The sequence below is a fragment of the Girardinichthys multiradiatus genome, chromosome 18, assembly GCF_021462225.1.
Source record: "Girardinichthys multiradiatus isolate DD_20200921_A chromosome 18, DD_fGirMul_XY1, whole genome shotgun sequence".
In the NCBI taxonomy this organism is placed as follows: Eukaryota; Metazoa; Chordata; class Actinopteri; order Cyprinodontiformes; family Goodeidae; genus Girardinichthys; species Girardinichthys multiradiatus.
In genome coordinates this window covers 19,681,861-19,753,949 of record NC_061810.1, presented here as the reverse complement: position 1 = coordinate 19,753,949, position 72,089 = coordinate 19,681,861, and the positions used below count along the sequence as shown (strand labels likewise).

At 39.7% G+C, this 72,089-nt stretch overlaps 1 protein-coding gene across 3 annotated transcripts; it reads left to right on the top strand.

Moving 5' to 3' along the window:
• The first annotated feature begins 27,935 nt into the window (after positions 1-27,935).
• On the top strand, positions 27,936-37,531 carry slitrk3a (SLIT and NTRK-like family, member 3a). 3 transcript variants are annotated; one of them, XR_007042410.1, is made up of 4 exons: positions 27,936-28,227; positions 28,836-28,932; positions 30,662-34,358; positions 34,536-37,531. XR_007042410.1 is itself a non-coding variant. In XM_047392101.1 (3 exons), exon 3 carries the CDS (start codon positions 30,720-30,722, stop codon positions 33,432-33,434), a length of 2,715 nt encoding a protein of 904 aa, XP_047248057.1. In that variant the 5' UTR covers positions 27,936-28,227; positions 28,836-28,932; positions 30,662-30,719; the 3' UTR covers positions 33,435-37,531. The 3 variants fall into 3 exon arrangements, 2 of the variants coding, with proteins under 2 accessions (XP_047248057.1, XP_047248058.1); XM_047392101.1 differs by having other exon boundaries at positions 30,662-37,531; XM_047392102.1 differs by having other exon boundaries at positions 28,786-28,932; positions 30,662-37,531.
• Positions 37,532-72,089: the final 34,558 nt, after the last annotated feature.

Genomic DNA, 72,089 nt, shown 5'->3' with positions numbered 1-72,089 from the left:
GAGCTGTATGCCAAAATCATCCGTATTAAGACAATAAAAGACCTGAAATATTTCAGTTAGTGTGCAATGAATCTAAAATATATGAATGTTAAATTTTCATCATGACATTATGGAAAATAATGAACTTTATCACAATATGCTAATATTTTGAGAAGGACCAGTATTGTTACGTAATTTTTCTTCTTTTATGTGTGCTTCCTTCTAGTGTTCTTTGTACATTTAGAATTTATTCCTATTTGTTAGATATTTTCCCTAGGTTTGCTCTTTCAACTCCTTTTTGTGTTTATCAGTCTTCCACCCTCAGCCAAAGTCACCATGTCATTAAGTAGATACTGCTCACCTGCACTACCTAATTTAGTCCATAGCATGCATCTGTTACTTTATCTGTTTAAGTTCCTGGTTTCTCATTTTCCTTGTCAGATTCTACTGTTTCTGTTCATGCCTTGCCTGCCCATGTCTATGCCTATTTTTTGCTTGTGTCTTCATGTCAGTTTTTGCTTGCTCCCCACTTCCTGTTCTCCTTGTGTCTCCCTGAAATGTTTTATCCTTTATTCATTCCATTTTCAACTCATTGTGCTGCTCCTGCCTGCTTGTCTGCATTTGGGTCCAAATCCAAGTACCACACATGTTCACAAGTTTGCATAGTACTTAATAATAGCTGGGCTGCACAGTGGTGCAGTTGGTAGCACTGTTGCCTTGCAGTAAGAAGGTCCTGGGTTCAATTCCTGACCGGGGGTCTTTCTGCAAGGAGTTTGCATGTTCTCCCCATGCATGCATGGGTTCTCACTGGGTACTCCATCTTCCTCCCACAGTCCAAAGACATACCTGTTAGGTTAATTGGTCACTCTAAATTGCTCTTAGGTGTATGAATGAGTGTTTATGTGGTTGTTTGTGTGTTGCCCTGCGATGGACTGGCGACCTGTTCAGGGTGTACCCTGCCTCTTGCCCATAGACTGCTGGAGATAGGCACCAGCTCCCCTGCAATCCACTATGGAATAAGCAGTAAAAAATGACTGACTGACCTCTTCTAAAAAATATATTTAGGCTCTTTTTTAAATATAATGAAAATATCAAAAAAATCTAACCAGGGGTCAAATGTCATGTATTGTGAGGTTGAGGTGTGGAACCATGCCAACCCTGACAGCAGGCTACAGGGTGGGATGCCTTTTGAAAGCGCCTAGGACCGTAACCTGGTGGTGCCAACACAATAAAAGGTGATTCTCACTCAATTTATTTCAGCAGCAGTTGGGCAAGCAGGTTTTAGCATCATGGTATAAGTCATTTTGAGTCTCATCCAGCTGCTGCTGATCCAATGGTACCTCTGTGATGAGTCATGCCTGGTTCCTTCTGTTGTAAGTCCATCACAGGGTGACACAGAGACACACAGGACAGACATCCATGCACACACACACACATACTTAAGGGCAGTTTAGACAGACTAATTGATGTAATGGTCATGTTTTTGGACTGTGGCAGGAAGCTGGAGTACCCAGAGAGAACCCACACGTGCATGTAGAAGGAGGATTTTAAATCCTTGTTGCAAGGTAACAGTACTACAAACTGCGTCTTCATTGAGCCCTAATGGGAAACCAAAGTTCCCCAATCGATTTATTGATATAGAAGCTTTTTCCTTTTACGTATTGTTTGGATGACTTGTTAAAACTTTTCAGAATACAAAAGTGGGTATTCTTTATTTTTTTCGTTATTGTCTCTCAAGTCATGAGAGACAATAACTAGTTTTCTATTCCAAGCACTGTTCTAACTCCTGCAAATCTCTAAGGATGGGGTAAATGGCAATTTAAGTCTCTGCACTTGTGCATCGTTATGCATTTAGGCTTACTTTTCCCTCTTCAGTGTTGAAAGTCAGAAAAGCCTAAACTGAAGGGAAGATTAACATACATATGGATAAATTAGTGGTGTCAAAGCTGTTTGATATTGTGCTATTAAAATTTATGATTAACACCTTATTTAAATTTTCAAACAAAACAACAGGAATTGTGATAATATATGAAACTGTTTGTTTTCACTATTCATCTACTTTTAAACACAATTATTGTACATGAACATACATTTGTTTATGTATTTGTTCCTGAGCCTTTAGTGAATGTTTGCCTATATTTAAAGGAATCACAAGTGTTGGGCCCATAAGAATTTTCAAGATGTGTTGTGCCTTTGCTATTAGAAAAACTTCGCTGTCCCCCCAGGCAAAGTCAATGCTACAGATATTTCAAGACCAACACATTTAAATTTGTGTGTGGTTGTCAAATGAAAGACGTTTGAACCAAGACTGTCCTATCACTTGGTTTCAGAGTTTTTAATTTTTTTCATTAAAACGCAACATATTTGTCAGCTTGCAGCACTCTTCTATCACTGACAAACAAAGCTCATAAAAGTCTGTCACCAAATCATACTAGGCATCAGCACCTGAAAGTGTGCGGAGATGATATGCTTTTCAAAAAAGAACAAGTGAGACTAATTGTTTCAGGAAGTGGTGGCATTTGTACAAAAACTAGACAACGCCCTTACAGGAAAAAAAATGTTGCAAAGACATTTGGCCAAATTAAAGTACAATAAATTCAAAACAATAAATATATATGGTTAGCTAAGATGGTTCAACACTGCCACAAAGCAGAGGGTGTTTTGCTAGCTGGCAAATGAGAAAAGCAAATGTGCATATAGTATTTATTATAGTATTATTGATAAAAATAGAACAAAACCAGAAAAGTACCAGCATTTATTTTATTTTATTTTTTTAGACCAATTACATCTTCTTCTCTTCCTCTTGCACACACACATACACCCCCAGACACACAAATACACAATTAGAAAACAATCAACTCAGTAAATTTGGGCATATTGTATTCTGTTATTTTGACCATTTTTTAAACGGGGCAAACATGTAAGGCCCTTTTTATGTTTAGTAGTGCCTTGAGCTGAACTAAGTGGCTATGAAAATTACATTGTGGGTATGAAAATAATACAGTAAAGATGTCTCTAGAATTTACTATGAAAAAAAAAACAAAAACATTAGTTTTTTGTGCTTTCAACTCAAGAATTTGGGTCCCCATTGGCAAAACATTTGGACCCTACAGCAGTGAGCTCTTAAAACAATAATTACTTGTATTTTGCAAACTGAATGCCTATTTCTTTGTACTAACTGATCCTTCAGTACCTATCTATTCAGAGACAAAAACAACTTAATTTCACTTCTGTAAACATATAACATCCCATACCCTAAATATGTGTGTGTGGTGGCTCTTCAAGCTGCATTCCACACCTTGTGAATCTCCTCCAAACTCTTAAAGGGACTTTGCTTTACAATCCTCTCAAGGCTGTGATTATCCTTGTTGCTTGTAGTTTTTTTTAATCTATGTTCCATTCAAATGCTTGTATAAAGCACAGTGTGAACAGCCAGCTTCTTTTGCAATGATCTTTTCTGGCTTATGACTGTCTTGTGAACAACAGTCACATCTTCCCCAGGACTGATTGTGCCTTAATAACAATTCTGTATTGTTTCTTTTTTAAATTGATCTTTATTTAGATTTTCAGGGAAAGTGAGCTTTTGATTTTATTTAGCTGCAAGCTGAAATCATCGCAACTACCAGAAGAAAAATACTTCAGATACATTTCACTGTGTAATTTGTCTATATATGACTTAATTTGTTTTATTGAAATAATGAACTGAATAAACGTTTTGAATTTTGTTCTAATTTATTGAGATAGAACTAGTGATGCTGTCTATTTTTATGATCCTTTCCCAGATCACTTAAATGCCAAGAATGGGAAGTCCAATGTTTCTGTTTTGCTTCAGTCACTTTAGACCGGTCATGATTTGTAGGTATTTGAGTTTTATTTTGGAATGTTGCTCATGATTTTTTGTTTTCCACTTGGTGCTTTAGTTCATTCCTTTTTTGTTTAGTTTCTTATTAATTCTATTTATGGTTCATGTTAGTTCTGTTACTTTAAAATGTATCGTTTAGTTTCATTGTCTTTGCTTCTCTGTTCAGTTCCTATCAGGTTTTGTTTCCACTCTCAGCCACTACCTCCATAATCAGCTTCATTTGGTGCACCTGTTTCATACTAATTAGTCTCCTTGTTTTCACCTGTGCCATTCACTTTATACACTCTTCTGTTCTATTTACCCCATGTGGATACATACAAACCAAACCTGTTCATGTCCTCAACTGCTGCCATGCCATGCCATGCCATGTTCACGTCTACATCTGTTAGATCCTGCCTGCTGTGAGCTTTTCCTTTTTGGTTATTTATTAACCTGTTTTTTTTTTATTTCACCGTCCTGCTTTCTGCCTGTCTGCAATATGGGATCTAATCAATTAACTACTTCTTGACAAGACCCTGATTTTTATGATCTTGCTAAAGTACTTAATTTGTCCTTCATTAAGAACAGATACATTGGCAAACAAGATTTCTGAAAGGCCTGTCTTACTTAAATGTTACCACATATTTCCATTTCCTTAGGACGCCACACATTAAAAAAGTCAAGGCCGAGGTGACCCTAAAGCATCACTTGTTAAAAAGCCAAAAAATAAAACCATTACTGCAGCCAATATTTCAGAATCTTTTTAAAAGGTTTTGCCTAGCTAAATAATAGTGGTGCCTTGAGCTGAACTTAATGGCAATGAAAATCAAAATGTGTGTATTCAAGAAAGAAATATATGTGGGGTTTGGCATAACCTTTTTTTCAATTAGAGGTATTTGGGCAAGAGAAAATGCCACAACAGCGAGAGAATAATTCTTTTTTTTTATTGCTTTCTTTAAATGTTTTTTGTTTTTTTTGTGGCCTTTGACAGTCTTTGACAGTCTTTGACAGTCTTTGACAGTAAGCTGACAGGAAAGAGGTAGACATGCAGCCAAGGTTGCCTGGGCCAACTGCATTGAACCCGACAACTGCATCGAGGACTGAAGCCTCTGAATACGGGTCACGCATTTTACCCCTCAGCCATCTCCTTGTGATTTTTTTATTTTGGGCAAGTGAAGATGATTATGTTGTTATGCCTTTATAAGCTTCTTCTAGGTTAATTCGCAACATTGGAATTAAATGAAGGCACACCTATGGCTATTATTATAATGCAACAACTCAAACTGCATCCTTGTCTGACATCATGGGATAATGAAAATGCATATGCCAAAATATCAGCGAGAGCTACACACACTTGCCAAAGTCTTGTTGAGATTGGGTACAAGTTTCAGATGCCTATAGGTGCAACATTCATCTGTTTAATTAAATGCAGCACCATGGAAAAGCCTTCATGTTGTTTGAGGAGAAGTTCTGTGTCCCAAAAATGAAAATTTTTGAGTGCAAAATATTTGTATCAACTACAGAACAAAAGCAAAATACATTATGAAGATGCTGGATGAAGCTGGTAACAAAGTCTTCTAATCTGCAGTAACACAAGTTGTGTCCTCACATCGGCAGATAGGTCACTCTGTGAGACAGAAGTCATGACTCCAAAAGCAATATAAAAGGCAAGATTATAGATTGCACATATACTCAGGGACACATACTTTAATTTTAATAGACATGCCCTGTGTCTGATAAACGTCAACATAATTGTACTGTTACACTGGGAGGAAAATAGGGGGAAACGTCTAAGCCTGAGCTCACTATTCTAGCTTTTAAATAAGGGTTTGGGTTTTGCCTGGAAGGAGGCCTCGTCAGCACTGTATTGATGTGGGCACGGGTGGAACAAGAGGGTACCAGTCGTGAAGCTGGCACACAGAGGGATTTGTGCCATTGCCTTGGTTCCCATCCCCTCCTCCCTAGCATATGCAACACCACACATCAGTAGGGTTGATGTGTGGGATTATGGACCTTGCAGGCATGGGGCTGACCATGCAGTGCCCTCCGTCCACTATATTTTCCCCATCCTGCACCTCAATTTTAATAAACTAGAGACTCTTATTGAATAAACCTACTCAACAGAAGACTTAATTTGTACTTTCTCTGTATAGTTGTATAGTGTGATCAACGAAACACCAGGGTCCGCCCCCCCCGAATCACCATTGATCTCAAGCAATTTGAAATAAAATTTAGACTATCACTGTGGACATGTAATCCTTGCATGGCTCTCTGTGGTGCATTGTAGCAAAAACTAAGGTTAGAATGTCAATATTTCCCCTCAGGTTTATCAAGAGTGGCTCTTTAAGGGTTTTTGAGGTCATAATTGCACACAGGGACAATGTCAGGCAGTGCGTGTAAAAGAGAAAGGAGGATAAAGAACACTCGTCTGTGTTTTAAATTTGGATGGTCTTTATCCTGAACTTCATTTACGCTGTCTGCCCAATTAGTGAAACGTGACCAGATTAGTGAAAGACACAAAGACGTGTCTGCCAACAAATGGACAACCTGACACACACACACACACACACACACACACACACACACACACACACACACACACACACACACACACACACACACACACACACACCACTAATCTACACACAGCCCTGTGCATTTGTGATATAGAATCTGAGTTAATTAATCTTTGTAAAATACCTAACAATAAACACAATAATATTTAAATCAATAACAGGTGAGATTAATAGTACTAATAATTTCTTCAAAATCCAAAGCTTTGCAGTGATACAGGGACCTGTTGTTTATTTGAACGTTACTTTGAAATGTATCCTTAACTAAATATTGCTGAACCACTGAGAGACCCAGAAAACCAGAATGAAATACATAGAAACCCTTAAAGATGCAAATTGTCTAAACAAAAACAGTATTCAGGCATGATTTGAAGCTAGCAAGCAGACTTCAATAAAATAACTTTATTTGTCAGTGTTCAGTGGCGCCACACAGGTGGCAGCAAGGGGGGCATTGGTCTCCCCTATAAATTTGTTGCTTTTTATGCATCAAGATGCTTTCATGATGTGTAAGATTTAAGTTTTTAATTTGTATATATTATGCTTTCCATATCTATATCTATTCCTCTCAGCTTATCTACAGCTGAGAGCAAGCGGTTAGATACGCATCATCAGGAAGGCCAGCTCTGTCCTAGGATGCCCCCTGGACATGGTGCATGTGGTGGGAGACAAAAGAACTCTTGCAAAAATAACATCACTGTTGGACAATGTCACCCAACCCATCAGTGACAGATGGTGCACAAAGGAGCATTATCGGAGATCCCTCCTCCCAGCAGCTGTTAGACTTTATAACCATTACTGGTTCCAACAAACTCAATAAGTGTTTATATCCCTGTTGTTATTTGCACAGTTTTCCCATTTTTTTGTAGTAGACTTTCTGGAGGCCCCGGTGCCAAATATGGGTTATTTAATGTTGCTATTGCATATGCAGAACAAAGTGAGAGGCAATTGTGTTTTAGTGTTAACTGACACCTTACGTGGTACCAGTATCTCTGACTTTGCAACTGAGCAAGATGGGCTAAAAGTCTTCAATAAGCAGACATAAAACCAGAGAGCTGCACTGACCTGACTGCCCTCATCTGTAGTGTATCTCTGAGCTCAACATTTAGATGATGATGGGAGCAGTGACAAACTGTCATAAAGTCAACCTGAGCCTTTGTCTCAACCCAAGCATTGATGACAGTTGTAGGCCATAGCAACAGTATGATGGAAACCATGGATGGTTTAAAAGCACTCTGGATGAGGCAAGTTCCCAGCTACATGGGCCAAATGGCATGTATAGCCCCCATTCCATGTATTGTCTATGTCCTTGACACCTGGTTGCTATACTGAACAAGACAACAACAAACAAACAGAACGCTTAACTGCTGTATTTCTCTGCCGTAACGCTCCTACATTCCCAGTAAAACTTATTTGGACAAGATACATTTGAGTTTTTTTTTTAATATACATAAATGAAAAAATTGAGTTGGCCTATTAAAGTAGTATAGTATATATATATATATATATATATATATATATATATATATATATATATATATATAATAGGGTTAGGGTTAACCCTAACCCTAACCCTACCCACCTGGATTAAACTGAACAAAATAGGTACGACCCTCCCATTGAATAATTACTGCATGGGTGATTATGTTTCAGCTGGCAACAAGTTATTTAACCCCAACTGGTGCAATGAGTTGCTTCTCATTTCTTATACAACCATGTCGAAAGACACATCCCATGGTCGTGGAAAATATGTCATCCTGTTTGAGAAGGGTCAAATCACTGGCATGCATCAAGCAGATGTTGTGACTATGACTATGAATATATTATTGAATATTTAATATTAATATTTTAATATTTTATCAAATAATATTTTGGTCTGTTAAGGGTTGTCCTGTGAACACCAGCCCAGTAAGGCGGTGGTATTAGGACAAAATCCAAAAGGGTGAGCCAAGCTCTGACATTATTGAACAGCATAACTCTGCACATACATGCAATGAATTCACACAATTTATTAAAATACAAGAATTTATTAACAAAAATAAGTCAACTCAAAGTCAAACATATTTCAATCAACAAACTCTTCACTATGCTAAAACAATCTAACTAACTACCAAGCAGAATTAAAGAATAGGCGGAGACTAATGGGCTATGTACAATATAAACAAGTTGATGAGAGATTATTGAAAATCATGACCAAAAAGAGTGATGCAACATTACCATGCAATGTTTATGTTTGAGAATCAAGGATTATCTTGAAGAATCTGGAAATGAAGTAAAGTTAGTCTTGGAACCAACTTAGGCAATAATCAGCATACCTTTAGACAACCATTCACAATGCAAGATCAGATAAAATATTATTTTAATAAAATAATGTTTTAAAGGCTGCGATGGACTGGCGACCTGTCCGGGGTGTACCCTGCCTCTCGCCCATAGACTGCTGGAGATAGGCACCAGCTCCCCCGCGACCCACTGTGGAATAAGCGGTAGAAAATGACTCACTGACTGAATGTTTTAAAGAATGATCTGCTGAAAAAGCCAACCCTCTGGATGACTAATTCTTAACGGTGTCTCATTAGCTGCCTTTATTTATTAAAATAATATTCAAATAAATATTATTAAGGAAATAGTCAAATATTTAGGGAAATATTTTGGAAAAGAACCAAATCTTTCTGGAGAAATGGGCTTACATATGCAAGCACATGTTCTTAGCTGTTAGCAGTTAAAGCTAACAAAAGAAGCTGATAGCTTAGCAACAGAATCAAACACACACCTTTAAAATACCATTAATAAAAGGGTTAAAATGCTTAAGCGCAGACGGCTCGTTATGAGCAATCTTCGGTGTTTAAAATCACCCTTTAAATAAAATTTTCCTAACTTTCAAAACACACAAACACAGAACACACAGCTGAGCATGTGTTCTGCAGATAGCCTGCTAGCACTAAGATTGCAGAGTTTCACAAACAAAACCAAACTTCATAAAATGAAAAACATTTAGATTATTTAATTCTAAATACTTCTATCTCTCTGCCCAAACCCTAACCTCATATGCGAACCGTGCTGAGGAGGAATGTCCGGGCGACGACAAAGTTTGAAGAAAGCTCTGTGAACAAAAGGTTAGCTTCAGCTAACCTCCGGAGTTGTTGGGGTTGTGGCCGCTCTGTCGGGCAACCAAACTGCACGTTACCCCGGTGATGCGGTCTCTGTTGTCCTCCTTCCAGACCGGGAAACAGGTGTCGTAGAGACAGCGTCTCTGCAGGGAATTCTCTGCAAACAGTTTGCTTTCTGTAGATCTCAGAGAGAAAAGTGAAGCAACGCTTGTACTTTAATCACCCCATTCATGAATGAATACCGGGTACACAAACAGTGATTCATTCATACTTAACTTGTGCATATGATCGCGTGATCCTTGGATCGTGAGACCCTTGAATCCAGTTTGAAGAGTTTGTCTGTTTGCCAGTAAAGAGACATTAGCGCGCTGTGTCTCTCTGTCCAGGCCCCAGGGTGACTTGCGTAGAAGAGGTCGGTTCCTTGGGAAGGTGGGGGTTTTATACGGGCAGTGGCATCATGGAAAATCTGCTGTTACCCCCAATTCCTAAGTTGTGCCAGAAGTAGGTTAATGCAATTTATTTTGAAAGTTCCAGAAAAGTCCATACCGCATTTCCTGTTGTAACCATGGCTGTGGTCCCAACACAGAGAAATAATCTAAGGACATTGCAGGAACTACCAAAATTTGGTTAACAACTGTCCAATGCATTATTAAAAACTGGAAGGATAGTGGACAGCCATCGTCTTCAAGAAAGAAATGTGGCCGGAAAAAAAACCTGAATGATCGTGATCAGCGATCACTTAAACGTTTGGTGAAATTAAATAGAAGAAAAACAATAGTTTAACTCCGGGCTATGCTTAATAGTGAAAGTAAGAGCATTTCCACACGCACAATGCGAAGGGAACTCAAGGGATTAGGACCGAACAGCTGTGTATCCTTAAGAAAACCACTTATCAGTGAAGCTAACCGAAAAAAAAAGGTTTCAATTTGCTAGGGAGTATAAAGATCGAACTCTTGAGCGATGGAAGAAGGTCATATGGTCTGATGAATCCAGATTTACCCTGTTCCAGAGTGATGGGCACATCAGGGTAAGAAGAGTGGCAGGTGAAGTGATGCACCCATCATGCCTAGTGTCTACTGTACAAGCCTGTGGGGGCAGTGCTATGATCTGGGGTTGGTGCAGTTGGTCAGGTCTGGGTTCAGCAACAGTATGTGTTCAAAGAATAAGGTCAGCTGACCGCCTGAATATACTAAATTATCAGGTTATTCCATCAATGGATTTTTTCCTCCCTGATGGCACGGGCATATTCCCAGATGACAATGCCAGGATTCATCGGGCTCAAATTGTGAAAGAGTGGTTCAGAGAGCAAAATACATAATTCTCACACATGGATTGGTCACCAGAGAGTCCATACCTCAACCCCACTGAGAATCTTTGGGATGTGCTGGAGATTTTTCAGAATCTATCATCATCAATTCAAGATCTTGCTGAAAACTTAATGCAACACAGGGTGGAAATAAATGAATGTATGCATGTCTGTGTGTGTGTGTGTATTTGTGCGCAACTTTAGGTTATACCGTTCATTGTGGCGTACTGCTGCACCTTCATTCTTTTTCTTTGTTTTTACACACCTCAGTAAAACTGACTTTTATATCTGCAGTTTGTAGCGGATGCTTAAAATATCAATCTAAACTATACAATGGTATATGGACTGAAATTATATAGCAATTTTCCAGACATACTGACCACTCAAGACACTTTATACCAAATCTAGTGTTTATATAACCAAAGAGCTTTGTCCGCATTCTTTGCATGGTGACTCACACTAATATTTAACTGCGACAGCCATCAGATTTCAGTCTGAACGGCTCAGGAACCCAAAGTGACCCGTAGGCACAGAAGGAGAATATTGACATCACACAACAGCACACTGTTTACGAAAGTAAAACTGGATGTCTGTGTCTCTGTATGAAGTTGTTGAGCAATGAGAGCAGACAATATTATGACCACATTATAAAAAGATGAAGAAAGGTAAGAAAAAGGAAAGCACAACTATTAACAATAGGGTTTTGTGGAACAGTAACTGCTACTTCTGTAGAGACTTCTGTATGGATGTGTAAAAGGACATAAACGTTGGATGAAATTGAATATGACCGTTAGACTGCAGATGCTTTGAAAACCATTGGATACATATCCGATTTAATACCATATATGGAAGTGACACAATTTGGATTTTTTTAGGGGTGAAAAAATCTTTATTGGGCGATTCAGACTGCCATGAAAAAGTCAGATATGGGATGCACATTGGCAAAAAAATTGGACTGGGGCCACGTTTGCCTGCCGTGTGGACATAGCTTATGACTCATATTCTGTGTGGAGATCAAAGATGTTATGCAAGCCACTCAACTGTTGACTGTTTGCAACAGCATCTTTTTCCTCAATCTGTAGTTATAACAATAGTAAATGATTATATTTACGGGGAAAGGTACTGAAGATATTTCTGCTTATTTCGTCAAAACGGAGATCATAACAGTTGGTAAGACTTCTTTTAAGAAAGTGGGGGTACCATGTCATTCAGTGGATGAAAAAAAAATCTATGCCATTTCCTTACTGTGCTTTGAACACATATTTTTGATTGAATGTGTGCCTAAAGTGAAAAAAGCCTGTTGCTTTAATACTATCCATGGTTTTCTCAAGCAGTTTGCATGTTCTTACTGTGTATGCGTGGCTTATGTTAAGTTAATGGACCACTCTAAATGGTCTTGATGTATCACTAATTTTGTGCATGGTGGCTTATCCTGTATGTGTTGCCCTGTGATGAACTGGTGTCCAGGGTGTGCTCTTGCCCATTGATTGCACCATGTCTGTTTGTCTTACAATATGGCTTTTTGTATCAGCATCCTGATGGTAAAAGGGAGAATTCTGCCCACAGAGGATGGCTAGGATCACCCAAAAATTTTCCTAGCTTTCTTTAAGGACCTAGAATTATGGAGGTCACTCAAATGATTAAGAGATATCCCAGCAATTTTACAGCAAACCTTGACAATACTTTGCAGACAATTTTTATTTTTGATGTAAAGTACAAACAAATAAAAGCAAATGTAAGAACAGATAAAACAATAATAAAACATCTTAAAAACAGATGACATTAAACGTATGAAGCTTATGATAAAAGTTCATAAGCTGGTGTTCTTTCTTTCCCACACAATCAAGCTGTGACTCAAAACTCAGGTTTTCATCAATGAATAATCCCAGGTATTTATACTGTGGCACCAGCTCCACTGTTTGGTCATTGATCATCACTGGAGAGATCAGTGTGGGGATTTTCCCAAAGTCTATGCATATTTCTTTTGTTTTATTGACATTAAGATTTAAAAAGGATTCTTCACACCACTTTAAAAAGTCATTGACAGCAAAGCCATGTTCAGAGATTTCTCTGCTAAGAAGTGACACAATGACAGAATCATCAGCAAATTTAATAATGTGGTGTCCACTCTGATGGCTCTGGCAGTCATTTGTGTATAAAACAAATAAATAAGAGGTGAAATGACACAGCCCTGGGAGGAACCAGTAGAAGAAAAGATATCAATTCCTTATAAAATATGATAATGAATCAGTGTAATGAAACTCAATATGAGTTTTACTGTTTGAATTTAATCACTGATATGAATAAACCTTGTGATGATAATCTAAAGTATTGAGGGGCACTTAGATGCCTTAAATTACAAAACCAGTATCACACACTATCATATACACCTTTGTATTGTGACTTTTGTCACTGTTGATCTATGAGCAATGGTCTTGAAAGTTCCCCAATTTCATTGTTATTAGCAGGTGATTTTCTAAATGTCTGTGTCAACGCTGTAAAATCCTTTTTCCCAAATGACAATTTAGGCATGTGTGTTTGCCTGCTTGTCACTGCAAACCTTTAATCTATGTATATTTTACTTTTGTCTTGTAGTCATCCTAAGCTCATGGCCAGATGGTGTCTTCTAAAAACCCTGTAGTGTGACCAACCTCGACACACAAACAGAAAATCAAGAAGCCTTCCATCCTCTCCCACAATCTCTCTCTGCCTGCTGTAGCCTCAAACTGTCGAACCAAAAATACCTACAACATATCTACTGAGAGACCTAATTCTCACACCCTGCTTTCCCTGGAGAACTAGAGAGGAAGAGACACAGAGGAACAATAGATGCTGTGTCAACAAGGTTTTTGGGGGCTAAATTACGATGAGAAAATAAAAGTGATGAAGTGGGGTCTAGTAAGGAAATTATAAAAATACTTTCACACATAAGCACGTAGTTAGCAGGAAACAATTTACATAATAACCTTGGAAGCATAAATGCCAACTGACTCACTGATGCAGACTTGCAACACAGCTTTGGTGTAAAATAACCAAAAATCAGACAAAACCAAAAGAAAAAGTGGAGAAAGAATAAAACCTGGTTTGGGCTTGATGGACGCAGTTTATGAAATTTAAGGGTTTCTAATTTGATTTCGCCTTTCTTTTATCTGTCTTTCTAGATTAATTTCTATAAACTCACTGAAACGTGTGTTTACCTCTTAAATTTCTATTTGTTAAAAAGAACAATGCATTTAGGATTGTCTGGCAATAAGGTTGGAAGCATGATAGTAGATTTAAGGGGTTGACTATTGGCAACATGGTTTCCTCTTGCTTCCTGCAAACTTGAGTAAAAACAATAGTTGCATGGATGGATAGATTAGCTTATGGCCAATATATTGGCATCTCTCTATGTAGGCTATTTGACATTTAATATTTAATGAAAACACACATTTTACAATGTATGACAGCATCATTATTTATAAAAATAAATAAATACAAAAATGAACAATTTATGAAAAGCAAATATTCAAGTAAATTAGAATGCTTCTTCAGGAATTAAAAGGATATCAGTCAGGAACTCAAAACAAAAACAAGAACAACATAAAACCCCCACTATGTTATGCATTTTTTTTTACATGTTAAGTGGTCACTAACTCCAAAACTGAAATATAATGGTATCCTGATACTTTGTATACTTTGTATTGTTCCATTTGAAAATTATAAATTATATCCCCATCTTTAGTTCCACTCAATGACTGCCCTTCATCCTTATACAGAAGAGCTTTTACAACTCACTGCTTTGAACAAGAGCATTCCATCAAGGGTGAGGAGGTTATAATTACTGTTTGTGGTATTTTGAAAAAAACTATGTAATACATCTCATTAAGATCTCACAAATTACTGCTAGCTCATTAAAAATTTTCAATATGTCACCATAAATGACCAGCAAGTGTTAGCATTTCTGTGATATACAAAGTTTGAGCACTGGAACATTTAGGTGTGAGTTAAATGGTAAAATACATCAGCTGTTATTGTAGATAGTAAATTAGCATCTAGGTCAATCAGTGAGAGGGTCTGCTCCAGTAGTTTAGTGAAGTGAATGAGACCTGTATTGAGCTATCTAGTTTTTCCTTTGCTCTATTTTGTTTATTCATTAAGCTTAGATGCTTAATAAACGCATACACAAACATGTTCCTGTTTATATTTCTTACCATATAAAGTATTTATTTTGCTGTCATTTATTTTACATCAAAATTGACTAAGGTTATCTTTAAGCAGAGTTCCAGTAGAATAATTTTCTTAGCTCTAGGTAACATAAAGAAGCCCAGTAGGGGCAAAGAGACACAGCAGGGGTGCTTTCTTTCTTTGCCGTTCCTTGATGTTAATTCAGTGTACAGAGCCCTTAGAGGGGGCAATTGATGCTGTCCATCAGTCATTGGAGAGGAATAATGATATTCATAATCTTTCCAGAAGTTGGCGACTGAGGAAGAGTGTGGCTTGCTTACAAGTAGGCATGGTAAGCAATACAGTTTGAAGGGTTACCAGGAAAAAAAGAAAAAAAAATATGTATAAAAGCTATATATATAAATATATATATAAATATATATTTTTTTTTTTTTCAAAAAGACTATGCACAACTTTGGTTTGCAGAGTTTCGACTGAATAAAGCAGAGGCCAAAAATTAGATGCTTGAACCAAACACAGTGCTGTGTGTTTGTCATGGCCAATCAAATATAAAACTCGGTTAAAACAGGGCAAGGTAACAAAAAATAATCATACGAAAAGAGAGGGGTAGTGTTCTGTGTTTTATTTGTGCCAGTTCCAAGCCTGGATAAATGCAAAGGGTTGCATCAGGAAAGTGTACGTGGCATAAAACCTTTGCCACACCTACCATGCAAGTCAAGAACATGATCTCCACACTGGATCGGTGAAGGCCGTCATTGGTGCTGGTGACTCACAGGTTACTGGTGATTACCAGTTTGAAAGGCAAGATCTAGGATTGAGAGCAGGGACTTTGAATTGTTGGACTATGACAGGAAAAAGTTTGAAAGTTGGCTGACATGATGCAGAAGAGGAAGGTGGACATACTGTGTGTTCGGGAGACCAGGTAGAAAGGTTAGAATCTTAGGAACAGAGAGGATAAATGGTTTAGGACTTATCCCGAAGGACGAGTTTGTTAGGGATGTTCTGGAGGTGAAAAGAGTGTCAGACAGGGTGATGAGTTTGAAGGTAGAAATTGAAGGTGTTATGTTCAGTGTTGTTGGTGGTTATGTCCCACTGGTATGATGTGAGTTAGAGGAGAAGGTGAAATTATGGAATGAGTTAGATATAGTGATGCAGAATATGCCCAGAGGTGAGAGTGGTGATTGGTGTAAACCTCGATAGACATGTTGGAGCAGGGAACAGTGGTGATGAGGAAGTGATGGGCAGGTTTAGTATCCAGAACAGGAATGCGATGGTGGGAATTTTTATAGTCAGCATCTTCTGTATATAACAGTTGTTTGTGCGTGTGTAGTAATGTGATCAATAACAGAGGCACGTCACTGAAAATGTGCCCTTCTGGTCCCTCACCTACCCTCATATCACCCCCCTTAATTTCCTCCTGCCCACACACACTATAGGCGCTCCAATTGAGAACGTGATTGTTTTAATTTGAATTGTGTTGTCATATGATGACAGAGCTAAAGATGGAGAGGCAGAAAAGAAAGGTCTCAGGGGCATAAAATGGGGCCTCATATATTCCTCTCCTGAGCTGATGGGGAGGATCAGGCAGATGGAGAGGGGCGTCGCAGAGGGGCGCCTCGGCTGAAGTCATCGGGGATCCCGGCAACGCTTCTGCCCATGCCACTGAGGGTCTCGATGACGCCTCAGCCTCTGCCCACGCACTGAGGGTGTCGGCAATGCCTCAGCCTCCACCCACACCACTGAGGGTCTTGGTGACGCCTCAGCCCCTGCTCTTGCCACTGAAGGTCTCGGCGACACCTCAGCTCCTGCTCACGCCACTGCGGGTCTGGGCGACGCCTCAGCTACTGCTGACACCATTGAGGGTCCGGGCGACGCCTCAGCTCCTGCTCACGCCACTGAGGGACTGGGCGAAGCCTCAGCTCCTGCTCACGCCACTGAGGGTCCGGGCGATGCCGCAGCTCCTGCTCACGCCACTGAGGGTCCGGGCGACGATTCAGCTCTGAGGGTTTGCCATGCGCTGCCTCTGTGGGTTCGCCAGGTTCCGCCTGGTCTTCGCTGTTGGCTGCCTAGGTCTCTACGCCTCTGCTGGCCTCCACGTCTCAGTCGCCTGTCTCCACGCTTTCGCCGACAACTGCCCAGGACTCTGTGTTGCAGGTCCTGTCGCCCACATGAAATCTCCCGACGGACAGTTCTGGTGGAAACAGGAGAGTTGAGGTGCACATTTAATTCTGCCATGATTTGGGCAGCCGTGGTTTTATGTTTTTTGGATACAATCCGGGTTAGCACCCGAACATCCCTTTCAGACAGCTTCCTCTCGCATCCACAGTTAATCCTGTTGGATGTGGTTCGTCCTTCTTGGTGGTATGCTGACATTAGCCTGGATCCTGTGGCTCTTGATACATCACAAAGACTTGCTGTCTTGGTCACAGATGCGCCAGCAAGACGTACACCAACAATTTGTCCTCTTTTGAACTCTGGTATGTCACCCATAATGTTGTGTGCATTTCAATATTTTGAGCAAAATTGTGCTCCTACCCTGCTAATTGAACCTTCACACTCTGCTCTTACTGGTGCAATGTGCAATCAATGAAGACTGGCTTCTAGGCTGGTCCAATTTAGCCATGAAACCTCCCACACTAAAATGACAAGTGTTTCATTGTCCAACCCCTGTGTGTGTATATATATATATATATATATATATATATATATATACTGTCGGGGTTTGTATGTGTGTATGTATACCATTAGGTCACTTTGAATATTTGGTCGTGCCTTTGGTCTTCCAAGCCCTAGTTAATGACGTCCTCCGAGACATCCTCAAAGTCTTTGTATTTCTTTATCTCGATGACATTCTTATCTACTCCAAGAACGTCTCTAAACACCGTCGTCACGTCTGTCTAGTCCTCCAACATCTTCTGAAGAATAGACTATTTGTCAAAGCAGAGAAGTGCGAGTTTCATAGACCTTCAGTAACCTTTTTAGGTTTCATCCTTGACGGTGGTCAGGTTCGCTCGGATCCTGACAAAATCAAAGCCGTCCTCAACTGGCCAGTTCCGGATACCCACAAGAAGCTCCAAAGATTCTTGGTTTCTCTGCTCCATTAACTGCACTCACCTCTACCAAGACAACATTCATATGTACCCAAGAAGCCAATTCCATCTTCTTAGTTCTCTCAAGCTCCTATCCTCTTCCACCCAGATCCATCAAAACAATTCACGCTTGAGGTCGATGCTTCTGACATGGGGGTGGGTGCTGTGCTGTCTCAATGTTCCAACTCAGATGGAAAATGTCACCCTTGTGCCTTTTTCTCTTGTAGACTGTCCAACACCGAACGAAACTATGACATGGGAGAACGAGAACATTTAGCCATAAGATTGGCCTTGGAGGAGTGGCGACACTTGCTGGAGGGCCCGGAACATCCTGTGCTAGTTTGGGCCGATCACAAGAACCTAGCCTACCTTCAGTCCACTAAACGTTTGAACTCCCAGCAGTCCTGTTGGTCCCTGTTCTTTTCTCGATTCCATCTGTCATTTCCTACTGGCCCGGCTCCAAAAATGTAAAACCTGATACCCTCTCACGAACGTTTTCACCCGATGACTCAGATAAGAAACCTGCTTCCATCCTACCTCCCAGCTGCACCGCTGGCTACCTCACATGTGAGACTGAAGGCTTTGTACTCCAAGCTCAACAAAACAAACCAGATCCAGGAACTGGCCCACTCAACAGAACCTTTGTCCCGGCCTCAGTTTGCTCCCACCTCATCCACTGGTTTCACTCTGCCAAGTTTTCAGCTCATCCGGGTTCAAGCCGCACCACTGCACTCATTTCCTGACGTTTTGGTGGTCATCCCTTCACAAAGATGTGAAGGAATATGTGCTTGCATGTTCCATTTGTACTCGCAACAAGTCCATCCATAAACTGCCTGCAAGTCTTCTGCAACCCCTCATCATACCAAAATGAGCCTGGTCACACATAGCTCTAGATTTCATCACTGGACTCGCCGTATCTCAAGGTATGACCACCATCCTTACTATCATCTACCATTTTTCTGAGGCCAGCCATCTCTTCCGCCTTTCAGACTGCTCAATTACTGGTAAAACATGCATTCAAACTCCATGGGATCCCCCAGGACATCTTGTCAGACCGCGGACCTCAGTTAATCTGACAGGTTTTGGAAACAGTTCTGTTCAGCCCTAAATGCTAAGGTTTCTCTAGCATCTGGTTATCACCCACAGTCAAATGGGCAGAGAACGTATGAATCAGGAGCTTGAATCCACCCTCAGATGCCTTACCTCCACCAACCCATCTGACTGAAGTAAGTTCCTACCTTGGTAAAGTATGCTCATAATTCACACATCTCTGCAGCCACAGGTCTGTCCCCCTTTGAAGCTTTGCTGGGCTACCAGCCACCACTTTTCCCCTCAGATGAAAGAAAAATCTCAGTCACATCAGTCCATCGTCATATCCGTCGTTGTAAACACATCTGCTCTAACACAGTCAGAGCACTGCTGAACAAAACCAAAAATATGCCGACAGGAAGCGCATACCTGCACCACAGTGCTCACCAGGTCAGAAAGTCTGAATCTCCTCCTGTGAAATTCCCTTGAAATCTATGTCTAAAAAATTTGCTTCATTTATCCTCGCTTCATTGGACCTTACGAAATTGAATTACTGAGTCCGTCTCCATTTCCCATCTAACCTTCGCATCCACCGAAACTTTCCACATCTTCCAGATTAAACCTGTCCTTACAATCACTTTGTGCCCTCCAGCTGAACCCCCTCAACCCACCTTGGACTTTGAGGGGCACCCTGTCTATTCAGTCCGATGGATCGTGGACTCCTGTCAGCAGGGTTGTAGTTGACAATACCTTGTCGACTGGGAGGGCTACGGTCCTGAGGACCGTTCTTGAGTGCCCGTTCCTTTATTTGTGATCCTTCTTGATCACTGATTACTTCTTCTCTTCTGTCCACTTCTACTGGGCTGCCAGGCAGCGGCCATTGAGTGGGGATGATGTCGGGGTCTGGGAGACTCTGTCTCCTCTTCTGCCTGCTGCTTACTGTGTTTTACCCTAGATGGCGCTAGAGCATGGTGGTAGGAAGCTGTGACAGGTGTATCGCATTAAGCCTCATCACAGGAGAGTTTAAGCAGAGTCTGCTGCCAGCACTTCGACGCCTGAGTGTTAACCGACTGTGGTAAACTCTAGCCCCCTGATGCTCTTGATTCTCTGTTCTAAAGAAGAGACTATCTTTCTCCGTGTGTGCTCCTCAGGTTACCCCAATGTCCTGGATTCCACTCCAGTTCACTTCCTGGTTCCAAGGCATGTACAAAGATCCGAGTCGTCCTCTCCGGACAATTTCCAGCTGGCGGCTTCCTGGCACCTCGCCCTCCTCATCCATAAACAAACCCTGCTCACCCTCCACCGTGCTCCCCATCCAGGAACCCACACCAGGTGCTGTACTTACCATCCTCCTGGACCACAATCACCTCACTGCAGCACCATGCTCTCCATCCAAGAACACACACCTCGTACCAGACTCACCATTACCCTGAATCAAATTCACCTCATTGAAGCAGCTCTGCATCTCCGCTCCCAGGCTCCACCATCGTCCCCCATGGTGGTTCATCTACTCACCCCCTGTATGCACAAAAATTCTTATTTCACTTCAAGTTTCCTCATTAATTTACTAAACCTACCTGCCCTTCTCCTCGTACAATTGAAGTGCTCCCGGTCCCAGATTCCTGTCCTCATAATCCACTACTATTACAATAAACTTGTAAACCTTTTTTTTGTTTCCTGAGTGTGTTTCTGCATGTGGGCCTAATCTGTATCAAAAACCATGACAAACACACACACACACAAACACACAAACATAAATTTGCACTTAGGAAGAAAAGGAATTTATGAATATAGGGAGAATTCACCAAAAGCATATCTTTGTTTTACCTTATTCAGAGGCAATAACTGCTCCAGTAAAATGTTGGATTATTTAAAAGACATCAAAGTTTCTCTAAGTTTCCATGAAATACAAAATGAAAAGAAAACATGTTCTGCACAGCTAAAAAGATCCTTGTTTAAAATGAATCAACTTTTCTGCTCATAGAATCCCTTTCTGTTCTGCTTTTAACACCATAGTTCCAAACAGCCACTACTTCTCAGCGCTCAGTCCAAGGTAGATTCTTACTTAGAACACAGATTGAAATTTCAAACAAGGATTGGCCCTGAGCTGCAAAGGGCAACTTTAAAGTGAATGCAGCTGTGTATTCCTTATTCTCACTATATCTTCTGCATAACCTTATCGAGAGATTCTTAATAAAGCTTGTCAGTCAGCAACTTCATACAGTCCCTATAATATATTCAGTGAAACGATGAATACATTATTAAAAGGAAAGCTCAAATAAAACAGTTGGTCAGTTTTCCTTGCAAGGTTGCTGCTTTCATTAAAATTATATGAATAATTAAACATGTTTCATGTTCATACAGTTTGCCCCTTAAGTACAGAGAGCTAACATAAATATTTTGCCTGCCATTTTTTTTTCTATTCGATGAAGTGCAGAACAGCCTGAACTTGAGAAATATAAAACGTTATTTTAGGTGTTAAGATAGACAAGTTTTTATTCCTCAAATCCTGATTATGTGCATGCTTTTCAGTAAAATCAGCTAATTAAGATGATGAATCAACCATATGCTGACCACAGTGGAATGCTGTAAAACAGATTGGTGTAGTATAAGCTTCATGGACAGATACACTGGCACAAAGACAGGCTGACATGAAAGCAAGCAGGAAGTCAGCCACACGGGCAGGCCATCAGGCCGAAAAGACTGGCAGGAGGCAGGTGGTCTGGCTGGTGGACAGCCAGGTGGGGATGTAAGTAAGTGGAAAGCAAGAACGGCAGGCAAGGTGACACGTTGGTTACACTGACTCAAGTAGTCAGGCAGAGTGACAGGAGGTAAGACGTGGAGACAGACAGACGCATAGCCTAGGAATTACTTGACTGTGCCCCTCACTGTCCCTTGGGGTCCACTAAGGGCTGGAGCTAGTGGCATGTGGTATGTCACTTCAGCCCCCTGATGACAAGCAGAGAAGCAGTAATGTAATGCTTTAAAAGAGGACAGCCAAGGAGTGGAAAGTTTTTAACAGGATACAAGCCCCCCCCCCCCCCCCCCCCCTCGTTTTAATAGGATTTGTTTTAAATCATTTACACATGCCACTTGAAAGATTTCAATTTTTCAAATGAAAAAACAAAACATGTTTACCTCAGTATCAGCTGCTTTGAAGCTGAATATTTGTCCTGCAGCATTTAACATTTAGTAAGTAACTGACTCCTGTTTTTATATTGATAGTTTTCCATTTTGGACATTCTTGCAATTATGTTATTCTGCATGTTGGCATTTTGACATACATGTCCTGTTTCCTACTAAAAAAAATACATAAAAAGTTGAAAACTTTTTTAATAAATTCTTCCTCTATTTCCTCCTGTAACTGTCGAAGAAGGATCTTGGGTCGGACCAAATCGTAGACAAGAGCTCGGTAGCCGCATTATAGTTTATTCTTAAAAAAGATCGAAACGTAACAAAAACACTGCAGGTATGAATCCAGAGACAAAATCCAAAACTTTCAAACACTGCAGGTACTTTGGCAAAACGTAGCATAAGCGAAGCTAAAACAAAACATAGTCATGGTAGGGAAAGGGATTATCAACAGAATAACAGAAGAAACCAGCCCAGAACAGAGACACCAAACCAACTAATATACTGGGGAAATAACCAAAGCAGATAATCAACGGAACAGGGAACAGGTGCGACAAAGGGGCAGGGAAGGAGCAGGAACAAGTGAAACAAATACAAAGGCTGAGGAAGAGTGAAAGGACAGAAATCACAAACTAAGCAAGAGAATAAATCAGAGGAGGACATAAAGAACTAGAATAACTATGAACTAAAGTAAACAGAGAAACTAGAGGGGAACATAGAAACAGTAACCTAAGAAATAAACAAAGAGCCATAAGGAGAATCTAAATTACAAAATAAACAATCACAAGAACCCACAAAGATCAAAATGTCACTCCATGACAGTAACATATAATCCAACATAACAATAGGCATATATTAGCTTCCCGGTTACAGTATGTACTGCAGTGACAAACCTTATGTCTTTTATTTTACGTTCAAGACTGGGTTTGGACATTTTTTGTCAGCCATTCTTCCCTTATGGTTAGGGAAGCTGTTTGCTGACTATGATGACAGAGTTGTCACTCATGTGTCTTTATCGTGTAGTGATGACCTTAAAATGTTATTGATTGCCGGGTTGACTTTTATGTCTCTTGCCATATACATTCAGCATAGTCACTCATTTTGACTTTGAATCTAACAGCTGTACATTTGGACATCCTTTTTTTTTTTACTCTAAAACAAACCTTCTTAAATCAAGCCAATCAGGAAAACATTGTTTGGCATTTCACTCTAAAAATCACATCATTTAACCAAATGACAGCTTTTAAATTTAATAGCTCTAAAACACCTTTTCTGTAATAAAAACATTTTACAAACTGTGATGCCATAACCATTATGTGATTGACCAACACAAAGTAGTTCATAATTCTGAAATGAAAAGTATAATTGTTTTTTTTTTTTTTTTTTTAACAACATCTGAAAAGTGTGGAGCTTATATGTGATTAGGACTTTCACACATTCATATGTCCATTGACGTTTTGCTTTATGTTTTGGGTTGTTGTCCATCTGAAAGATGAGCCTTGACTATGGTCTCAAATCCGTTAAGGTGTTCTTCCACAATTGCCCTTATTTTTAGCTCCATCCATTTTCTCATTAAATCTGATGAGCTTTCATGTCCTTGTTTAAGAAAAGCAGCCACAGAGCTTGGTGATTATGGTTGCCATACACTGCACTTTGCATGTAGGCCAAAAATATACATTTTGGTTTTATCTGACTAGAACACCTCCTTCAACTTGCTTTTTTCCCTAGCTGCCTGGTGGCTAACTGCAAACAGGATTTCATTTTTAATGACTTTGTACTTCCCACTCTTCATAAAGGTCTGATTGGTAGAGTGCATAGTAGTTACTAGTTGCCCAGTCGCCACATCCCCTACCTGAGTTGTGGATCTTTGCAGATCCTACAGAGCAAATACAAATGGGTCATTTTTCAAGGCTTTATTTTTAAATCAAGAAAAGCTGTGTATCCATTCCAGTCAACTTGGCAATAATGACCTATCATGTAAACTCCCAATACAGTTGTAACATGAAATGTTAATAAATGTGAATAAGTTTAAGGAGTATTAACACGTTCACAAAGTAATGCAGCTGAAATAATCTGCTGCCAGACTGGACAAATTCATGAATCTTTTTTGTTTGTTTTAAGACAGCATATGGCGCATATACTTGGTTATTTTATTCCACTTACATGAAACATTAGAAAATTACATAGGTGCTAAACTGCACTACAAATTTCAAAGCTTTTAAATTGCCTGCTCCAATCCTTTTTACAAAGGGCAAATGGCAGTTTGTGTGATATTTGTCAAACGCAAATATATCAATGTCAACTGTATATTCTAGCTGGAAAACTCATTATCCCTGATCTGTACTTTGTCACATTCAAGCAGCACTAAAGCACAAAGTCCTTGCGGCCCTTGTCCTGTGACTGAATGAAGGGTTTGCAGTGGCCTTATGCCAGCCAGTGAGACAGTAGCTGACAGACTGATGGAGTGAATTATGGCTTTTCATGAAGAGAAAAGGCAGTTTTACAGACCACAAACTGCTCCCAAACACTCCTCTCAGACCTATCTGCACTGTGCTGCCTGCATATATACATGGAGGCACTGCATGTGTGTCTTGAAACATTTATTGACTAAGCCCCATGTGTATATCCTTTACTAGTATATTGTAGGAAAGGACCTGATTCTAATAAACCAAAAAAAGAAAAAACCTTTGCATTGTTTCACAAATCACTAATTTTAAATATGTGGTCCTATACTATTTATTTGCAGATGTATTATTTTTATTTATTTTATTATTAGGGTCATGTTGGGGACTGTATGAACCTAGTGACTCTAAATTATGAATCCTTGACGATTGAGTCACAAGCTGTGTATTACAGCAAAAGCTTTTAAAAAATATTAGGTCCTCAGAGCTTCGTGAAGTCATATTTAGGGTAACGACCACAGTGAACATTAATTTTTGTCCTATAAACCCTGCACATGATAATGTCTCCAGAGCTCAATCATTTAATCCACCATGATGCATAAAGTGGCAAATCTCAGCAGGGATTACAAATAGGATATTGGCTCACTTGCCGTATACCTCAACAGATTAATTTCAGAAGCATTTAATACATTTGTCAGGGAATCTTTAGTGGAAAATGTAGACTTGACTGTTTTTGCCTAACTAATAAAGAAAGCCCTGGAGATTATCAGATCTTTGTACATTGCTTTGAACAGCTTATACACTAATCAAGTTGATAGAATGTAACCATTAATATTGTTCTAACAAGTTGCATACATTTTATTTGGGTAGACTTTAAAGCAATATTTCTCAATAGGCATTTCGCCATCTCTGTGTGTTTTGTGAAAGAACTGAGATGGCATGGGGACTGAATTCAATGCATCATTTTTTTTTTCACCTCTGAGAAGCCATGTGAGGTATTCACAGCCCCATATCAGCCACATTATGTAAGGTTTTGCAGGGTTCGTTGCTTGAGGGTGTGGTTCAGCAACTACAGACGGTCAGTGTGACCAGCTGGCCGAGGGATATGAGGTGAATGAAATCTGGGACTGTGGCAGTAGTGTGTTACCTATATGAAGATATATATTAGACAACAAAAATTATTGCTCTAAGACAGAGATGTTCTCAAGCACAAGCCTTAAGGCAGTTCATACGTTTTACTAAACGGATTCATTGATACATGATACAAGCCAGAAAAATATATTAGTCTTACCATTCACTGCTGGATACTGCTTACAAGGAATTAGAATCGTTAATGTTTAACTCAAACAACATCTTTAAATAAATTCTAAAAAAAGCAGAAAATTTTGGTAAAATTTGTTACAAAATTTGTTACAAAAGAAATTGTAGATGAACGATTTTTCAAAACTACATTTACAAACATGAATGCTTGACTAAAATTTTAATCACTTTATTGACTAATATACTCCTTTTAGACTATTGTGCATAATTACCTCTAATGCCTCTTGATGGATATTTACACATACTGAGAACTGTATTGGAATCACTTGACCGCAATCTAGTGGTCAGCGTTTTGCCCAATTATATTTGTTCTGCTAATTTGTGTACTAGATACTGAAATGTATACATATTATATGTGCTTATTAACAATCTTTGCCTAATCTAGTATTGGTCTGACAACAATACAAAAAAAGTACTTTGCAGTTATAATGAGCAGCAACAGCTAAATTGTGCCGAAGTTGACTTCTTTAATTTGGTAAGATATTCTATCTAAACATTTTGATTATTTGATCCAATTATTGCACTTTTTTCTACTGTGGGGTTCAGCAGAGAATTTGCTTATGGGTTGTATGAAGGAACATACCATTTCAGTAGAGGTTAAAAACTGTTATATGACTTTTAGTTGAGAGAGTTTCAGAGATTGGAGCAATAATTCCAGTTTGTATCTTATTTTAATTGCTTTTACGACAGAACTAAGCTAAAGTCAAGCTTGCAAGGAAATAAGGCTTCTATGCCCAGTGGCCGCTGTTGCCAATGAATGGTACAGCTTTGATGTGGTTGTCAGGAAAAAGGTATATGTCCCACTTCTTTAAAATTGATACAATAGAACATTGTATCCATTAATAACAAACCAGTTCTTATTTATGTTTTCTTTTAACACAGATGACAAACTACACAAGTGTATGCACTCTAATAATTATTTTGGAAGCTGTTGACGCTTAAATACAGTACTCCCCTAAATATGTTTTTAAACTGTACAGGTCAAATTAAAACAATCCTCTTTTTAAAGAACAACGTCTTTTAAATCAAATCTGCGGTTGTGTTAGTGTATCTCGGAGGCCATGCTAAGTTTATCATCTGCGAGATCCTGTAAGAAGATTACATCTCTCCGCTACAATCAGCCTCCTGTGTTAAACTACAAAAAAGAAAAAAAAAAAAAAAAAAAACATGGATCTTGCAGCTCCCAACGTGGGCTTGTGTTGCCCGCTTGAGGCGAGACTGGAGAAGACATGCAGGCGGAATAGAAAGAAGAAAGGCTCCATATTTTCCAGTCCTTGTAGACAGTTGCGACCACCCTCTTTGTCAGCAAGAATGAAGATGATGGAAAAGTGACAGGGTTCCAACTCTGTATATTCTGAAACTGTGGCTACGTCCTGAGGAGAAAAAAAAAAGTGAAGGAAGAGAAAGGGAAAAACATATTTGGGACCGATATTAGATCAATTCCATTCCTATTAAATAAGTAATTAAAATCATTTTGCAGGGAGACACAAAGAGAGAAGGAGGTGTCTTGCGCCCATTCTGGGATCCACAGGTCTTGCACGCCACCGGATTCTTATTTACTTATTTTTCACTAACGCGCGTTCTCGCCGTTGCAGCCAGAACGGTTTTCACTCGCTACTTTCCTCTCTTCACTTCACTTCCTTTCCTCCTCTCGACAGAATCCAGAACTATTGAGCAGCCGTCCCCCGTCACTGCTCCCCCTCCCTCCCTCTTTCTCTCACTGCCAGATCTCTCTCCTCTGTTTCTCCCATCTCTTCGCAGCCTTCTCTCCAGCTCGGTCCGTCACTTTCTCTGACGCACGACAGGGGGGAAAAACCAAGTCGAGGCCGATATGATCCACATACCCGTACTGTTGCCGATGTGCTGACAGAGACAGGCTCCTGAAGCCGACAAGAGAACACTCTCACCCGGTTGTTGAGCGCTCGCCCGAGAGGCGGCTCAGGAGGAGGAGGTGGAGGAGGTGGTGGAAAGGGGTGGAAAAGGAAGAGGATGGGCAGAAGTAGAGGACTTGCATTTTAAACAAACTGCTAAGGAAAAAGAGAGGAGAGAGAGTCAGTATCACCGGAGAGCAAGAGAGAGAGATAGGGGAAGAGATCGCATTCTTATCACGTCTACATTTCTCTTCTCTCCTCTCTTTCGGTTCAGCCACTAAGAGAGGGTGAGGAAAAGGGGGACAGGGAAAGAGAGAGAGAAGAGGAAAAGAACGGGAGAACGAGAGAGATTTACCAGACTCAAAACTAGTGATCTTTTTTCCCGATGCTTTCCAATTGCACAACAAAACTAAGGTGAGCAGTTATAGACTATTTCGTATGGAACATGGAAAGTATCTACCCAATATTTGTATGTGTTTCTGTGGTTCTATTGATGTCTGCATAGCCATGACTTTAAACAGGGAGACAGCAAGCAAAGATAACGGAGAGCAGGAATCCATCCTACCAATCAATACCCGTTTGTTCTTGCTTTAGTCCCCGATTTTACAGCCAATGTCACGACGAAAGCCTGCATTATGCTTGGCATGTATTCCAACACGCGCTCTACTGTCTACCCTTTTTTTGAGTGAGGGTGGGTATGGGGGGTGTCTTGGGTTGGCACCAAATCAGAGACCGTTCCTTCTAGACCAGAACTTGTTTAGCACCATTTTTCCCACACTAACTCAGTGTGATAATGCCAATTGAAATGTTTTGACCTTTTAATGGAATCTGGTTAAAATTTGCCAATTCATGACAAGCAGGACTTATTTTAATTCATCCGGGGTTTATTCTGATGCGCGTCTCCTCCTCCTCTCTCCCTTCTCAATGCCCGCTGTCTCTGTCCATGTCCTTCTTTGTGTTTTCCCCGTTCAGACGGCTCTGTCACCCCCCTCATTTTCTCGTTCTCTTCCCCTCCCTTACAGCCCGGCATCGGACCGTGAGACGCGGGATGCACCGGGCAACGACAGGACCCATCACCGCAGAAGGAGGATATGTGAAGTTGGAATCCCGCTAAACTAAGTAGGTATATTTACACTCGATTCGATGCACCGCAAACGGACTTATGGTGCGTAATTTGCTCAGTGCTCTGAAATCTTTTGTTACTTTTTCTGACATCGCATCTGGCTTTTTGATCTCTATAACATGGAGTCGGAATCAAATCTTGCTGGATTACTCAGGGAATGGATTGAAAATGAAATTAACATTGTGTAAAGATCGTAATATTGTGTTTATATATATATATATATATATATATAAACACAATATTACGATCTTTACACAATGTTAATTTCATTTTCAATCCATATATATATATATCTATATTACATATATAAAGGCTATCCCAGGGTTATTATCTTTCAAATTTTTCTAAAGGGGTTACTGCATCTTTCCTGTCTATTACCGGGGCTTTGCTTTCAGCACCATGGGCAGCGCTTTTTCCCGGGCCAGCGGTCACATGCGCTTCTCTGTGTTTTTGAACTGGAAAGTGCAGTGCATACATGAGTTTGCAATAATGGCAGAGATTTTCGGAAGCTTTGCGTGCGTGTGTGTGTGTGTGTGTGTATGTATGTGTGTGAGAGAGAGAGAAAGACAGAGGAAGAAGGACAATGACACAAAATATTTAGCAGAAAAACCATTTAGTTCATATTAGACAATGGCAGTTTTTACTATCCTCAGAATTATAATTGCTAATAACTTTCTGCTTTATTGTAAGGTAACTGGGCTCTTGTAAAAACACTACCCCATACATGAACTTCTCAAAGCAGAAGAATCGCCCACTTCTCTTTTCACACTTTTCACATGTGCAACCATTCTTGTTATCCTAAAAAAGTTACACTGACTAATGAGACCAAAATATTGTGATTTTTTTTTCCTTTTACAGCCTGGGAAAAAATCTTAACGTGTTTCCTTCCATAAAACACAAGGGGCAAATTACTGGGTTCCCTCATTTTATGAACATTAAACTATTTTTCACTTTTATTCACTGAATGGTGTAGAATGGTGAATTTGGTGAATTTGACATAAAATACCCAAAAATATATTTTTTGCACTATTTTATCCATTTTAAATGACTCACAGATAGAGATGCACAGACATGTTTAGACTGGCTTAAAGACAAAATATAATTTTGTTGCACTACTTTGTTTTCTAGTCTGAACTTGGACTGCTTCTGCAGTAGTACAATCACATCAATCACAATTCATATCTTAAAGGATGGATTTGAGGTCCTTGTCATGCATTAAAAGCAAAGGGACAGTGTCTCCTCGACGCTACTTCTTCCTCACCCACTGTTCCCTTCGTTTATTCATAGTGATAAGCATCTCTGCTGTGATTTATTGCGACCTTAACAGCACATCTGCTGTATAATAAATGGCATTTCAGGTTACACAGTGAAATGTACTGTCTGCTGTTTGTGTTCTCGGGTACCATATTATCTATTTAAGAGTTTAGGGCTTTATATTTTGTTTAAAAAGACAGCAATATTGCAGGATCTGAAGTAGTGTCCAGCATTCTTCTATTATTCATAGGTATTCATTTCAAAGCTGCCATCCTTTCTACTGAAACTAATGCACTCTTCCTCATATCTTCCTTTTCCTTTACTGCCTCTGTAATCTCAAACTCCTCTTTGTTACTGTGTGTGTGTGTGTGTGTGTGTGTGTGTGTGTGTGTGTGTGTGTAAACATTAACCCTACACCTCCCCTTTCCCTCCGTTCTCATCTACCCTGGTGTTCTCTGTTCCCTGCTGCAGTGCTGTGAAGTGGCTCTGTCCCTGGAGCCAAAACTTCATCATCGTGGTGTAAGCGAGGATGCTGTGGGTTACCTTGCTGAGCACCATAGCCTTAGGATGGACCACACCAATCCCACTGCTGGAGGACTCGGAGGAGATCGATGAGCCCTGCTTTGAGCCGTGTGACTGCGAGGTCAAGGAAGGCATCTTCCATGTCCACTGTGACAGTAAAGGATTTACAAATGTCAGCCAGATCTCTCAAATTTGGAGCCGGCCCTTCAAGCTCAACTTGCAGAGGAACTCGATGAGGAAGCTCTACTTTAACAGTTTCCTCCATCTTAACAATGCCATTTCCATCAATCTTGGTAATAATGCCTTGCAAGATATACATGCAGGGGCATTTAACGGCTTAGGAATACTCAAACGGCTGTTTCTCCATGAAAACAAACTAGAAGTTTTCCGAAACGACACATTTCTGGGGTTGGAGAGTCTAGAGTATCTCCAGGCAGATTACAATGTTATTAAAAGGATTGAAAGTGGTGCATTCAGGCACCTTCACAAATTAAGAGTGCTTATATTAAATGACAATCTCATACCCATGCTGCCAAATTATCTTTTTCGGTCTGTGTCCCTAACACACTTGGACTTGAGAGGTAACAGACTAAAGACATTGCAGTATAAAGGCACACTGGAGTATGTTGGGCGGAACTTGATGGAAATCCAACTGGAGGAAAACCCTTGGAACTGTGTGTGTGAGATTGTCCAGTTAAAGACATGGCTGGAGAGAATCCCTTACACAGCTTTGGTAGGAGAGATCACATGTGAATACCCATTCCACCTACATGGAAAAGACCTGCGGGAAATTAAGCGCACTGAGCTCTGTCCTCTGCTCTCCGATGCAGAGATTGAGGCCAAGCTGGGAATTCCCCGGGTGCCATTCAGCAATGAGAACACTTGGCCTACTAAACCTTCCTCTATGCTCTCCTCTTTTCACAACACAGCGTCTTCTGTGGAGTACAAGGAAAGAGCTGTGAAGCCTACCAAACGTCCCCGGCCCACAAAGAACCCCCCAACCCCTCGTAGCATTTACCCAGGCCTCAACCAACCCCCTATTGCCGGTTACCAAACAAGACCACCCATTCCAATAATCTGTCCAGCCAGTTGTGTTTGCAACCTTCACATCAATGACCTGGGGTTAACAGTAAACTGTAAAGACAAAGGCTTTCACAACATTTCAGAGCTTCTGCCGCGACCCCTCAATGCTAAAAAATTGTATCTTAGTGGAAACCTAATACAGAAGATTTACCGCTCAGATTTCTGGAACTTCTCAAGTTTAGATTTACTACATTTAGGTAACAACCGGATATCCTATGTCCAGGAGGGTGCGTTCATCAGCTTACCAAACTTAAAACGTTTGTATCTGAATGGTAATGACATTGAGAGGCTCTCTCCTGGAATGTTTCGTGGACTTCAGATGCTGAGTTATCTTTACTTTGAATACAATGTTATCCGAGAAATTCAGCCTCATTCTTTCTCTCTGATGCCCAATCTGCAGCTGGTTTTCCTCAATAATAACCTGTTGAGGTCACTCCCTAACAATGCCTTCGCTGGCACCAATCTTGCACGTCTTAATCTCCACAGCAATTACTTTGTTTCCCTGCCTGTTCATGGTGTCCTTGAGCATCTGACTTCCATCGTGCAGACTGATCTCCATCAGAACCCCTGGGACTGCTCATGTGATATTATCCCTCTCAAACATTGGCTGGAAAAGCTTTCCTCTGTCATTGTGGTGGGGGATGTCATCTGCAAGACACCCGAGTATGCTTCTGGAAAGGACCTGCGCTCACTTGAGGTTGAGGTCATCTGTCCTGAGCTGAAGCATTCCTCAGGTCCCTCTCCAGCTCTGCCTGGTGTGGAAGACCTCACCACAGGGAGCTCTGAAATGGAGGAAGCAGCTGGAAGAGGGGCTGTTCCGCTATCGGTTCTCATCCTCAGCCTACTCATCCTCTTCATTTCAGCTGTGTTTGTGACTGCTGGGCTGTTTGCCTTTGTCCTCCGTCGCAGGAAGAAGCTACCTTTTCGGAAACGTTCTGAGGTGGACCTAACAGGGATCCAGATGCAATGCAGGATTTTTGAGGATCCACCAAGGCAAAGCAGTGCAGAAAACACTGGCACGCTGGAGAAACCAACACCCAGTTTGCACACACACTCGCACACTACTCACACACACGCTCATGGCCACGTTTATGATTACATCCCCCACCCTGTGACACAAATGTGTAACAACCCTATCTATAAGCCTAGAGAAGGAGAGATTTCAGAGGAGGAGATGGCACAGTTTGCGGAAAAGAAAGACAATGGAAGCAGTACCAACAGTAACTACAGAACCTTGTTGGAGAAAGAGAGAGAGTGGACCTTGGCGGTCTCCAACTCTCAACTCAACACCATTGTTACAGTCAACCACACCACAGCGGACATGTCAGGATTTCATGAGAATGGAGGGCTTTGTTCTACAGTGATTGACAGTCAGAGGCCAACGCCAACAGTGGGATTTGTAGACTGTTTGTATGGGACAGTACCCAAATTAAAGGACATCCATGTTGCACATGCGCATCCACCAGGCATGCAGTACCCAGATTTACAGCAGGATGCACGGCTGAAGGAGACGTTGCTTTTTACAGCCGGGAAAGGCTGCTACCCTGATCCCTCCCAAAGTGATTACCTCGAGTTAAGGGCCAAACTTCAAACCAAGCCAGATTACCTAGAAGTCTTGGAAAAATCCTACCGATTTTAATCACTCAGTTGCCCACGGGCGAAGAACAAAAAAAAAAACCCTGCAGTTTTGTCATGTACACTTTGCCACCTTCCAAAAAAAAATCACTTAGACCAATATTAAAAGCTAAATTTGATTAGACAGCATGAAATAAAATGTATAATTATACAGTCACATTGCCCCCGCTCCCACCCAATATCACCTTGGACGAGAGGTCATTCTCAGATGTTTCAATTAAGTGCCTTTTTTTCAGAGTAGCCAGCAACGTCAACCGTTATTTTTATAATATATAAATATCTCTATATGCCCTCAAGAAAGAAAACAAGGAAAAAAAGGGGGCACTGGGAAATAAAACACACAAATCATGTTACATCTGTCACTAAAATCCATTTGTATGGAGTTAACATGATGTGCTACTAGTTACCATGAGGACGAACGGGAGCTGGACGTCTCCCTTACTTTTTGTTTTTTCTTTTGTTTTTCCTCTCTTCTACCCTTCAAATAGGATGTACAAACACCTGGAATCTGTGCACATTTTTTCTTTGTGTTACATTATCAAACGAGTCTAAAGAATACTTATATTTAAACTGAACTGCAGTTTCCTGCATGCACTCGCTTCAGTGCAGGAAGTGAGAGGATTTATTCAGAACTATCACGTCTCTCTATGAACAGAGATACTGCAACACATTTACGGTTCAGTGGTCTATTTAATTTTTATATCTTATTAATATGGTTATTACTCTTAATGAAGACTTATGTCTATATCAGGATGCTTCTTGTAAAGAAAAGGAAGCGCCAACGCAGGGATGGTAAAACATTTGTGAATATTATTACAAGACCATACTGAGGGGTTTTCTGGATATTTCCACACTCTTTAAGACACCACTCCCTCTTCCCTTTTCATTGCTTCTGGATTTCCCATCGCAAACCACTAACAGCTTTGTAGTAAGCACTTTTAATGTTTTCTCTTTCACAAAGATTTGAAGAAAAATGTGCATATATTTATTCTGTAATTTCAGTGAAGAATTTTATTGTAAAGATAATGTTAAATCAATGTATAGTGATTATGCGTCTGGTATAGCCTTCTTAATAAAAACAAACTCTTTAATCTAATTGATGAAGGTGTCAATGCCAATACCAATGACAGTGGAACATGCGTGGAATGGAGACCAACAAGATGTGTATTTGGTGTAGGTTGTGGTCAGCCATTAGCTGTCATCAGGCATAAAGCGCATGCTAGACCAAGAAGCAGTGCAAGGTAATAAACATCCTATAATAACACAAACTTGTTAATATTCATCTAACAAGATTTGCATCCAATTTATCTACATTTCCAGCTACATGGAAAAAATAATACAAGATGCTGATTTTGTTTTTTGTTTTTTTTAACTGAGGGTCTTATTATGATATGTTAATGCATATTTTGTTTGGTAAATTGCAGGCTTTAGCCGCATATCTAAAGCCAAAGTAAAACCAGCCCAGAACAAGTCGAGTGAATGCTGCTGGCTTTTGAGGAAGATATCTTAAAAAGGCAACTCAGAGAGGCATGGCACAGTTATCTGAACATGTATCGCTGATGTATGCAAATAAAAACTAATTGAGAGGGTAAGTGGCATCGTCATTGGAAGATACTTTTCGAATTTGCACATCTTATTTCTCAGTTCTCCCTGAAAGTTTGCTATGTGTTTGCACTCCACTAGGGGGCGATAGAAATATTCTGCCACTCCAGAGATTTGGTGCTGTTGTATGGTTATCATATAGGCTACGGTTTGAAAATTATAAGAAATATTATATAGAATAGAAATAGAAATATTATATAGAATAGAATACAGAATATTTATATATATATATATCTATATATATATAGATATATATATATATATACACATTTTTAATAGCATGAGTTTTAGCTTTCTTTGATCAGCTTGTGATTAAATTATTCAAAGTAAAGCATAACAAATTTACCTAGAAAATTGCCAAATCTTTGAGAGATTAATTTATCAACTCTATACTTTTAATTATATCTATACTTTTCTGTACCGCAGTTACCATTTGATTAATGTAGCTTTTCATTGTGCTACACATGCTCGTTTCTTAGCCTCATCTATTCTGCAAACCAGACAAAGGAAATTGGAACGAAAGGTTAGGGGGTTGTACCAACTAATGATTAAAATATAATATCAGCATTATTACCAATTAATCTCTTGTATGATGCAGTCTTGATGTCTTAAAATTTGTAAGTACAGTGAATCTAAAAAGTTTACACACCCATATTAAAATGCCAGGTTTTTGTGATGTAAAAAAAAATAAGACAAATCATTTCAGAACTTTTCCATCTTATTGCGACCTATAACATGTACAACCTGAATTTATTACAGCTACTTGTCTTTTTGTGTAGGCATGTATCTGCATGGCACATCTCTACAATATTTGGGCACTCTTTGAAAAACTGTTCCAAACCTGTCAGATTGTGAGGCCATTTCTTATGTACAGTCCTCTTCAATCACACCACATACTTTTAATCAGAATCAGGACTTGGCTTTTTCTAGGATATTCTATAAAACTCTATAATTTTCTTCTGGTGAAGTCATTAATTTTCTTTATTTAGATATATACTGTGAGTTGTTATGCTGAAAGATGCTTTCTAGCAGAAGTCTGATATTTTGTGCAAACACTGATTGGTATTTTGATATGTTCATGGTGTCCTCCACATTAACTAAGTCCCCAATTCCAGCTGAAGAAACAGACCCCAAAGCATGATGTTTCCACCACTATGCCTTACTTGATGTATCTTGTTCTTTTCTTTATAAGGAAATGCTTCCATATTTTCCATCTTACCATTTAACCCCAAAGCCCATACATATAAAGACCAAAATAAGTACTTGTCAAAAGTTCCTGCAGCTTCTTCAATATTGCTGTAGGCCCTTGCCAACCTCCTTGACCATTTTTCTCTGTTGTTTCATTGATTTTGGGGGAAGTCTAGTTCTTGCGTATACCAATGTTGCACCACATTTCCTACACTTGATGTTTTTTGCTCCATGGTATATATAATGCCCTGATGGATTCCTTTTGACAATGAGATACTTCCGATGCCGTGGAAACTCTCTGCAGATCATGGTCTTTGCTGTAAGATGAAACAAAGAAAATGTCAGGAAAAGTGTACAAGGATAAGTTAACTTTATTTAGGGTTAATCAGAGGTGTTGTATATAGTCACAGGTGTGTACTGACTTCTATGAGTTTGAATGGGGTGGCCAGCCATACCCCCAGATAAACGAGGGTATGCACAGTTTCAACGAAGTTGTACATGAAATAGGTCACATAAAAGCTTTAAAAGGATCTCAAATTATTAATTTTTTAGATCACAAAAACAGCTATTTTAAACGGGTGTGTGCACCTGTCATTCTTATTGTAAGTACATTTAGGGATTGATTCATATTTTTCTCTATGGCCACATTGTTTAAATACAATGCATTAAATAGGAGGGGTGATGCTCAGTTGGACTATATTGTTATTGTTCCTGATATGTATCAACGTACAGTAACTAAAATGTAGCAAACCAAACATTCTTTTCTGAAAGATGTTCAGGTATTGTTGATGAGTCATTTCCAGAATTGGTTATCAGTGATCCAGTCTATAAGCTTGCATTAAATTGAGCATTTTATCTTGCGTTGCCTTCATTCTTTTGGCAATTATTGCTGCTCAGATAAGCGAGGACAACTTCATATAAATCCTTCAAAAGTATGGCTATATAATGTAAAGGCTTTTTGTTTTTATTGCTTTTGGAAAGTTTTACAGTGCTGAACTCTTGTAATCTGCTCCACCTAATTTGTCTTCTCCTTTTTCAGAATCAGAATCAGAATCAGCTTTATTGCCAAGTTCGTACCTACAAACAAGGAATTTGACTCCGGTACACTTTTTTTCTGTATTTACACACATTCACACACAGAAAAACACACAAAACCTTAGTTTCCATGAAGACAAGGTCAGTTTATACTGTCAGCAATTTTAGAGTGCACTCAGTTTGATTAAAAGCATGATGTAATTCTCTGTTACTCTAAACCTTTACCATCCCCAACCCTCTCTAAAATGAATAGATAAATAAAGTTTTGGGATCGTTGATCATTGTTGCTTTGGTCAGTGTCTTGGTAACTGTTTACCCTACCCATTGTTCAATCAATATAAGAATTCACAGATGAACATTGAGCTTCTTCCAAGATATTTATTTTCCCATGATATGTTCTTGTTATCCTGCATGAACATCAATAGGTGACTTTACAATGAACATTAACTAAAGGTTTTTAGAGAATGACATGTTCCACTATACATTTCACACTAAAGGTTACTTTTGAACTGAGTCAGTAAGCTTTAAATACTTGCCACCATATCCTGAGATTTCTTCACTACTTCAATGCAAAGTGTTTTTTATTATTTAGTTTTAGATTTTTTTTTCTCTCTGTCCATGCAGTGCTGCATTCTTGCTCTATGTATGATATATTTTTAGCTTGTGTTTTTTATCTTTCTCAAAAATAAGTTCATGGTGAACCTGTCAATCTTAAACTGGACCATGACAGCATAATGTAAATATTTGTATTTAGCTGATTTCAAGTTAATTATCACTCAGCTAATATGCGGTAGCTGTTTCTTGGGATTTTATTTGACCCCACTTTTTACTACAGCAGCTTCTGAAACAAAAGCATATATAAAATTCACAATGAAGGTGTTATTCAAATAAATGCATCCGTGAAATACATATCCCTTTTTCTAATCTATAAGGATATTTATACTATATAAGAAGAAAACAATGCTATCACAAGCTGTGATAGCAGTTAGTGCTGCAAGATGTTTGCTGTTCCTGTTTACCTCTTTATTTTATTTATTTTATCATATTTTAGTTTTTTATTTCAACGATTCACAGTTATTTTCGTCACATGTAATTCTTTATCTGCTGTCTGACATAATGCTGCCATGACAATGCTGTTAATTCTTCAGGAGATATAAGATACCATAAGCCTATTAGAAGAGCTTCTGCAGGCTCCAGCGACAACCCTGAATTCAGAACAGTCATTAATTTTCTGTAACTGTGCGGGGGAATATTTGGAGTAAAATTGATAATAGGACAATATAAAAGTGGAAACTCTTTTCAAGCTTCGTGTGGTGTAACGTTTTTCTTCTTCACTCTTTCTACTCTTTTATTCTTTGTTTCTGATGTGTTCTGATGTGTGTTTTGGCCTCTGGTTGTTGTTTGACTGGTATTTATCTCCATTGCACATTGGAGGAAACATGCTGTACAGTGCACAGCTACGTACTTTTGTGTGCACATGCATGTGCATGTGACTGATTGTATGCCGATTTCTTCCCTTCTCTTCTGCTCCATTGGTTGTTTGCTGATTTGTTTTGTGGTTATTTCAGAGAGACAATTGGCTTAAGCTTTGATTTGGAACAGTTTCAATTCAATTCAGTTTATTTATATAGCGCCAATTCACAACACATGTTCTCTCAAGGCACTTCACAAAAGTCAGGTACATACATTCCAATTAATCGTAACCATTGAACAGTGCAGTCAGATTCAGTTATTTATTCAAATTGGATAAAAAGTTTTTCTATCTAAGGAAACCCAGCAGATTGCATCGAGTCAGAGATTTGTAGCATTCACTCCTCCTGGATGATCATGTAGAGACAGTGGACAGTCACTGGCGTTTACTTTGCAGCAATCCCTCATGCTGAGCATGCATGTAGCAACAGTAGAAAGGAAAAACTCCCTTTTAACAGGAAGAAACCTCCAGCACAACCAGGCTCAGTGTGAGCGGCCATCTGCCACGACCGACTGGGGCTTTGAGAGAATAAAGCAAGAGGAATAAAAAAAGAAATGCCCTTTTTTGAAAGCACTTGACAGGTAGGACAAGTAAAATCAAACAACTTAGGAAGATGTGACAACATTGAGTCAACAAAGGGAGGTTGTGACGAATATGCCTTTTAAGGAAAATAAACGTATTGTTCAGTTACCTAAAACTGTGAGTCAAAAGAAAAGAAAAAAGACTAGGATGAGAGAGAGTCACTTTGTAGTATTGCGTTGTGTGTGTGTTTCTTTGTGTTTGGATGTGTGATATATATTTTCTTTATTGGAGTAAAATGGAGAATTATCTTTAGTTTGCTGAAAAAGCCAATGTGTCTCTGACCAGAGTGCTGAGTTACAATATGATACAGGTGGTGCATACAAAAAAGGAATGTTCCACTTTTGTACAGGTGTGTGTAACAGTATTTGTAGTGTGATGCAGTGAGCTTTTTATATGTATTTAGCAGCTAATACGCTGGAGGTAATGGTTCATATAGTAACTAGATTTGTGTGTGCATAACTCAGTGTAGTAAGCTAGGTTTCTATTAGTTTTGCATATCTAAAACTTAGTACATCTAAAGAATTGCTCATTGTACTGAGCAAAATAGCTCAATCAGATTGGATGGACAGTGCTGGTGAACATCAAACTGCCGTAGATTCTGAATTGTATTTAGCTCTATACATTGACTGGATGATTCTAACACATGAATATACTTTGATCACAAATCATTTCATTGTATCTGGATAATTGGGGTTGTTGTTTTGCAGCCAGCAGATTTTCATCCAGGATTGCTAGAATGTACCTCCTTCCATCTTTCCATCAACTGTGATCAGCTATCCAGTCCTCTGTAAAGAAGAAGAAAAAAAATAACATTCCCACTGCATGACGTTGCCATCACCATGTTTTACAGATGAAAGGGTGTGTCCAGAATGATATTATTTATCCTCCAGATTCTGTTTTACATGTAGATGTAAAAGTGTCATTCTGGTCTCACCTGACCAGGGCACCTTCTTCCATTTGTTTTATGTGTCCTCAACAGATGTTCTCATCTGAGCTGTGGCTCTCTGCAGCTCCTCCAGAGTTACTATATAGCTCTTGGCTGCTTCTCTAAATAATGCTGTGGTTACTTGGCTTAGATACGGTGGACGACAATGTCTTGATAGGTTTACAATTGTGCCATACTTTTCATTGTTTGATGAACTGAACAGTCCTCTGTGAGATGTGCAAAGCTTGGTATATTGTTTTATAATTTAACACTGATTTAAACTACTCCTGACCTACTGCTGTGTTTCTTCGTCTTCAAGAGGCTGGTTGTTTAGTAATATTCTCTAACAAAAATATTTACAGAACAACTTTTTTATACTGAGATTAAATTAAACACAGATTACTTTTTAGTTTACCTGTGAAGGCAACTGGTTACACTGGATGTAAAAAAAAAGAAAAAGATGAACTAGTTTGTGCTGACGTTTTTCATTTGTGATCACACAAATTCGTACTATATACAGTGACGTTTTCAAGCAGTAATGTGACAAAGTGTCAAAAAAAGTTCAATGGTTAGGAATACTTTTACAAAGGCACTGTTTGAAGTTGAAGGTTTTGGTTAATTATATATAATTTTTTTTACCATATGAAAACTTTGCTATATGTTACATGAGCAGAGAAATTAAAAACATAGGACCGCTACTGTAGATGCAGTTTTCTATGTCCTAAGATCATAGAAAAAACCTTTTTACCTCTTTAGTTTACTGTGCTGCAGTGCAGGAGCACAACTGACCCAATATGTTGAAGGAGAGAGGGAGTTGGAGGAGGAGAGAAAAGAAAGTAAGCAGTAGATTAAGAAAGAAAGAAATAGGGAGATTCTCACACCCCCACCGCTACCTCTGCTGCCATGTGTGCTATAAAGCTTTGCAGCCGTATTGTTTGCCTTGTGAGTTTTGGCTCCCCTGAGATTGTGGTTCTCTCTCCTGTCTGGAAAAAATATTGCAAGTTTGGAGAAAGTAGCAGCCATTTGTGCTGCTCAGCAGTGTACTACAGCCGCAGCTTTTGTGCCTAAAACAGATTAAGAAATCTATGTCCTTATCACTCTTCCCAGGGAGAAAGGGAGAGGAGAGCATGAAGAAAACCTTTATAAAAAAAGAATATGGAGCATGGTGTCCCTAGCTGGTGTTAGGAACAGTCCATTTCTCTCTTTGTTCCGCAGTGTGGGGCCTACTTCGTGCTTTTAAGTGGCCTGTAATAGAATTCTATGGACTACTGCAGTAGACCTCTTGTCCCTCCTCCTTCTAATGAGGTGACATTTTCACACTGACTCAACTTAATGGCTCTAGATGTCATGTGATGTAAAACCTTTCACTTCAATTAAACCCCATTGGAACATTTTCAGTTTTTTACACCCATTTACAGAGTTGTGAAATGTTTTTACCCCCTTGCTGAATTCTTATGTTTTTGCATTTCTGTTACATTTAACTGTTTTAGATTATCTAAATAATTTTAATGTAAGATATCAAATGACTTGAATAAATACAAAATGCAATTTTCAAATGACGATTTGATTTATTAGGGAAAATACGCTATCTAAATCCACCTGAGACCTAAAAATGTAATTGTCTCCAAACCTAACAACTAATCGCCAGCTATTACAATAACTGGCAAAAAATCTTTTTATTTTACTGTGCAGGAATTTTGGCTGACTCTTCTTTTGAGAACACTTTTAATTTAGCCACATTGGATGGTTTTGAGCATGAACAGCCGGTTCTAGGTCATGCCATTGTGCCTCATTCGAATTTAAGTACAGCCTTTAACAAGGCTACTTCAAAAACCTTTATCTGATCATGAATTGATGGTTAGACATTCCCCTTCAGGATTTTCTGCTAGGGAGCAGTTCTGTCATAATTCAGTCAATTATGGCAAGTTGTCTACAGTACAGACCAAACGTTTGGACACGCCTTCTCATTCAAAGAGTTTTCTTTATTTTCATGACTATGAATATTGTAGCTTCACACTGAAGGCATCAAAACTATGAATTAACACATGTGGAATTATATACTGAACAAAATAGTGTGAAACAACTGAAAATATGTTTTATATTTTAGGTTCTTCAAAGTAGCCACCTTTTGCTTTTATTACTGCTAGGCACACTCTTGGCATTCTGTTGATGAGCTTCAAGAGGTAGTCACCTGAAATTGTTTTTACTTCACAGGTGTGCCCTGTCAGGTTTAGTAAGTGGGATTTCAAGCCTTACAAATGGGGTTGGGACCATCAGTTGTGTTGTGCAGGAGGTGGATACAGTACACAGCTGATAGTCCTACTGAATAGACTGTTAGAATGTGTATTATGGCAAGGAAAAAGCAGCTAAGTAAAGAAAAACGAGTGGCCATCATTACTTTAAGAAATGAAGGTCAGCCAGTCCAAACAATTGGGAAAACTTTGAAAGTGTCCCCAAGTGCAGTCGCAAAAACCATCAAGCGCTACAAAGAAACTGGCTCACATGAGGACCGCCCAAGGAAAGGAAGACCAACTGCTGCGGACGATAAGTTCATCCGAGTCACCAGCCTCAGAAATCACAGGTTAACAGCAGCTCAGATTAGAGAACAGGTCAATGCCACACAGAGTTCTAGCAGCAGACACATCTCTAGAACAACTGTTAAGAGGAGACTGTGTGAATCAGGCCTTCACGGTAAAATAGATCCCAGGAACCACTGCTGAGGACAGTTAACAAGCAGAAGAGACTTGTTTGGGCTAAAGAACACAAGGAATGGACATTAGACCAGTGGGAATCTGTGCTTTCGTCTGATGAGTCCAAGTTTGAGATCTTTGGTTCCAACCACCGTGTCTTTGTGCGGCGCAGAAGAGGTGAACGGATGGACTCTATATGCCTGGTTCCCACCGTGAAGCATGGAGGAGGAGGTGTGATAGTGTGGGGGTGCTTTGCTGGTGACACTGTTGGGATTTATTCAAAATTGAAGGCATACTGAACCAGCATGGTTACCACAGCATCTTGCAGCGGCATGCTATTCCATCCGGTTTGCGTTTAGTTGGACCATCATTTATTTTTCAACAGGACAATGACCCCAAACACCTCCAGGATGACCTGGCCTCCACAGTCACCGGACCTGAACCCAATTGAGATGGTTTGGGGTGAGCTGGACCGCAGAGAGAAGGCAAAAGGGCCAACAAGTGCTAAGCATCTCTGGGAACTCGTTCAAGACTGTTGGAAAACCATTTCAGGTGACTACCTCTTGAAGCTCATCAACAGAATGCCAAGAGTGTGCGTAGCAGTAATCAAAGCAAAAGGTGGCTTCTTTGAAGAACCTAGAATAAAAGACGTATTTTCAGTTGTTCCACACTTTTTTGTTCAGTATATAATTACACATGTGTTAATTCATAGTTTTGATGTCTTCAGTGTGAAGCTGTAATATTCATAGTCATGAAAATAAAGAAAACTCTTTGAATGAGAAGGTGTGTCCAAACTTTTGGTCTGTACTGTACGTCTAGCAGCAAAGCAACCCTAGACCATTACACTATCACCACCATGGTTGGCTGTTGGTATGTTCTTTTTCTGAAATGCTGTGTCATTTATAAACCAGGTGTAACCTTAAAACAAGGTACATGTTGTCATGTCAGTCTTTAGAAACTTTTTTCAGAAACTTTTTTCTGAAAAGGTTTTTCATTAGTTTTTTAATTTCTTTAGATTCGGCAGGATATGTTACTTTTTTTTAGATATTTTAGCCATTTTATGTTGTCAAACAGGTTCTATTTATATAGCAAGATTTTTCTTTCCTGGTATCTGATTCTGGCTGTACTGAGGCTTAGGTGTGGCATGTAAAATTTAATTCAGCTTTCCAAAAAAAATTTTAATCACACATAATTCATGATTTAATAAAGGAGGCAGTTACTTTTTCTGAAAAAGTTAGGAAAACATTTTATCTTAATGAATGAAAACTTATGCTAGTTATGTTGTATTTGTCTGTCAATAAAATTAGTCTGATGATGTCACACTTTCAGTGTGACAAAACAGCAAAAACAGAAGACATTTTTAATTAGGAACATACTTTTTTGCTTACTGTAAATCAAACCCTGCACATAGCTATTCATGTGTTTTCTGTTCATCTGGGCAAACAGCATGCTGGTTACCTACAGGCCTTCCTTCTGTAGGAGCTGGATAGGTAATGTTCCTGTGACACCTTTCAGTCATATAGTCTGTGCTCAGTTGTAGCTGACATTGTACTGCTTTACTTATGACCTCATCTCAGGAGTGTGTGTTTGTGTCACAGCGTGATGTTGGAGTGGACCCCAGAATGCAGACATGCAGGCAGAGCAGCAGTGAGTAAAGGTTTTAATGTAACAGAAAGAAAACTTAGAGGAGGCTGGATGAGACAGGAGCAGACATGAAAAATGGCTTTGGCGTTGCAACAATAGAGGACGTAGTCAGACTTGCCATGACCAGCAGAGTGACAACAAAGTGATCAGTGAGAATGTTTTTGCGAGGAGTAAACAGAACAGGAGAGTGTATACACTCACCGACCACTTTATTAGGTGCACTTTGCTAGTACCGGGTTGGACCCCCTTTTGACTTCAGAACTGCCTTAATCCTTCGTGGCATAGATTCAACAAGGTACTGGAAACATTCCTCAGAGAGTTTGGTCCATATTGACATGATAGCATCACACAGATGCTGCAGATTTGTCGGCTGTACATCCATGATCCGTTCCACCACATCCCAAAGGTGCTCTATTGGATTGAGATTGGTGACTGTGGAGGCCATTTGAGTACAGTGAACTCATTGTCATGTTCAAGAAACCAGTCTGAGATGATTCGTGCTTTATGACATGGCGCATTATCCTGCTGGAAGTAACCAACAGAAGATGGGTACACTGTGGTCATAAAGGGATGTCACAAAGGGATGGACATGGTCAGCAACAATACTCAGGTAGGCTGTGGCGTTGACACTATGCTCAATTGGTACTAAGGGGCCCAAAGTCTGCCAAGAAAATATCCCCCACACTATTACATCACCACCACCAGCCTGAGCTGTTGATACACGGCAGGATGGATCCATGCTTTCATGTTGTTGACGACAAATTCTGAACCTACCATCCAAATGTCACAGCAGAAATCAAGCCTCATCAGACCAGGCAACATTTTTCCAATCTTTTATTGTCCAATTTTGGAGAGCCTCTGTGAATTGTAGCCTCAGTTTCCTGTTCTTAGCTGACAGGAGTGGCACCCGGTGTGGTCTTCTGCTGCTGTAGCCCATCTGCCTCAAGGTTCAACGTGTTGTGCATTCAGAGATGCTCTTCTGCATGCCTTGGTTGTAACGAGTGGTTATTTGAGTTACTGTTGGCTTTCTATCAGCTCGAACCAGTCTGGCCATTCTCCACTGACCCACAGAACTCATTAGATATTTTCTCTTTTTCAGACCATTCTCTGTAAACCCTAGAGATGGTAGTGCTCGATAATCCCAGTTGATCAGCAGTTTCTGAAATATTCAGACCAGCCCGTCTGGCACCAACATCCGTGCCATGTTCAAAGTCACTTAAATCACCTTTCTTGCCCCTTCTGATGCTCAGTTTGAACTGCAGCAGATCATCTTGACCATGTCTACATGCCTAAATGCATTGAGTTGCTGACATGTGATGATGGCTGATCAGAAATTTGTGTTAACGAGCAGTTGGACAGGTGTCCCTAATAAAGTGGCCAGTGAGTGTAGATTTATGACAAAGGTGAAAACAGAGAACTGATTGGCAGGAAAAAAGGTGGACCAGATGAAGCTGATTACAGGCAGTGGCAGAAGTAAACACAAAACATGGCTGGAACTAAAACAGGAATACAAGGATATAATCAAAACTAAGAAACATCGCTATAACAGAACATAAATCTGAATGCACTCAAACCGAATACAAGAATCATGAGAAACTAAACCTAAGGAAAGAACTAAAGCACAACCTTGGATATGATCAGAAACAAGATCAAAACCAGAACTTGAAGAACAAAATCAGAAAAGGCCATAAAACCAAAACGCAAACACCCTCACATCATAACAGTTTGTGCCCATCTGTGAATGGGAATATATTTAGAGTTTGTTTTGTCTATTTAGAGTTCACTTTCTGCTCATTTATTTACTGACTGGTTGTGTTGCTGTCAAGGAAAATAGATAAAATCAACCTTGTTGCTTCATATTTTTGACTAACATTTAATTTTCTCTCTTGTCATTTTTATTTCTTCTTATATAAGGACGTCTAATTAAAAATACATAAGATTTTGTCAACCTAAATTTTTCAAACATTAATTTGACTTGAAGTTACATGAAGGCTGAGGTACACTGCTGTCCTTTTTTGTGCCTGTGTTTACAAATGTAGCTGCTCCTCTCAAATCAAAATGGCTTAGTCGTCCAAGCCCTCGTGCTGATTGCTTTTATAGCTGATGTGCTTGTTTGTTCAGAAACCATAATCCTTCTTGTGTTAAAGTATCCTTCAGGGGTTTTCACAGCTGTAGCAAATTTTGAAAATGTCAGAGATTTGGTGCAAGCAAAATCTTGCTTCCTGTTTAAATACAGAAACATCAAAGCATGTGTGAAATTTATTCCAGTAAAACAAGATGGGAATAATGTGATGCAATTCTCATTATTGCCAACACTCTCTATTCCAAGTATCACTCGCACTGACGATCAATACAACAAGAAGTAAGAGACAAGTAAAGAAGAAAACTAACGAATAAAAGAAGAATGGGGAAGCAGAAAATAATTCTTCAAATTTGCCAAATTAGCTTATTGTTTGTCCAATTTGACGGTTGAAGTTTGTGTAGGTGTGGAAGTAACACGCAAGGCTAATGCTTCACGAATGCACCAACTTATGAAAAAGTACCATAAATTATTAAGGTTTTCATGAGGGTCACCAATCTGCAATGCTGAATGTTTTTGAGGTCAAGTGAGAGACAATGTCATATTGTATGATGCAATAGGGTAAGGCTTATGATCGAACCATCTGCCTGTTTACTTGGAAAACAATATGTGGTGTTTTTCATGATATCAAACTAAATGCCATTAACTTGCATTTAGTTCTTAGGGAGCAAAACAGCAATAATAATTGTTGTATTCCTTTTAGTTTATGCTACATTTCAATTTCCGTATAGTTTGACACTTCAATAAATGAGAACATCATTGAACATCACCTTATATCAATTTATTCCATGCAGAAAGATATATTTCAGGCATTTCCTTCTGGTAATGTTGATGATTATGGCTTACACCTAACCCACAACTGAGTTTCTCAAACAATAGAACAGAAAATGAAACAAGACCAATTAAAAAGATTTTTAATATAGAATTATACCTACTGTAAATAATGTAGTAAATACACTCAATACTTTGTTAGGGCTCCTTTTGCATGAATAAACACACTGTTGTACTAGAGGTTACTTTTATCGCACCCCTCAGTTTTATTGAGTCTGATGTCTCTCATCTTCCTCCTGACATTACTCAATAGACTGATTATACGGTTTAGATCAGGTGAGTCTGCTGGCCAATTAGGTGCAGATGGCATGATCACTGAAGCAGGTATTGGTACTTTTGGCAGTGTGGGCAGGTGTGAAGTCTTTCATTTTTTCTTTCATTTAAAAACAGTCCAGTCCTTTTTCTGCTTAGCCCAGGTAAGAGGCTTCTGATGTCTCTTGTTCAGGAGTGGCCTAACACAAGGAATGTTGTAGTTGTCCTTGTGACATCTGTTTTAGGTGGCTCTACAAGCACGAACACCAGCTGTAGTCCACACCTTGTGAATATCCCCCAAACCCTTGAATGGGTTTTGCTTGGGCTATGCTAATCAGTTTTGTTTTTGCACCTTTTTGTACAGTACATTTTTCCTTCCCCTCAACTTACCATTAATATGTTTGGATATAGCACTTTGCTAACTTACAGCTTCTTTAGCAGTGGCATGGTGTAGAGATTTCCAACGATACCCTTCTTTAGAAGGACAAGTCCTTCCTAGGACATAAAATTTTTGTAATAAATATCATTATCTTTAGTCATTTGTAACATTTTACATTTCTGAGGAACTCAAGTTTAGGTTGTTATTAGCTATAAGCCATAATCATCATAATTACCATAAGTGGACCCGTGAAATATATCACTCCATGCAGAAACCATTTATGAGTTTCACTTTTCAAACTGATTTCATGAAACAAAAAATGTTTTCTGTGATGTCAAAAATGTATTCCCAAATCTCTTAATGTAACATTTTACTATGCTAGGGGATTTTGGTGGTATGCAAGCAGATATGAAAAGAAAGTAGTTTATAAAAGGGATAAAAAGCTTAAGTAAAAAAAAAAAAAAATGAATGGTGTTCTTTTAAATAGTATATCCATTTCACTTACCTCCAACCAGTTTGCCAAGGTGCCAAGGTCTTTCGTTCCATTCATTTAAAAAAGGCTTTTTGCCTGTTTTTAATGCAGCTTTTGAAAGTGTGGAAGGCTATTTTTATTGTTTTTTCTTCTTTCTCATATATTTTATCTATCAATTTTCATTTTAATTACAGAGACACTGAAATAAGTTAAAACTAAAATTTTAAATGAGTGCCCTTGTACTGATGCAAACATTAATCCAGGAACATCACAAATTACTACCCACTTACTAGCAACTTGCAGCCATTCTTGCCCCATTAGTGGTAAATATGTGAGTTTCAGGCTAAAGCTGACATTAGTTTAGGCTTAGTTTAGAGGCCAGTGTCATCATCAATCTGACTGATCTTATGTTAGCCAAACATTTTTGTCTGGTTAGAGAACAAAATGATGTTCATGTATTGTAAGAGTATGGCCTTGACTGTGATTCTGTGTGTGTGTAATGATGTGCATCTGATGTTGTGCTCTGTGAAAAGTACTATAGTATAGAAGAAGAGATTTGTAGAGCATTTTGCCTAATTGAGGAAGGATCACTTGCATTGCTCGCGTTAGCTCAGCATTACATGAGTTAGCTTAATTAAGGCCCATGAGATTTTAGAGGGATCAGCAACTCCCTACACTTTCATGCACCCACACACGCCTCAAGATTTCTATGGGTCATAAATGTCTCAATACAGATTCATTGTTCCTACAAGAAAAAGATTGTTAAGGCCTAAAAGATAATGTCCTTTTAGTCGCATTTTTTTGATGACAAGAACCCCAGAGACATTTAGAGATAGAATACTCAGGTCACATGGTTGGATTATGAAAACAGATTGTTATTTATTATATCATTTATTTAACTAAAATAGAAGTTTGTTGAAAAAGTGGATTCTGGTGTTCTTTGATTTCATGTTGTAAACATCTGAAGTAGAAAATTAAGCACCAACCTGTTTATTGGTATACCCCTCTAAGCGTGGGTTTCCAAAATCCCTATCAAAAGGAAAGACCCTGCTTGTTGCCAATTAATTTCTGATACCACAAACAGCAATGTCTTTTGAAATCAGTGCAAGAAGAAGCCGAAATCGTGTATGTGATAATTAAGCTAACGTTATCATCAGTTTTCAAATTTTAAGAGTTGCATGGAAGTGTAAATGTATGAGGAGCATGAGTTGCTTCTTATGGCAACAAAGCAAGTTCATGATCTTCCTGGTAGTGTAAAAGCAGTCTCATCAAAAGGAAAAAATTTTACGCTTGTATGTTTTGCTGATGTCTATTAACTGCTGGTGTTATTGTTCATATGTAAGTGTATGTGTCACATTTGTTTGTGTGTGCTATGCCCCAAAAGGTTGGCAGTTTTGGAGAAAATCCACAATACTGCTATGTAATTCAAACATCAGGCTGAATCTTGGACATGAAATCATTATATTATATGATTGCTTCCATTGCAGATATGAATTGAGTTTTTCCTTAAATTTTCAGTACTTTATTTTTGGAGCAGTACTTGGAGCCATATTCTGGAAGAATATAATATTACCATAAACCAGCCACAGTCAGTGGACCCTTGTGAGATATCTGACAGAGGAGTGAAGATAATAATCAAATTAGTTGTCCAGGATCCAATGATCATTTGTAGAGAGCTTCAGAAAACATTGAAATGGCAGCCACAGTTTTTCCCAAAGGATAATATAGTCCAGACCAGGTGGGCACATTATGGTGTTGGCTATCTTACAGCATATGGTACCGACAGACTTTCTATAATTAAATGAAAGACGAATAAAGAAAAGTAACAAAAAATTCTTGAAAAGAATTTGAAAATGAAATGAGTTAGGATTTCCAAGGAAGACAAATGTCCCAAAGACACAGTCAAGGAAACTTGCCTTCAGTGAAAGAAAATAAAACTGAATGAATGGCCCAAAATGTTTCTCAGTTACAATTACTGACCTATATGTGGGTACACATGTTAATTGAGTTAACATTGCAAGTTAAATTGAGTGTAATTTTCTTGCTGGCCAATGGATCTACTGTATGGACAGATTAACCCAGCTTCCAAGCCAATAACTGTTGGGATAGACTACAGCTATGCCCACTAGTCTGGATGGATGGATGGATGGATGGATCTAAAGCACCCTCCACAATTATTGACCCTTCTGTAGATATTTGTTAAAAGCTTAAAAATACTTTAAATACACCTTACATTACTGAGTGAAAATCCTGGATGAAGGGATTGATGGATGGATGGATGGATGGATGGATGGATGGATGGATGGATGGATGGATGGAAAGAAGTAAGTAAGTAAGGAAGGAAGGAAGGAAATTTAATTTTCGTAATGTACATAATGAAAAAAGTACATTGCAGTTACACAAATACATAAAAAGTACATTGCAGTGGCATGATACTGGAAAATAAAGAAAAGTAAAGAAATTACAGATTGAAATTAATAAATGCTTTTAGGCCCATATTTGTTACCATAAAATCAAATGTTTCTCCCTGGGGAGGCGGCAATTCAGAACTGTTCTGACCCATTATGCGTCTAAACAATGAGGGAATATTCCTCTTAAAACTGGTTCACGTCTGGACCAAGAGTCAGAGACTTCCTGGTGCACTCTACCTTCCTCCAAACGTTTTCTAGGAGAGCCCTGCTCAGCCATGGTCTGTCAGACAGTGAGGTCCTTTACGCTGTCTGTTCCAAGGTGAAAAATCCTAAAATCCTTTATCTCCAGTAGAAACTTTTAGCAATATGTTTAGATAAAGGTTTAAGTAGAATAATGGGTTTTTAATCTTAATTTAAAAGAACCAAGGTTTTCAGTATTTTTACAGTTTTCTGGAAGTTTGTTCCAGATTAGTGGGGCATAAGAACTGAATGCTGTTTTTCAGGTATAGTTCTGATTCTGGGGATGCAGACCAGACTTGAAACAGAAGACCTGAGTGGTTTGGATCGTTCATACAGCAAAAAAATCTTTAATGTATTTTGGTGCAGTGACTTATAAAACTAACAAGTATTTTAATGTATATTCTCCAAGACACGGGCAGCCAGTATAAGGACTTTAAACTGGGGTTATGTGCTCTACTTTCTCAGTTTTAGTGAGGATGCAGGCAGCAGTTTTTTGGATCAGTTGTAGCTGTCTGATCGAGTTTATAGGCAGACACAGTGTTGCAGTAATCAATTCGACTAAAGATAAACACATGAATGACTTTTTCGAGATCCTGCTCGAACATTAGTCCTTTAATTCTGGAAATGGAATTGATACACAACTTATCAGTGACTCCACAGAACATACATAATACTGCAACATACGTTTTAAAGCTTTCTTATATGAAAGTCAGAATATGTTATATAGTTAACATGTTTATGAGCCACACAAAGACAGTGGGTTCTCAGTTTATGTCAAAGTCTATGCATGACTGTTTGACGAACAATAATTACTTATTCATGTTGTGATTATGAATATACAGGTCCTTCTCAAAATATTAGCATATTGTGATAAAGTTCATTATTTTCCATAATGTAATGATGAAAATTTAACATTCATATATTTTAGATTCATTGCACACTAACTGAAATATTTCAGGTCTTTTATTGTCTTAATACGGATGATTTTGGCATACAGCTCATGAAAACCCAAAATTCCTATCTCACAAAATTAGCATATCATTAAAAGGGTCTCTAAACGAGCTATGAACCTAATCATCTGAATCAACGAGTTAACTCTAAACACCTGCAAAACATTCCTGAGGCCTTTAAAACTCCCAGCCTGGTTCATCACTCAAAACCCCAATCATGGGTAAGACTGCCGACCTGACTGCTGTCCAGAAGGCCACTATTGACACCCTCAAGCAAGAGGGTAAGACACAGAAAGAAATTTCTGAACAAATAGGCTGTTCCCAGAGTACTGTATCAAGGCACTTCAGTGGGAAGGAAAAAGTGTGGCAGAAAACGCTGCACAACGAGAAGAGGTGACCGGACCCTGAGGAAGATTGTGGAGAAGGGCCGATTCCAGACCTTGGGGGACCTGCGGAAGCAGTGGACTGAGTCTGGAGTAGAAACATCCAGAGCCACCGTGCACAGGCGTGTGCAGGAAATGGGCTACAGGTGCCGCATTCACCAGGTCAAGCCACTTTTGAACCAGAAACAGCGGCAGAAGCGCCTGACCTGGGCTACAGAGAAGCAGCACTGGACTGTTGCTCAGTGGTCCAAAGTACTTTTTTCGGATGAAAGCAAATTCTGCATGTCATTCGGAAATCAAGGTGCCAGAGTCTGGAGGAAGACTGGGGAGAAGGAAATGCCAAAATGCCAGAAGTCCAGTGTCAAGTACCCACAGTCAGTGATGGTCTGGGTTGCCGTGTCAGCTGCTGGTGGTGGTCCACTGTGTTTTATCAAGGGCAGGGTCAATGCAGCTAGCTATCAGGAGATTTTGGAGCACTTCATGCTTCCATCTGCTGAAAAGCTTTATGGAGATGAAGATTTCATTTTTCAGCACAGCCTGGCACCTGCTCACAGTGCCAAAACCACTGGTAAATGGTTTACCGACCATGGTATCACTGTGCTCAATTGGCCTGCCAACTCTCCTGACCTGAACTCCATAGAGAATCTGTGGGATATTGTGAAGAGAACGTTGAGAGACTCAAGACCCAACACTCTGGATGAGCTAAAGGCCGCTATCAAAGCATCCTGGGCTCGGATGAAATTTGCTAATTTTGTGAGATAGGAATTTTGGGTTTTCATGAGCTGTATGCCAAAATCATCCGTACTAAGACAATAAAAGACCTGAAATATTTCAGTTAGCGTGCAATGAATCTAAAATATATGAATGTTAAATTTTCATCATGACATTATGGAAAATAATGAAATTTATCACAATATGCTAATATTTTGAGAAGGACCTGTAAATATATTATTTAATATTTAATATTAATACTTTAATATTTTATTAAAATAATATTTTGGTTGGTTAAGGTTTGTCCTGTGAATACCAGCTCAATAAGGCAGTGGTATTAAGACAAAATTTAAAGGAATACAGTAGAAACTGTTCTAAGCCCAAAGTAAATGTGCATCAAGTCGTTACAGTGCAACACTGATGTGTGCTGTTGTTTCGGTATATGAGAGAGTGTTCACAATATTTGTATGACTTGTGTGAATATATAAATGAGTACATAAAGGAAATAAGATGGTAAAATAGAAAAAAAAAAACACGCCGAAAAAGCCCTTAATAAATTCCCCGTAAGCTGCTGTCACTCTTCCTCTCACAATCTCTTCTTCCACTGTGGCCAGTTTTCTTTTTCAAACTCCCTCCATCTAGTCTGAAAAGGAGAGGCGCAGAGTGTGATAAGAAGCCAGAGGGAGAATTGTGTGTGTTGGGGGGTGATACGATGAAAAGGTGTGGAGAAGAGAGAAGAGGATAGGAGATAAACAGTGTAGGTGCTGCAGACAAGTGAAATTATGGACACCAGACTAAAGAGTAAAGAGGCAGATGGAAAAAAGAGTTGACAGAGAGGTACTCTAAAGGGCAAGGACTATTTTTAAACGACTGATGTATGAGCATGCTTAACTACTTTGGATGAGAAATCTTAGGGGCTTCATGAATAATTTGATTTGAAGAATGACTGAGCAGTGACGAGAAAAGAAGAGGAGATGATAGACAGGCTTGCAAGGAAGGAAACTGTAAAATGTATTTCTCTAACGTCTTCCAATGCAGTTTGGACTGCTGCTTATGACAACGGCTGGGGGAATTCATCTTATATTTCTCAAATTGTTACACAAAATTACAGAGCAGTGAAAAAATATTTAGGCCCTTACAGAGTTTGCTTCTACACTTTTAGATCATCAACATCAGACACAAATAAAAAATTAAATGCAGTTTTCAAATGAAATGTTTGTTTATTGAAAGAAAAATGCTATGTTACTGTGATTAACCGTAGTGTTTGGAAAGCTGAGTTCAATTTCTTTAACAACATCCAAACCTGATAACTACAAGACCTGTAAAATCAAGAAATGTTTTGAGAGCAGCCTTTCTGCCAACATGTACTAGGCCAACATGTAATAGGATCTCAGTCAATGTCATTTACCATCTATCATTCTGAAAAGGGTTACATACTTCCATTTCTAAGATTGTTGGACTCCAGCAAGCCACAGTGAGAGAAACAAATAGAGTAAACACGGATTGCATCCATGGGAGTTCTAAGGTGAAAATCAAACTCCTGACCAACAAGAACAAAGTGGTCCATCTCACCTTTCCCCAAAAAACTGTTGGTGCTCCATAAGACTTTATTCAAATATTTTGAGGATTGACAAGGCAAAAGCGAACCTTTTCTAGAAGGTGTGCATCCTGTTATATCTGGTGCTAAACCAACACAGTATTTCAGTAAATGAATATCATACTAAAAGTCAAATATAGTGGTGGTAGCCAGGGTTATTAAAGTTAACTACAATGAACAGAAAAACAAAAACTGAAATTCAGAAAACGTTTGGTAACAGAAATAAATAAAAAGTGTAATTAAAAGGTAAAAACTCAATAACTGGAATATTTTGTGCATTTATAAAACTAACTAAAAGGTATTTAAAATAAAAATATATTACTAAGGAAAAGCAAAAAAAAGCAGAAATCAGCGAAGGGGAAATTACTTTTTTAAAGGAATTTGAACCAGTCCAGCAATTCACGATCTTTTTGCTGGTATCGGTCCTCTGAGAGGGTGTTTCCACCAAAGTGCTTAACTAGGGCTGTTGCTAGAGTCAGTTCAATACTACTTCCCTGTCCTTGTCAGCTGATTTCTCATCCACGCCAGCAGCACTGAAAGATAGGAGTTAAATGCTGCTTTGCAAGCAAGATTTATTAACACCACCTGGAGATATTAAAAGACAGACAGTGATTCGAGTTGCAAATAACACTCATGGATTCCGAGGAAAATAATCAGCTGTGAGTGCAGCTGTGAGCGGCACATTGACCTACTTAAACTCTGTGATGGGTTATGTCAAAACTAACTGCAGGAAGATAACAGTCAGTCAGCTTGTGTTTTTCTGATGCTAATCAGACATTGTATTACTATTCAATTCAATTCAATTCAAAAATACTTTATTAATCCCAAAGGGAAATTAAATGTTGTTGTAGCTCATTATGAAGGTTTCTTCAAAGAGCTGTTGTAGATGCTGATGGCTGTGGGCAGGAAGGATCTCCTGTAGTGCTCCGTCTTACAGCAGATCTGAAGAAGCCTCTGACTGAAGACACACTGTTGTTGTAGGACAGTCTCATGAAGAGGATGCTCAGGGTTCTCCATAATGTTCTTCATTTTATGAAGAATCCATCTGTCCACAATGATCTCCTGAGGTTCCAGAGGAGTCCCCAGAATAGAGCCACCCTTCTTTATCAGCTTGTTGCGGTTTTTTAAGTCCCTGGCTCTGATGCTGCTTCCCCAGCAGATGATAGCAGAAGAGATCACACTTTCCACAACAGATTTATAGAAGATATGCAGCATCTTGCAGTCTGCTCTGTCCCTTCTTGTAGATGGCTTCACAGTTGCATCTCCACTCTAGTCTGTTGTCCAGGTGAACACCGAGGTATTTATACTCCTCCACCACTTCCATCTCTTCTCCCATGATGGAAATAGTTTTTGACTTATTCCTGTTTCTCTTAAAATCTACAATCATCTCCTTTGTTTTAGTCATGTTCAAGATGAGATGATTGTTTCCACACCATGCCACAAAGCGGTCCACCGACTTCCTGTACTCAGCTTCTTGTCCATCTCTGATCCACCCCACGATTGCAGAATCATCCGAGTATTTCAGCAGATGACAGGAGTCTGTCTTGTACAGGAAGTCTGAGGTGTACAGAGTGAAGAGGAATGGTGAGAGTACAGTCCCCTATGGTGCTCCTGTGCTGCTGACTCCTGTGCTGCTGACTACCTGGTTAGACACACAACCCTTCAGTCTCACAAACTGTGGTCTGTTTGTCAGGTAGTCTTTGATCCAGGAGATTGTTGAGGCCCCCACTTGAGTCTTCTGGAGTTTCTGACAAAGCAAATCAGGTTGGATTGTATTAAATGCACTGGAGAAATCAATGAACATGATCCTCACAGTGCTGCTGGCTTTGCCCAGATGACAGTGGGTTTGTTGAAGCAGGTGTATGATGGCATCTTCAACTCCAACTCCACAGCGATAAGCAAACTGAAGGGGGTCCTGATGGTTTACTGTTTGCTTACTCAGGTGGGCCAACAGGAGTCTCTCTAGGACCTTCATGATGTGGGATGTCAGGGCAACAGGTCTATAGTTATTGAGGACTGATGGGTGAGTTTTCTTTGGTACCGGAACAAGACAGGTCTTCCACAACACCGGAACCTTCTTCTGGGCCAGGCTAAGGTTGAAGAGGTGCTGCAGAATCCCACAGAGCTGCTCTGCCCAAGCCTTCAGGACTCTCGGGCTGACACCATCTGGACCTGCAGCTTTATTACGATTCAGTCTCTCCAGTTGCATCTTCACTTGACTTCTTGAGACACACAGGTGGAAGGGGGAAGCAAAGGAAGCCATCAGCATCTTCTGATATGGTTGAAGGCAAACATGTAGAAGCAGAAGGGTCTAGGGCTGAGGTGGAAGATAAAACATTTGAGTTGTTACTGGACAGCTGTGGGTCCTGTGGGTCAAAGGAGGGTGGGATGTCTGTTTGGCTGTGAGCAGGAGAGGAGGATGCATAGCTTGTTTCTGAACTGAACTTATTGAAGAATGTGTTCAGTTCATTGGCTCTGTCCAGAACTTCATTGGTCTGATCATCCTTCTGCTTGAAGCCCGTGATCTTCTTCATCCCTGACCACACGTCTCTGATATTGTTTTGCTGGAGCTTGCTCTCCAGCTTCTTTTTGTACACCTCCTTGCTGTCTCTTATCTTGACTTTAAGTTGCTCTTTAAACTCCTCCATAATTCTCTGTCTCCCTCTCTGAAGGCTCTTTTTTTCTTTTTAAGCAGGTCCTTCAGGTCACTGGTGATCCAAGGTTTGTTATTGGGGAAGCATATCACGGTTCTGGTGGGGATGATGTTATCCACACAGAAGTTTATATAGTTGGTTACACACTCAGTCATGGCATTGATGTCCTCTCCAAAGCAACCTTGCAGAGCTTCTTCAGCTTCCTGTGACCATTTTCTCACAGTCCTCTTTATTACAGGTTGCCTCTGAACAAGGGGCTTATATTTTGAGCAGAGAAAAACAAGATTGGGATCTGATTTGCCTAGAAGAGGTCTTGCTGTAGAGATGTATGAGTCCTTGACATTTGCATAAAACAAATCCAATGTTTTGTTTTCTCTGGTAGAGCAGCTGACAAACTGTTGAAATGTTGGAAATGTAGCAGAGAGTGAAGCATGGTTAAAATCACCAGAAATTGCCACAAAAGCATTGGGGTTTTGTGTCTGTAGCTTAGCAACAACTGAGCTGATGGCATCACATGCAGTGTCGGCAACAGCGGAAGGTAGAACATAAACTGTTGCCAAAATAACACTGGTGAACTCTCTGGGTATATTATATGGACGAAAACTTACTGCCAACAGTTCAATATCTGGACTGCAGAGATGACACTGCACAGTTACATGTCCTGGATTACACCATCTGTTGTTCACAAGTACTGCCAGTCCACCTCCTTTACATTTGCCGCTCCTCTTTAAATCTCTGTCTGCTCGTATGGTTAAAAAGCCCAGCAGAGAGACGCTGGAGTTGGGGATAAGATCCTGCAGCCATGTCTCAGTAAAACACATAATACTGCATGCCCGGTATTCTGGCTGGGTCCTTTGCAGGGCTTGGAGTTCATCTAACTTGTTTCCCAACGATCTCACATTGCACATCAAAATCGACAGAAGAGATGGTTTGAACTTCCTCCTTCTTTCAGCTCCTGCTCTGCATCCACGGTGTCTCCTATTCAACTCATCAAGGATTTGGGGTTGTAGTTGAAGTATTATTTGAGCTTTTGAGATATTAATCAGCTGCTCCCAGTTGTAAGAAACAACCCCGTTGCCATGGCAATGCATCATAAAAAATGTCCAAAAATAGAAAGTATTAGGAAAAATCCTCCAAGCTGCACAACATCTGACACCGGAAAGGACAGTTGTCCAAAAAAAAAAAAAAAAGAAAATCAACTGTATCCACCACAAGAGGAATAGTTCCCAAAAAAGAATAAATCAGAATCAAAAAGTAACAGAGCTACTCCAACCTGCTGCCACCTTGAGCGGCGTAATTCTAGAATAAGTGCTGAGTTTCATGTTTCTATGTTTTAGCTTTGACAGATCTAAAATGAAACTAAACTCCAAAGTTTTAAACATGGCGCTCATAATGTTTTGATATGCTGCTGTTCCCAATGAGCCTACCTCTGGCTCCTGATGAAGGTGGTTAATTCTGTAGGAACTTATGATTATTTATTATAAATATTTTTCAAAATTATAATTAAAAATCATAATTTAGAAGTAATACATTCTAACCAAAAATCTTTTTATACAAATAGAGATCAGAGATACAATCTGGTGTTGTGATTACTGGGCTCACAGCACTTAATAATTACAATTAGTTAATTATTATTTATAATTGAAAATCATGAACAAAAACCACGCTAAATGTCATTGTGTTATCAACCGTTTTACCGAATGTTGTGGAACACTAAACTTATTTTGACAGCTCTTTATCTATGTGAAAATTTATTAAAACCAATAGTCCCTTTTACAATCAACTATTCTGGTCCAACAAATCTTGCCTAATTAAGAATGTACTATTCTATGAAAAGTTAAATTAACAAAAATAGAGATGCGCAATGAGTACAGGTGGAGACCAAACCAGCAGTTTATGGACAGGAGTGGGAATAAAACAACACTTTGGAATGAGTTGGAAAATAGGAAATAAATTAATAAATAGTGAAGCCTCCTTTGGTCCGTTGATGTGCCTTGATAGTGGCTGTCAGCTGACAGAACGGCAGAACCAGACCAGCTTAGATGCGGTATAACACCCAGCAGCTGGCTCCTGCCACTGATAGCGAACTAGTCTCAAGACAAAGACTCAGAACTGCTGAGGCGGGAACCCAGTAGAAAAACACAAAGCCCATAAATGGTGAGACAGTGGAGATGAGCCGCAACTCAACACAAGGCTAAGTTCGCAGCCTCAGCCTACTTTAAAGTCCACTTGAACTCCAACTGAGTCAGCACTCAGTTAATCAAAAACACAATGAATACAATGACATTTAAAACTTTGCTGCACACAGCCGCGCTCCAACATCCACACTATTAGAACATCAAGCAGAGCAGTTCAATAACATTCATGCACAACAAGTTCATATATTAGACCAAGTGGTGGTGATCCTAGGCCACCTTAATCTACACCTCACCCTCCCCAGACTAGCAAGATCATTAATAAAAACAACAAAATTACTTGGCATCGGCTTCTTTCTCTTCAGTGGAGTATGACAATGGGTTGTAGGTCTGAAAAAAAAAAGAAGTGTGGGGGGGGGGCTGGGTAGCTGGAGTAGTCATGCGTCTGTGAACAAGTCACGGTCATCTTCTCCTCTGTTGTCCAAATGGGGAAAATAGGATGAACCGTGGGCAGTCGACTGAAACAAAAAAGGAGGAAAACCTGTGTGGGATTTCACCTTTGCCTGGATAGTGGATGACGGTCTTCAATCAGGAAAAAAATCTTCTGATCTTGTTATATCAGACAGATTTACAGCTTTTCCTTCTCTTCTGGCAATGGCCAGTAGGGACACAAGTAAACCCACCCACAAACTCCTGTTTCTCCAGAGATCGCTTCCTTTGCGTGACCGATGATGGTTCACACTGGAGTAGCAGTTAGCATTAGCTTGAGCAAGCTATTTATCACCTCTGCTGGTGACATCAGAGCTACAATGCATGCTGGGAGGCATACTAACAGTTTATTTACCTCACAGAATGGACAATGGCCCAACATTTCTTCTGGTCCCGTGGCAGAGTGATGCCAAGTTACTAGTTTTACAGGCCAAGAGCCAGAGCTCATCCTGGTGGAAACACAAAGAACCATTGCTAGGTGAGCACTTGCACCAGTTAAATACTGGAACCAGTTTGGTAGAAAAATCTCCTGCGTGTCAGCAGGCATGGACTTACCATACAGGCAAAGGTAGGCCACCTACTAGTGAGGGCCCCTGCCAGTAAGGGGCCCCACTGGTTGCCCAACCAACTAACAGTGGTCCTACATTATTAATGTATGTTTGAAAAAAAAAAAAAAAAACACACACACACAGTGCATTACTGACTTCTGCTCCCCCCCCCCCCCCCTTCCCATATTATAAAATGGACTATTTGGTCTAATCACATGAAGCATCCCAGAAATGCAGTGTGCCGCTTGAGTGAGCAGCAGGAGGGATCAGAGAAGCAGAGTTATCAAAGCAGAGCCAAAAAGCGTAAAAAGCAAGAAAAACAAAGATATATATTTGTATCAATACCATCATTTACCAAACTTTTCAATGCACCTGCAACAACGTCGGCCGACCAGAATACTGACAGGCATTGTCCTGTTGCAAGTGTGGACATGGAACCGGACAGGATTAAGAAGGAACTAGTGAGTGATGACGAACAATATGTGAGTGTGGGTGCAAAGGAAGAGCAAGCCAAGATATGTTGTGTAAATTGAAAATCCAAAAAGGCAAAGGACATATTACAAGTCTTACAGCCAAAAACAACGTTTTATTGTTGTCTTTTTACAGCTTATACAAGTGTCTCCCTTGCCTGGACATCTTCCTTTCGACTATGCTCTAACAACTGTGCCTTGTCATAGGAGGATCAAATTTGAAACTAAATAAATTGTGATATGAAGTTATGAAAATCTGCTAATTTAGGAATATATTATATTTTTATTTTGTTGTTCATGTCTGTCAGTATGGGTTTTTACAGAGTTAGTTGGTTGGTTGGTTAGTTAGCTAGTTGTTGACTGCTGTCGTAACACTTTTTTTTGGTTTTTCCAAAAAGATTTTAACCAGTAGTTGTGTCTTATTAAAGTAGGAAAAAAAGTTATGTTCTGCTACTGTCTGGTTCAAAGTACTGCAGTATAAAATTTGTGGCAGCCATACAGAATGTTTCACCCTCAGGCCCTACTGGTACATTAGGGCAGACCTGGGGGAGGGTCCCTTTTCAAAAGTTTGCCTGGAGCCCCAAAATAGCTAAGACCGCGACTGGGTGTCAGAAAGAAATGGAGACAGAGAAGTCAGCCAATGTAGGGGAAACATGACAGAGCAAAGCAAAAATAGTTGCTGGAACTTCTTTTACTGTGTTTTTTAGAAAATTAACCCTGTTGTTTCTTAAAAGTTGCAAGGACAATCTGACATCTTGTCTGACCATGGACTTTAATTCAATAATGTTTTTCTGTGTTTCACTCTAAATATCTGTTTTCTCTCAATTTGATCAGTGTCAACATTTGATTGATAATTTACTGGCTGGGTTGACAAAGAGGTTGAATTGATAAATACAAATAATGAAAAATTATTTATCCTGACAGTTTTTTATGATAAAGAGACAGACAGACAGAACAAACTTAGAAATGACTAATAATCACCTGCTGATCCATTTGAATGCTGTCTCCTTAAATTACTTGGATGTTTTGGAAACAGCAGTAGCTTTAGGACTAATACAGGGGTTGGACAATGAAACTGAAACACCTGTCATTTTAGTGTGGGAGGTTTCATGGCTAAATTGGACCAGCCTGGTAGCTAGTCTTCATTGATTGTACATTGCACCAGTAAGAGCAGAGTGTGAAGGTTCAATTAGCAGGGTAAGAGCACAGTTTTGCTCAAAATATTGAAATGCACACAACATTATGGGTGACATACCAGAGTTCAAAAGAGGACAAATTGTTGGTGCACATCTTGCTGGTGCACGTCTTGCCGGCGCATCTGTGACCAAGACAGCAAGTCTTTGTGATGTATCAAGAGCCACGGTATCCAGGGTAATGTTAGCATACCACCAAGAAGGACGAACCACATCCAACAGGATTAACTGTGGACACAAGAGGAAGCTGTCTGAAAGGGATGTTCAGGTGCTAACCTGGATTGTATTCAAAAAACATAAAAACACGGCTGCCCAAATCACGGCAGAATTAAATGTGCACCTCAACTCTCCTCTTTTCACCAGAACTGTCCGTCAGGAGCTCCAAGAAGCGTACCACCCAGACTGTTGCATGCCCAGAGTGAAGCATGGGGTTGGATCAGTGATGGTTTGGGCTGTCATATCATGGCATTCCCTTGGCCCAATACTTGTGCTAGATGGGCGCGTCACTGCCAAGGACTACCGAACCATTCTTGAGGACCATGTGTATCCAATGGTTCAAACATTGTATCCTGAAGGCGGTGCCGTGTATCAGGATGACAATGCACCAATACACACAGCAAGACTGGTGAAAGATTGGTTTGATGAACATGAAAGTGAAGTTGAACATCTCCCATGGCCTGCACAGTCACCAGATCTAAATATTATTGAGCCACTTTGGGGTGTTTTGGATGAGCGAGTCAGGAAAAGTTTTCCTCCACCAGTATCACGTAGTGACCTGGCCACTATCCTGCAAGAAGAATGGTTTAAAATCCCTTTGACCACTGTGCAGGACTTGTATATGTCATTCCCAAGATGAATTGACGCTGTATTGGCCGCAAAAGGAGGCCCTACACCATACTAAATTAGTCAGTCATCAGTCCTTTTCTACTGCTTATTCCATAGTGGGTCGCAGGGGAGCTGGTGCCTATCTCCAGCAGTCTATGGGCAAGAGGACACCCTGGACAGGTCGCCAGTCCATCGCAGGGCAACACACAAACAACCACGCACACACCTAAGGGCAATTTAGAGTGACCAATTAACCTAACAGGCATGTCTTTGGGAGGAAGCCAGAGTACCCAGTAAGAACTCTCACATGCATGGGGAGAACATGCAAACTCCATACAGAAAGACCCCTGGCTGGGAATTGAACTCAGGACCTTCTTGCTGCAAGGCAACAGTGCTACCAACTGCACCACCATGCAGCCCTACTAAGAAATTATTGTAGTCTAAAACCAGGTGTTTCAGTTTCATTGTCCAACCCCTGTAGATCTGTGATGGTGCAAATTTGATAGTGTACACAGATTTTCTGAATTACGCAAAGAATACTCCAGCACAATAAGTTTACATACCTTTCGCTAAACCACACTGCCATGGATTTTATTGGCATGTTCAACAATTTCTTGGCCTGAGGGCCCAAACTGAGACACATAACATATACGGTACATCACACATATTAATCAGTGGTAAAAAAAAAAAATCTATGGGGTTTTGCAGCAGTTACTCAATTATAATTTTACCAAAACTCATGCTTCGCTATGCTGATGTCTTGTCTGCACTAATGAATATTTAATCAGCTGAAAGCTTCAAGTGGCTGTAAGAGCAGATTAGAAAAAGACTAGGCAGGACTTGAGGCTTCTTTTCCTTTAGACACTTGCAAAAAGGGGTTTTAGATATGCCAATACAAATGGCAAGATAATAAATTATAGTATAGCAGCAGCATAAAAGAGAAACATAAATGACAAAATCAGTTCTGAAAAAAAAAAAAAGACTTTGTGGCAAAAAATGGTTTGAATTTAAATTAGGGATACACCAGTGGCTTGGCAATTAGAAAAGAAGTGCTGTAATCTTTAATAAAATACTATATCTATACCAAGTACCCACCATCTGGAGCAGAACAAATCCTCTTCTTCTTTATTGTGTAGTCAGCATGAAGTTATTGCATCATCACTATCATCCCCAATATCACATATGGATCATGGCTTTCTCCAAACAATTGTTATTTGATACTTATCAGCTTTCATCTAAATGCAGTCTTGCAAAGCATATTATATTGTTTTACCTTAAAAATATATTTAATTTGGATTTAATCCTACAGCTACAGTACTTGCTTTGCTCTATTAACTCTTTAACTATTTTAATCTTATGTATGAGATGGAAGCCTGGCTAAAGCAAGGCATAATTTAACTGCACATTCAGCAGTGACATTTACTGAGGAAAAACTAAGAGAAGGAAGTACTGATTAGCAGTATAGTCCATTTAAATGTTGTGCATCCAAAATCTTAAATATATCTCAATCAAATGTGCCCCAACACCTGCATTTAGCTGCCGCTGCTGTAGAATAAACAATAAAGTCTAAGAACCCTCCACATTGATGCTGAATTTTTTTGTAAAACAGACATTTATTAGCTGTTTTTATTATTCTTGCACTTCTCATTCACCTGGAACATTTTCAATGAAAAAAAATTTATTTAAAAAAATTCTTGGTGTATCCATGTGAAATACACATCAAATCAGTTTATTTCTTTTTATTTTATTGTTGATAGCATGCAACAAAACAAGATAGTGTTTCCCTGAATCTACATTATAACATTAGTGTAACAATTAATTAAATTGATAACAAAAAGTACAAACTGATAACAAAAAATAAGTGCAAAATATACTGCCTGGCCAATAAAAAAGTCGCCACCAAAAAAAAAAGTTCACACACTCAATATGTCGTTGGACTGCCTTTTGCTTTGATTACGGCACAAGATTTATTTCCACCCAGTGTTGCAATAATTTTTCACCAAGATCTTGAATTGATGATGGTAAAGTCTGACCGCTGCACAAAGCCTTCTCCAGCACATCCCAAAGATTCTCAATGGGGTTAAGGTCTGGACTCTGTGGTGGCCAATCCATGTGTGAGAATGATGTCTCATGCTCCCTGAACCACTCTTTCACAATTTGAACCCGATGGATCTTGGGATTGTCACCTTGTAATATGCCCGTGCCATCAGGGAAGAAAATAACAATTGATGGAATAACTTGGTCATTCAGTATATTCAGGTAGTCAGCTGACCTCACTCTTTGAACACATACTGTTGCTGAACCCAGACCTGACCAACTGCAGCAACCCCTGATTCGGCCATCACTCTGGAACAGGGTAAATCTGGACGCATCAGACCATATGACCTTCTTCCATTGCTCCAAAGTCCAATTGTTATGATGCTTAGCAAATTGAAGCCTTTTTTTTCCAGTTAGCCTTACTAATTAGTGGTTTTCTTAAGGCTACACAGCTGTTCAGTCCCAATCCCTTGAGTTCCCCTTCGCTCTTACTTTCACTATTAAACATAGCCAGAGTTCTACTGTTGTTTTTCTTCGATTTGATTTCACCAAACATTTAAGTGATCGTGATCACGATCATTCCGGATTTCTTTCTGGCCACATTTCTTTCTCGAAGACAATGGGTCTCCACTATCCTTCCAGTTTATAATAATGTGGTGAACAGTTCCTAAGCAGTTTCTCTGCTTGATATATGCCAGTGATTTCACCCTTCTGAAACAGACTGATATCTGTTCCACAACCACAGGATGTGTCCTTCGACATGGTTGTTTAAGAAATGAGAAGCAACTCATTGCACCACTTGGGGTTAAATAACTTGTTGTCAGCTGAAACATAATCGCACATGCAGTAATTATCCAATGGGAGACTCGTACCTATTTGCTTAGTTAATTTGGCCAGGCAGTGCAATAATATAAAGTACATAATCTTCAGAACAGTTTCATATTTCAACAGTTTATGAGATAAGGCTGTACAGCAGGCTGATTGTCATGCTTTCAGTAATGTGTTACTATTTCTTATCAGCACTTAAAAGTTTAGAGAGAGGGTGAGAGAAATCTCTGGGAATGTTTTGTGCCCTGTTTCTGCTGTGGTTATCTAGCAGATCCTGGGCAAACTGTAGGGACACACATATGTCCTAATATATGTCCTTATGATCCTTTCAGCTCCTTTCACTATCCTCTGCAGGGCCCTCTTGTCTATCATAGCACTACAGATGGAGCATGACTTTGAGGTTCAATATGTCAATACACTCTCAACTCTAGTGGTATAGCATGTTGTAAGGATGCTGGTTATGAGTGAATCCTGTTTTGGTTTCCTGACAAAGTTCTATCTCTGCTGGACCCATTTCAAAATCCCACTGGCGTTCTTCTACCAGGTGAGGTCATCAAAGATCTGTAAGCTTCTCCGAGGAACTCATTGCTATCCATCATCTTTGTTGCACTGATGCTGAGGGTTTGTTTGCCCAGAGTATATATCAGCTTGTTGACTATCAATGACCAGACACTGAAATCAACTTTTTTTTTTTTTTTTTCACATATGCCTATGCGATAAGGTGCACATAATTAGAACATTAGTACTCAGCATTTTTAAGGAGGTTTGTCATGTTTGAGCCACATTTAGTTTATAGTTCTCACTGCTTGAGTAAATGAACACTATGTTGAATTTGGAAGCAATGTCTGAGGCCTTTGGTAAGAAGGTTATAGCTGATTATGAGTTTTTGTAATCAGCCTTTTCACTCTTAAGAAAATAGTTTACATATGGAGGACATTCAAAACTATTGCCAACATGCCCAGGTATGATTTTCAAGGGGGTTTTACTTGAGCCGAGACGGCAAGTTGCTTAAAGAGGTCTTCAAAGCTCTGAAAATATCATCACAGCTGGTAAAACAGGCTCTTGCTACTATTGATCTGAAAGTGCATACCTGTACAATCAGAAAAAAGACTTCACCAGCTGATCGCTCTCAGACCAGCAATACATGTGCAGCAACACCTGCCAGTCACACTGTTGGGACCCACAGCCATGGAAACAACATTAAAACTCCGGCACAAACCTTTCTGTAATTTTCAAAATAAGTTGCATTTAACCGACTTCCAACTACTGAGGAGGGGGGTTGCAGCAACTTCCCATGATGCCACTCGCTGTATAAAAAGCACCCCCCTTTCCAATGGTCCTTTGCCTGCCGAAGCAAACTGTGTTCCAGAGTTCCCTGCAGAGACGCTGTCTGTATGAAGCAGAGTGGAGCGGTTCTTCCCCGGTCTGAAAGGACGACAACAGGAGCCGCATCCCGTGGTAACGTGCAGTGTGGTCAGCGGACAGAAAGGGACGCCCAACCACAGATCCGGAGGTTAGCTGACAGCTAACCTGTGTTCACAGAGCGGCCGCACCCCCCCCACGGAGGTTAGCTGGAAAGCTAACCGCTTGTTGACTGTGGACGTTTCTTCAAACTTCATCGTCGCCTGGACAACTCCTCAACATTTTCATAAGAGGTTAGGTTTGGGCAGAATAATATAGAAGTGATTTAGATTGAAATGATCTAAACGTTTTTCATTTTATGAAGTTTGGTTTTGTTTGTGTTGAACTCAGCTATCTGTGCTAGCAGAATATCTGCAGCACACGTGTTCAGGTTGTGTTCTGTGTTTGTGGGTTTTTAAAGTTAAGACAAACTTTCTTTAAAGGGTGATTTTAAACACAGAAGATTGGCCATAGCTCGCTGTCCGCGCTTATGCATTTTAACCCTTTTATTGATGGTATTTTTAAAGGTGTGTGTTTGATTCTGGTGATAAGCTATCAGCTTCCTTTTTTAGCTTTAACTGCTAACAGCTGAGGACACGTGCTTGCCGGTTAAAGAATATTTACCCAGAAAGGTTATTAGTTTTCAATCCAGTAAATAATAGTTCCCTAAACATTATTTTACTAAACTTGATAAATAAATCAACACCATTAAGCCCCATTTCTCCAGAAAGATTTGGCTCTTTTCCAAAATATTTCCTTAAATATTTTACTATTTCCTTACCAATATTTCTTTAAATATTATTTTAATAAACAAAGGCAGTTAATGAGACACCATTGAGAATTGGTCATCCAGAAGGTTGGTTTTATTCAGCAGATCATTCTTTAAAACATTATTTAGATAAAATAATATTTTATCTGATCTTGCATTGTGAATGGTTGTCTACAGGTATGCTGATTACTGCCTAAGTTAGTTCCAAGACTAACTTAACTTCTAACTTAACTGCCAGGGACAAAGTCTAAAGCAATATGTGACCAGGGACAACTCGGGACTGTTAGGCGCTGAAGTAAGCCAGCTGGGGCCTTGTAAGAGGGTTTATTTCTGGCAGAAGTAGTGCAGGCAGAAACAAAACTGACAACATCCAGGTTAAGAGTTGGCCACCAGAAATATCTGCGAATGAGGGCTATAGTGCGACTCAAACCAGGATGCCCTGAAAACCTGGAGGAATGACCACACTGGATGACCTGAGATCTGACAACAGTGGGGACATAACGACGACCCCGGGGACCTCCACCTGGATCAGGCTCACCTTGTTGGGCATGTCTAACCTGATCATCCAAGTCCCATGTTAAAGCCCCCACAACACAAGATGGGCCGATGATTGGGTCAGGTTCTGAGTCGTCTTTGGTAGAAGAAAACTGTCTGGACAAGGCACCAGGCTTTACATTCTTGGAACCTGGGCTAATAAATTAAACCAGGAGACAAAACAAAAAAAAGCAATGAGACTGTCGTTGGTTAAGCCTTTTTGATGTATTCCAAGTTCTTGTAATCGGTCCATATGGCAAGGGGTTGAGAGGTTCCCTCAAGCCAATATCTCCAGTCTTCTAAGGCCATCTTGATGGCCAAAAGTTCACGATCTCCCACGTCCTAGTTCCTCTCTGCGGCAGAAAAACGTTTAGAGAAGAATGCACAGGGGTGGAGCTTACCATCCGTCGGGGATCGCTGGAAAGGACTGCTCCCACCCCAGTGTCCAAGGCGTCCACCTCCATCATGAACTGCTCCTTGGGATCAGGATGTTTTAACACTAGAGCAGTAGAAAAACATTGCTTTAGATCATTGAAGGACTTATCAGTTTCAGGAGACCAGGCGAAAGGTTGTTTACTTGAAGTGAGAGATGTGAGGGGAGAAGCAAGGAGGCTGTAGTCTTGAATGAAGCAACGGTAAAAATTGGCAAACCCTAGGAACCGTTGCAGCTGTTTACGATACATGTGAACAGGACAGTCCACAACAGCTGAGATCTTACTTGGGTCTGACTTCACCTGTCCACCCTCAAAAATTAAGCATAGGAAAGTCACAGAAGGAACATGAAATTCACATTTCTCAGCCTTGACAAATAAGCGATTTTCTAGGAGTCTCTGTAAAACTACTCGAACGTGTCCCCGAGAACGCCGTTTACAAGGGCCTGAAAAACAGCTGGGGCATTAGTCAAACCATAAGGCATAACAATGTACTCAAAATGACTAGTGGGTGTCTTGAAAGCCGTTTTCCATTCATCACCTTCCCTTATTCAAACCAGATGGTATGCGTTCCGCAGGTCCAGTTTTGTGAATGAGGTGGCACCCTGGACGGCCTCGAACGCCGAAGTGACCAAAGGAAAGGAATACTTATTCTTGATAGTGATGTCATTTAGGGCTCTGTAATTAATACAAGTCTTAGGGATCCGTCCTTTTTAGACACAAAGAAAAAACCTGCCCCCATAGGTGAAGAAGATGCCCGTATTATGCCAGCTTTAAGTGAGTCGTTTATGTTTTTTTCCATAAACTCCTGCTCTGAACCTGACAAGCAAAAAAGCCGGCCTACCGGTAGTTTTGCACCAGGAAGGAAGTAGATCTATTGCACAGTCATATGGGCGGGGGTAGAGAAAAAACTAGATCTTTTCTAAAAACATTCTGTAGGTCATGATACTCTGCTGGAACGTTAGTTAAATTTTGTGGTGTAAGGGCGTCGGCCAAAGGGGAGGAAGTAGGGACTGCAGAGCGAAGACAAGTAGCATGACACTCGATTCTCCGGGACTCAATGTGAGATTCTTTCCAGTTTATGTGTGGGTGATGATTCTTAAGCCAAGGGTGACCAAGAACAACCAGTGTTTCTTTCGTGGGGAATAGCAAGAAAGAAATGGTTTTGTGGTGGTTACTTGATGTAACTAATTCCAGTGGCTGAGTCTTCTGGAAGACACAATTTAAAGATCGGCCATCTACAGCGGTGACATTTATAGGGGTTTCAAGATTGCAGACAGGAAGATTAAATTTCTGGACCAGATCAGGACTAATAAGTTTCTGTTCTGAACCTGAATCGATGAGAGCCATAAAAGGAATTTGTTCATCTTTGTTACATAGAGTGCTTTGAAGCAGGAAACGGGGGTAGTTAGATTGGTGTCACTGTGTTGTCCCTTTAGATTTATTGGTTGCTTTTGACATAATTCAATTCAACTCAATTCATTTATATAGCGCTGATTCACAACACATTTCTCAAGGCACTTCACAAAAGTCAGGTACATACATTCCAATTAATCCTAAACATTGAACAGTGCAGTCAGATTCAGTTTTTTATTCAAATTGGATAAAAAAGTTTTTCTATCTAAGGAAACCCAGCAGATTGCATTGTTTTAAATGGTCGGGCGCTTGATTTTCAGGAAGAAAAACCCCTAACTGTAGTTCTCTCATGGATATGGTTATGAATGTGAATAGCAAGACTAATGAGACTCTCTAAAGAGTCGGTCTCATCCCTGTAAGTGAGTTCATCTTTTAAGTTTTCGTTTAACAAATTCAAGAAAGCGCACTTCAAGGCCGAAGGGTTCCGGCCAGATTTGGCAGCTAAGTTTTAGAACTCGATGGCCATAACGACCACAGATCTAGGACCTTGTTTAAGTGTCCATCATTTCTTAGCTGCCTCATCACCATGTTAATTGGGAAGAAAGGTTAACCTAAACAAACTGATGAACTCCTGAAACGAGTAATAGTGAACTGAAGATTTTCTCACGCCTCTGCCCTCCTTGAGGCCTGGTCCCTGAGTAACCAGATAGATAGATAGATAGATAGATAGATAGATAGATAGATAGATAGATAGATAGATAGATAGATAGATAGATAGATAGATAGATAGATAGATAGATAGATAGATAGATAGATAGATAGATAGATAGATAGATAGATAGATAGATAGATAGATAGATAGATAGATAGATAGATAGATAGATAGATAGATAGATAGATAGATAGATATCTGCACGTTGTTGGACGTCACTGTGCCCCTCCAATGGCATCGGCCATTTTGTACCCAGGACAGCCCGCTCCTACATATCCCATCGAGCATTGCGACTGATATGACTGGGCGTCCCCAGTCTGACGTCACAGGATGCTATATAGGAGGCGCTCATGTTTGAAAAGACGCCTTCTGCTGGAAACCAGATCTGGTAATCGAAGCGCGTCACTTTAAGAGAAGAACTCTGTGAAGAGTTTCATTCATTCTCTCTCGTTGGACAACGAACTATTCATAACTGAAGTCTGTGGACTAAGAAGGCCAGAGGTTTCACTTTTGCCGATCGAAGACGTGAGTTAACACGTAACTGGAGACACGGAGCTTCGGAGAGACGAACCGCTACCGTGTTTCATTTTCAAGTCGACTTTGATGGTCAGATCATATTTTTCCTTTTTGTCAAGAAGACCGAAGGACAAAGACTGACCGTTCCCCTGAAGTTAATTGTGGACGCACAATTAACTCAACCCCACGTTTCCTCGCTCGAATTCCCTCACTCAGGAAGAAGACGACACAAGTAAAACCCATTTCTTTTTTTTATTTCTTTATTAGAAGGCCTGGGCAGGGTCAGAGGTTGTAGAAGCGATCAGAATCGCTGGTTAG

Excerpts from the sequence above, each read along its gene's own strand:
- slitrk3a (XM_047392101.1), top strand. The coding sequence starts at position 30,720 with ATGCTGTGGGTTACCTTGCTGAGCACCATAGCCTTAGGATGGACCACA.